This window comes from Rutilus rutilus, assembly GCF_951802725.1.
Source record: "Rutilus rutilus genome assembly, chromosome: 17".
Classification (NCBI taxonomy): Eukaryota; Metazoa; Chordata; class Actinopteri; order Cypriniformes; family Leuciscidae; genus Rutilus; species Rutilus rutilus.
The window spans coordinates 17,922,834-17,978,621 of NC_140230.1; the positions used below are offsets into that span (position 1 = coordinate 17,922,834).

Sequence of the window (55,788 nt, forward strand, 5' to 3'; positions counted from 1 at the left end):
CATCATATATTATATAATTATACATGATACAACTATACACTGTACACATTATTTAGTCTATATTTTGTGTCCAATATATTAATAGACATTAATATATTATAATCGCTAAATGGTTTAACAAAAAGTTTCAGTGATTATGGGCGCTAAAGTATACAATTAATCACAGGTGCATAATGTAATTCATACTAAAACCATAAATGAACTGGAAAATATAAGCAATACTTAGAGGAATTTGGCCTTAACATTCCCAAAAGGAATTTAAAAACAGAAATGAAACATTTTATCACACAATATCAGAGACACAACTATTTTCTGACAGTAATTTATTAAGAATCATATTTACTTAAATGTACATATTCCAAAACAACATCAAGTAATATGTTTAAACAAAAACATCAAAACACAAAAGTGTTCAATTTTCCACTCCCAATTATGACAGGACTGTTCCAAAATGAATTACCACTAACTACTACTAAACATTTCTCTTTCTGTCATAAAAGTACAAATATAACAAAAAGGGCAACACGTTATAGAAACAGGACCAGAGGTAAGTCTGGTTGTGTGTCAAGGCTGGTGTCAAATCAGCAGTCATCTAATTATAATTACCTATCATTTTTCTATCTGCAATTTACAAAGGCATCTAAAGGCCCTGATAATCCACGACTTGCTGGCCTTGTTTCTGAGACAAACAGCATGGTAACATGGAGTTGTCGGGACAAATGTAGTCTCACAGTGGTGCACACTGTAGAAAGTCTTTGTTGGAATAGATCAGCATGAATCTTTACTCCATCTTGTGGCATTTCCAAATGTTGGCAATGTTGGCAAGTACTGTATAAAGGATTTCAAAAGCCATCTATATGTGACTCTTACAAGCAGTACAACAGACCACTCAGAGCAGTTCGGTTACGCAACATATCCGCCGGCCCGATGGTGGAAGTGTGACTTTGGTCTTCTGATGCATCGTTACCAGCCCAAAATCTTAAGAATTAAGTTAGCATTTAATCTTTCAAACCCTATCAAAACAGGAGATATGCTAAAAATAAAAATCCTTATCTTTTGTTAATTATACATTTAAATGTTTTTTTTTTTTTTTGTAGATTGATTTGTAATTCCTTTGAGTTACAGTACATATTTTTTGTATATTCCCATACTTTCTATCTTTTATCAAAGAAAGAGGTTATTTTACATTTCCCAAACAAAGTTAACATAACTTGAATTCCAGGGTTCACTGTAGGTCATCACATTTTGAAAAATAAATAAATAATCTATACCACCTGGGGCAGAGTAAGTGGGATTCATAGATGCAGAACCTCCCTCCTGGTTTTCTTCTTCTATGGGTATAGTATTGTGTGTTCGTCCATGTTTAAACTGACCTGCCGTGGAGAGAAACAGCCCCACATCTGAACCTAACCTCTGAACGGTCTGACAGTTTCGGAAGGAAAATGATTCTTGTGTCCAACAAAACGGCTGCCCAGTTTAATCTAGTCTCCTCCAATAGGCTCTCCATCCCAGCAGGGTCACCAACTCTCAATGGGTAATGAAATAAAAAGGCAAAACATCTTCTTCATCCATCACAACTGAAGGTCCCGTGTGAAAATGACATTTCTCAGGGCCTGTGAAGGAAACATGATACACATCACTTTACACATATGGGAACTTGCAGAATAGCTTTGAAACCAATTCTGTAGACTATGAAGCAAACTAATCAGTATTTACACAAAATATACATTAAAATCCCAACAAAAAAGCCTTTGATTGCAGATGTTATTGTGTCATATTTGCATTCATAAAAAAAATGTATAGCTTTATTTAATGATTTTATACATTCCATACTCATAAAAAGGCACTTGGAGCATGGGGTTTAAACTGTAAAACAACTGTTTTCCATGAAATTAGTTTTTAATAATCAAAATTATACACACATATACACATACATATATATATATATATATGAAGAGTTCAGATGCAAAAGCTTGTAAGTGCCATCTGAAATCATTTTTATCAAGCTTGTATATTTAAGTTCAGTAATTTCACTTTAATGACAATTAATAGGTATTTTTCATTGTCATTAAAGTGAAATAACTGAACATAAACATACAAACTTGATAAAAATGATCATTTTAGAAGAAAATTTCAGATGGCACTTAGAGGCTTTTGCATCTGAAGTCTTCATATACACATATATATTATTGGCTTTAGAAGAGTGACGGTTTAAAAATCACTTATTTAATATCTACAACTTTTTCACCAGTGTTGTTTTTGTTTACTAAAACTATTCAAATAGTTTTTGTTAATTAAAATAAAGCTGAAATATAAATATTTCATGAAAAACTCTTTGCAACTACTGTAACTGAAAAAAAGTTTAATAATAAAAAAAAAAACTTAATGACAAAATGATGTGACAAAATAACTAAAACTAATATTAGAATTAAAACTAAAAACATAAAATAAATAAAAGGTAATTCCAAATACTACAATAAGTATATAGATAATACTAAAATAAATAACACTGTTTCTCTCCTGGTAGCAAAAAAGGGGATAGGACAAATTGCTTTCTAACACCCCCTGGTGGTTACATGTTAATATAGAGGGTGTAATAAGAGGCTATATAAGAAAATCATACTGTGTCAGCACTAATGTATGATCATTATCGTACCACATGAGTAAAAAAATACACGCATTAAAATGCACTTACAAACTCACACTCACCTTTGTGTGTCCCAGTTTGTCCCATTATGTGTCTGGTTGCCAAGCAACAGTTTCCTGCCCTCCTCGTAGTCATCCTGATCCACACTGACAAGCAGGCGGACCCCCTCCTGTCCCGCTGCCCTTTTCAAAGAGTCTGTGATGAAGACCCCTTTCAGTGCCTCGAGCAGAGCCCCGCTCAGGTAGTCTGCCCAAAAAGCATCTAGGTTGGCCAGTTCTGAGAACTTGATGTCACAGACAATGGAGCCCAGATCCCGTGCGCGGAGCAGCAGGTTCGCTCGGCTGAACAGTTCAAACTGCCTCTCCAGCGGCTGCTGCTTGTCTGAAGAAACTCCTCCACGAAGGGCCGTCTCATGCTCCGAATACTCCGCACGCACGCGCAGTCGGATATCTGAGAGCGTAAGAGCGTGGGAGACAGAGAAAGAGAGGAGGGTGGGATGAAGGATGGCATGCAAAGGGGCAAAGAAGTTGGATTTGTGAAGATCCGTTTTGAAATTGAAGGTTTTTTTGCAGCAAGGATGGAGAGAAATGAGAAAAACAGCAGCGGAGGAAAGGGGGAGAACACGAGAAATGAAGCAGATCAGTGGGGGGGTCAAAAGGAGGGCAGAAATACAGTCATAATGTGACTTGATATTCAGTTTATTTGTTTATACCAAAAAAAAATTTGGTATAAAAATAACTAAGAATAGCAATGATTCACACAGATTTGCTTCACGCAAGTTCCTTTGCAGTTTTTAAATTTTGAACTGTTACGGACAGTGTGTTAAACCAGAATGCACAAAAATCGAACTCCTCGTGATACGGCATCAGCTCCGAGATCTACTTGATAATGGAGGCCAACATCTTCAAAATGTTTAGCATTGAGATTTTGGAGTCGATCGACCCAGATTCTTCACTTGTAGTCATTAAGGCTTTTGAAACCAGTAGGCTAGTTCAGGATTTGCACTTAAGGAGGGGGAGATCTAGATCAATTCATCATGTGGTGGCACTCAAATTATTTGCAGGCACACAGGGACTTGGAAACACATTGGTAAAGTCCAACATGTCAACTGAACATAGTACTTGCATATTTGCGGGTCGCAGAGATGTGAGTGAATTATGAAAGCACATAAACTGAGGCCGTTCAGGAAGTTCAGGTGGACTGAAAGCACCTCAAGCTAAATCCAGAGATGGGCTCACATTCAAAGTCGACAGATCTGGTGATATTTATACTTTGATATGTGCATCTGAATTCTGTAGGGGCCGTAATTGCTAGGCAGAATGAAGCAGGTTGGCTTTACCAAACAGTGGAGGTAGAACTGATGTCATGCAACAGCACAGGGAACAGAGACGGCAAAATACGATTGGAGTATACATACTGAACCAGAGCTTCGCAGTGATGTCATTTCCTTTCATGTCATTAGCTCAGAGGTCAGAGGAGGAAGTGGACCCATCAATCTTCAGAACATTGCTGCAACACAAATCCAACCTTTCTACAACCAAAGCTCCACCACAAACTCCACCCTTTTGCATGTTGGGACGTTTACAAAGCAACAGTCAATATGAAATATAAAACCATCCAGTAATGTAGGGGAGTAAGCGATGACACTAAATATATTCATTAGTGAAAATGAATAAAACATTGTTCAAATGCTTGAATATACTGTATTTATGAAGTAATTGTGAACAGTAGCACTTTGGGAATGATAACTTTGTCCTGGTGTTATTCATAAATTGACTGGGGCAAAATATCCAGACATACACATTCCCTTAATTCTTTAATCAATGCAGGAACAGCACACAGCAGAGGGCTTAGCTAGTAAATATAATTACACTACCGTTTGGGGTCAGAAAGACTTTTTTTTTTTTATAAGAAATAAATAACTTGATTCAGCAAGGACACATTAAATTGAAGTGGCATTAAAGACTTTTACATTGCCACTAAAAAAGATCAGCACAACAGTTTTCAATATTGATGATAAAATAAGAACGGTTTCTTGAGCACCGAATCAGCATATTAGAACGATTTCTGAAGGATCATGTGACACTGAAGACTGGAGTGATTCAGCTTTGACAGTAATAAATTAGATTTAAATTGTAATAATATTTCACAACATTACTCTTTAAATAAATAAATTAAATAAATCTTATCGACCCCACATTTTTTGAACAGTAGTGTAATTACAAGATTTGGTAACACTATTTTAAAGTGACTTAGTTACACATTACTACAAGTACTTACTATAGTAATAAGTTAATTAATATTACTCAGTACTTATTTGAGTAAGTACAATGTAACTATGTCACCTTATAAAGTGCAACCCAAGATTATTATTTTTTTTAAATGCAAGTGAGACAAGGATTAATATGAAAGACAGTGTAACTCTGTAGAGTGTATACTATCCTACTAATGCTTTGGCAATGTAATGCTTTATTTTACCATGCCAATAAAGCTTCTTTTGATCATTATAATTAAGAAAAAAATAACCATTCACATAATGGCCCTTACTAAATTATACTGTTCAAAGATTACCCATTTCAGATGCAGACTTAACACTTGACAAGGAAACTACTCCATGATGTGAGGTCAAACCTATTTAGATTTATTACTGACGCTACTAGTACTGTATGTTAAAGGGGTCCTGACATGACAAATCAAATTTATCTTGATCTTTTGTCATATTTGAGGTATGTGTACCATTACAACATCCTGCCAGTTTCATAACTTAAAACGTCCTCCTCATTATAAACAAAGCATTTACTTCAAGCTCCAAAAATGACTCGTTTAGATATTGCGTGATCTGACGTCACAATATATTTGCATATGACCGCCGTCAAAGCAAGACATCGACGAATATTTAAACATCATTTCACCATAGGCCCCAGCCACTGGCATTCAGCCTCTTAACGGCTGATATTGTGAGTGTTGTCACGTCAAAAGCAAATAGAACCCATGATAATCACTGACACTCTCTACACTGGATACAGTGTACAGATGCGCATTCAGTTTCTGACATACTCCACGCGTTTGAGTCTGTCGGCAACAGCACAAATGTAAGAGTGAAAGAACGTTTGCTTTGACGCGTCCAGTTTCAACAGATCGTTTGCGTCTCTGTGCAGACTTTAGAAGGATCCCGGCGTCGGACACAAGTGGATCGTTTATTTTAATGGCGTCCCAGATCGTGTCAGAGGATTGTGTGTTTGTTAAGACGACAGTGTAATGGAGAGTTCAAAAAGAAACTGAAGCAGACAACTGTACTGGGTGTGACAGCAGCTGCTTAAGTAAATGATTTCATAATGCTTTGTCTGTGAATGTCAAAACACTTACATGCAACAGTGTTGATACGGTTTCCTATGCAATGATGTTAGCCAATCAGAACAGTGGCCTTTACTGACAAGCCTTAAAGGGATAGTTCACTTTGAAATTAAATGTTGGTATGTTTTAGCTTACCTCAAGGGCATCCAAGATGAAGGTGTCTTTGTTTCCGCAGTAGTTTCAATTTTGATATTTTTAGGTCAAACCGTTCTTGTCTGTCAGTCATATAATGCAGGTCTATGGTCACCACCTCAAAGAGCATGCACAGAGAAGTCCAAATTAAACAATTCCCCATCGTAAGTACACATTGATGGCCTAAGACACAAAACGAGCGGTTTGTGTGAGAAAACGAACAGTATTTATATCATTTTTACCTCTTGTACACAACCACGTCCAAGTGATCTGAGGGCGCGCGCGCGTTCTGGCTTAGTCTGCGCACTTAGTCGGACTCGTCACACACCAGGAAGCGCGCGCGCCCTCAGATCACTTGGACGTGGTTGTGTACAAGAGGTAAAAACGATATAAATACTGTTCGTTTCGTGTCTTAGGCCATCAATGTGTACTTACGATGGGGAATTGTTTAATTTGGACTTCTCTGTGCATGCTCTTCGAGGTGGTCACCATAGACCTGCATTATATGACTGACCGGCTAAGAACGGTTTGACTGCGGAAACAAAGACACCTACATCTTGGATGCCCTTGAGGTAAGCTAAAACATACCAAAATTTAATTTCAAAGTGAACTATCCCTTTAAAGGAGTTGCCCCTTAAAAACTGAACATTTCAGACAAAGGGTCAGAATGAAAATAGAAAATAATAGTTTTTCCATAAAATGTTTTTTTGTTTTTTTCGTGCAAAAAACTTTACTAACATTATAAGTGAACCTCAAGGAACATATTAAAATAAAAAAATAAAAAAACATGTCATGACCCCTTTAAAACAAGAATGTAAATTGACTTATTACCGTACAGGAACAACATTACTTATTGTGTCAAGTTTAAAAGATCATGGTGCCCCCCCCCCCTCAAGAATGTTCCAAAAAATAATTTGTAATGCAGGTTGGAAAGCAGACTCGAAACACAAAACTTCTTTAACGTTCTTTTAAACACAGCACACATTTACAGAGCACTTTTAGTTCAATTAAACAAACATTATCAGAGCTCGTCACAAACACTAATACAGGACAATGGTTTTTCTCACAGAAGGTATATATAATAAGCAGCTCAGTGGAGTTTTTTTTTTGTTAATATATGTAATGCGTCCACTGTAAGCATTATGATTTTTGTGCATTTGTGCATCCCAGAGCATAAAAAAAAAGTAATAAATAAATAACATGAATTCACAAATATTTAGATATTTTGTAAATATATGGTAAATTTCTTCAAAATAAACAAACAATAACTAACTATTTTTCTAAAAATAAAAAATAAAAGTGCATCATTTTATGGGGTGTTGCTCCATGCGAAGAGCTTCCACACTTATTTCGATCCCTCTTTTCTGCTGAACAACAAACCAAGATGGAGGGAGAGAAACGAGGGCCAAAGGCTGACCGACTGCACACATAAGTCAGGGTCAAGCTTTTCTTTTGACTTTTTTTTTTTTCTTTCATTCTCTCCCTCTCTTAGTATGTGAGGATGGCCAACTTGTTTTTGTTCCTGACACTTGTGTCAGTCTGTTTTTCAACTGTGGACATAGAGAAAGGAGAGGAAGAGAGAGAGAGAGAAACAAGCAGTTTTGGATGAACGTCGTTGCAATAGTTTTGCTATGTCTCATTTTTTGGTCAAGCAGGCAAAGTTCATACATCATTTCTTTGTTTGTGTGTGAGAAAGCAACACTTTCTAATTCATATGGAGACTGCAGGTTCAAACCTCTTGGGTCTAGAATGAGCTTATCAGGCTACTATTTTACTAACTTTACAACCAGTGTCTACTTCAATTCTACAAAATCAAAACACTGGCAAAATTCGATTTAATAAATTAAAGGGATAGTTCACCCAAAAATGAAAATTCTGTCATCATTTACTCACCCTCAAGTTGTTTCAAACCTGTATGAATTTCTTTTTTCTGCTGAACACAAAAGAAGATATTTTGAAAAATGTCTGTAACCAAACAGTTGATGGACCCCATTGACTTCCATTGTAGGAAAAAAAAAATACTATGGAAGTCAATGGGGTCCATCAACTGTTTGGTTACAGACATTTTTCAAAATATCTTCTTTTGTGTTCAGCAGAAAAAAGAAATTCATACAGGTTTGAAACAACTTGAGGGTGAGTAAATTATGACAGAATTTTCATTTTTGGGTGAACTATCCCTTTAAGGTACCTGTTAACTTTACTTAAAAGTTTAAAGTTTTTAAATATTAAAGTTTCAATGCTGAAAACACATACAAAACACTGGTATGGGTCTAAACAAGAACTGTTGGGTCATTTTCCTCAGAACTGCTCCAACAAAGGTTCACAGAGGAGTTTTTTGAAGACAAAACATCGCAAAACCGAGCTTTGCCGCTGAGTTTGGCCAACGACTGTAGAATGGCTTGTTTTGAACATAGATTATACTGAAAACATAGTAATTTCATGTCATGTAATGTTGGTGTAATATAGGCAAATTAGCATGGACTCCCAGAAATTTCCAAGGAATTTTTCATGAATTCTTTGAGTCAGTTCTGTGAAACACTGAGGCCAACAACCCCTCCAGAGAGGATTTTGTTCCTATTTTTTCCCAAATCTAGTTCATCGTTTAGCACATGTAACTGGGGAAGTGGACAGTAACAACTGAAAACTGACATTTGAACACAGAGTATTAGATTCACCCCTCCTCCTATGCGAGTTAGGAAGGGGGTTCTTTACCTTAGGACATGGACCAGGCGCGTGAGTAAAAGCACACACATGTCTTGACTGTGTATGATCGGACAGAGCGGACAGCACACACTTGTTTTTGTTGTGAGCTCTGTCTCTTTCACTCTGTCCATTCTCCTGCTTTTTCTACTCATTCTTGAGTCAACCTGCCAAGATCAAATGCGGAGTCAACACAGCAAACAGCATGTTCAGCTAGTTCAGGAGTAAAACAAAGGTGAAAGTTCAAAGGTCATTCATGGCATAGCAGAACTTGTTGTCTGAGATAATCTGAATAACAAGCATCTCCAGTGTGGATCTCAGTCAATAGAGAGCATTCAAATTTACATGTAACCATTTAAGATTGAAGGTTGGTTTATGAACATTTTATAGGTCAAAAAAGCTCACAGTGCAGTGTACAGTAAGCTAATGTTTAAGGGAGAGGTAAGGTAAGTTAGGGAACAAAGGATTCTCAACTCACTAAACAAAAGGTCAGTGCAGAAAGTAGATTAGCTTTTGCTGCATCAAAGCTCAGTTACAGAGGGGAGAGGATCAATGCTTTAAATAAGAAGTGGAATGACAATAACCAGTGTTTTACTGGATAAGAGACACCAGGAAATACAGGCTGATGCATTCTCGGTCTCAAAGGCCCAATATTCAATAATCTCTTTAAGACATTTCATTCAGGCACACCACAGGAGTTATTAACACAGAAAACTGCTTATCCAAAGGAAAAAGAAAAGGAGCAGAAAAAGGGATAGAGAAGTTGATGAAAAATGTGATAGAAATAAAAGCAAAGAATGTGAGTGTACTTTTCCGTCTGAAAATCGAACCATGAAGGAAGCAGGGGGATTGAAGCAAGTCTAAAGCATAATTGAAACATTGTCTTGTGCACATAAATGATCACAACTGCAATAGACCATAGTCAGGTTAGATGCCATATTGAATTTAAGGCGGATGAAAACAAGGCTGTGAGAGTTACGGTCTTTACAATGGCACGCACTGTACAGGTCCTAGATCATATAAGAGTCACTACTCAACTTTTAAAAATGTTATTTGTAGTTTTTGTCTACTGAGGGTTTTTTTCCCCGAATGACATTTCATCGGCTGAAACAACGTTATGTTGTTAAACAACAGTATAATCCATCGTACGCATTGTACTTCTCTCCCTCGCAGCCTCGTTTTCATTCCTGTCAAAAGTTAAATGTGGCACTATCCTGACTATTGGGTATAAAAATGCAATCAGTGACCAAATCTTAATTATACAATCTTGTTTCTGAGAAAGAAATGTTAAAAAAGAACCTTTTCTGTAATTTGAGTCTTTAATGAATATGTTAACCATTAAGCAATCTTGTGCTGCACCAAATTACTGTTTTATAGAGGTCTGCAATCCTCAAGTTTTGAATTGGTAAATACGGATGCAGGAGGGAAGATACTGATATATGTGCAGGAAGCAAGAGAAAGAAATGACTCGTGGGCCCCCGCGATATATAATTATCTAACAGCATCTAGAAGTCTGCAGCTGGAGATCTGGAGAGTCGTGTGTGTGGAAATTGGGGAAAATAGCCTATAGACACCAGGACGAGACAGAATCTAACCAGACCGGGACTGAAAAATCCCTACGGGCTTATGCGGGCGGGAACGGGACAAAGCGGGAACGTATCGGACGGGAGCTGCATTTTTGAAGGAAAAATCCTTCGGGACCGGGATCCAAAAATCCATCCCGCGCAGACCTCTACTGTATTACTTTTGATTGATAAGAGCAACTGCTACTAGGATAATAAGTACATAACAGACTATAATCAAAAACATTATAACTTTGGATTTGCTTGTTGCCTTTAGCAAAAGCAAAATGCTTTGAGCAGAAGACATGAATATGCAAGGAAATAAGCAGGTTCAATTGAGGGTTTAAGAACCCCCTGCAGCGCACGTAATGAGAAAGGTTACCAGAGCCATGCAGTCTTTGTACAAGCAGATATAAAGGGTCAATAAGCATCTGTAACAATAGAGTGAAACTGACCAGTACTGCGCATCTTGGTGCAATGAGGCAGACAAAGAACGTGTCTAGAGCCTGACTCACACACGTTTGAAAAAACAAGATGGCACCCTTATGCATGAATTAGGTTATTTGAGTAACGTAACATAACTCATCCACATTTTTATACTTTTATCCTTTTAAAATCAATGATCACAATAGATCTATATATAGATCTACAATAGAATAAATAATCTATTGAGTTTTTAATAGAGTTCCCAGATTTTCATTTACGTTTTGAAAGTGTGAGGTTCAGTGTGTGGCTCATGCATCAGACATATATTTGGAAAGAATCCACACATTTAAAGATGGTGAAAATCTGATTTCTGTCAAAAATCAACAACATATATTTATATTTTTAGTAACACCAGAAGATGCACTGTGAAGCCAAAGATGAAAAGTGTTGAAAGGAGGCAAAATCATGCAGATAAAATGATTATAGGATATGTATCTGCACTGTTACGAAGAAAACACTACCTATTATAGTGACAAAAATAAATAATAAACTACTGCAAAATTGCCATTGACATGAGCATCTCTATTAAACGTCATCATGAGACATTCAGCTCCCACAAGGGCATTATACAGGAAAACTTGTTCGGTTTTTAATGGTTTACAGAAAATTGGAGCATGAGGTAAATTGGGGCCATTGGTATTTTGAGACTTGAATGTCCCAGAAAAACAGTCCTTGCAGAAAATAAATGCCTCACACAATGCCTTCTTTCCTAACAAATAGTTTGGTATTCCTTACCTACTGTGCCATTATTGCCACTCAGTGTCACTCATGTGCTCTGTTCTGAAGAGATTTTAGCAATGCCCTGATGGCAGGACAGCTCCCATCTAGCAAAAGCATAAAGAGGCTTTGGTGTGAGCAGCCTTTGAGTCCAGTCAGAATGAAACTCAAAGTGATAATAGTGCAGTGTGCAGGGAATTCATAAAGGGATGAATGGAGATGACATACGTTTAACATTGACCTATTGTGTGACGGTTTGACACTTTCATTCTGACAGCATTAGAGGTTCAGGCACTAATGAATAAATGATTGGTTCATTATAAACTGTTGAGCTCTAAAGGATTTTATAGATACTGTAAAATCAAACAAAAGGAGAGAGAAATGAAAAGGCAAAGAGATTCATATATTCAAAGAATTCTGGTAAGAGAGATTAAAATGTAAAAAAAATGCTCTTACCGCAGGTCACTTTGTTGGGTGTTGGTTGAGGCTGGATTACAGGCTTTCCCCCAGATTTTCTTCTCCAATGGTGACCTCTACCTCGCTTCCGTCGGACAGGGGTGGTTGTTGTCTGAGAAGAGCCTGCCCCTGACACAGGTATGACAACAGATTAATACACATGATAACTAGGGCTAGGTACCCTTGGACCTGTAGCACAGAGCCCAAAACCCGTCGAGCCAGAAGCTTCGCAGCGCTTCACTAAAGCAGGGTGCACACTGTGCGATTTATTAATGTCCTTTACGATTGTTCCTTGTCAGACTGTACAAACATGATCCTCACTGTAACCGCCTTGTTTATACTTTCGCCTGGCTCTGCAGTGCGAGTCTCCGCAGACTGCGCGCGCACCTCCCCAAACGGACGAGGCGTTTATACTTGACGCGCTCTCCGTTGTACTATTCTTTGAAACGATAGGGGGCTGCGCGCTGTTACAAAAAAAGTCGTGCACACCGCCAAGCGAAATTGGGTCTTGCAACGCGCACGACCGCCCACACCGCAATGACTTCATTTTTGCCGCGCGCACCTTCGCACTCGTGTCGAGTATAAACCAAGCTTAAGCCTTCACAGTTCACACTGTAAGATCTCAGTTGTCATTGATGTCAGACTGTACGACAATCAAGACGCGTTAAAAACGGACACGCAGGAAAATTCGTTCAGACTTTTAAATCATCAATCAATGACACGTACGTTCACAGTGAACTACATTACACGCGAGATTGAAATGGTGGCTACAAAAAAGGGATGTGATGGTGAAGATAGTTTCCCACTGGTTAATCGAAGTGTGACAACACAATACCTGTATCACCGGCGGGGGCTTTGAAATCGCTAATTTGAAAGCAAAACTAAAATACGCACATCCGCACAGTCATTCATAATGCTGCGGAGCAGAGCGATCATTTTCAAATAATTCCTACTATAGGAATGAACTGAAAACGCTCGCTCTGTTCTGCACGCTCCGCGCCCGTGGACACGCACCGTTATGAATGCCCGTGCGGCTGTGCGCATTTTAGTTTCGCTTTCAAATCAGCGCCAATTCGGGGGTGGATTGCTTGGTGAATTCATTAGTCTATTATTCTTAATGAAAAACACAACAACAAAACGGTACAATGACAAATTAGCTTAAATAGGCGTTTTTACATTTCGCTTTGACACCAAATATTCCGCAATCATCTTATTAGTCAGCTCCTCACTCTCATGATAAATTAAATCTGACTCCTGTTGCTGATCTGTGCTGTGACTCTCGTTCAGCTCATGATTTATTAAGCAGACATTTTTTTTACAGTTTTTAATTGTAGTGTCTGTTCTCTAACTGAACTAAATGATTTTATCAAAATAAAAATAAATCATATTGGGGTGGTGCTGCAAGTGATGTAACTGAACTTGCTTCTGAACACCGGTAACACAGAATATCGTAGCAAGCCTACTACAAAGAAATATTTAATGTTAATTTTGGTCATGACGTTTCTTGAAAAACAAAGACAATTTGACGGTCATCGTAAGAGAAGTCTCACTGCAGGACTGTGAGTCAAAACTCATGATCTCGGTTTGAAAAAATAAAAATAAAAATCGTGATTCTCAATTTATCCAGAATCGTGCAGCTCTACAGCATGGTAAATTCAATTCATTTCAGTCAATCAGTTCAAACTAGGATTGTCAAAAGTACCAGTACTTTGGTACCAAGTCAGTACTGACATTTAAAAAATGTGACGATACCAGCATTTCTGCAGTACCGAGCAGGCGAGCACCAGTTATATTCGGTAACACTTTTAAACACTTCCGTGTGTATCTGTGTAAGCGCTCTGTGAAGAGCGCCAAAGGTTTCTATTTACAGTGTGTTTTTGCAGCAATGATCATTGAAGCCAATCCCAAACATATTTATTGAGCGTGCCTCTGGCCAATCAGAGGTGTTTAAGTTAGTCAGAATCCACTTAACACTACTCAAAACATTGGAGTTTTCATTCACCGCACGCTTTTTTTTGCAGGAGTGTAGATCTCAGTTGAGCAGGCACTGAATGTAACCAAGTGATTGACTGCTTCAGTGATTATAAAATTGCATTTATTGACAATGACATAATCATAGCAACAGACGAAATTAAACAATCTGATACTGTAAGTAAAAATAGATGTGCATTAAGTCTTAGAATGTAAATGCAAACTAATAGACCTGTCACTTGTTCTATGTAAGGTGTTTCTTTGTCCATTTTATTAAAGAGGTGGTATAATGCCCTTTTCAAACATGTAAAATAAATCTCTGATGTCCCCAGAGTGTGTGTGTAAAATTTTAGATCAAAATACCCCACAAATAATTTTATATAGCATGTTAAAGTTGTTACTTTTTGAGGGTTAGCAAAAACGCACCGTTTTGTGTTTGGCCCTTTAAATGCAAATATGCTGCTGCTCCCGACACAGAGGGCGGGGTTTCAAGAGCTTGTGTGTTAGCAGCTCCGATTACCTCACGCAGACACACACTAAAATGACAGAAACTGTTCTGCCTTTTATGTTCAAACGGAGTCAGACAAAGATGGAGAGACTCAAGAAGAAGTGACAACACGTAGAATGCAACAGGACGTCTCTGAATAGTTAGTTTATGAATTTATGTTGCTGATGTGGAGTTAACTATCTTCAATTAGCATATTCTTTCATGATAATCTATAAATAGCTCGTATAGGAACTGTTGTGAGATGCACACAGAGTGACTTTCTATTGCATGTGAAAAGACGGATGCTACAGTTTGAGCTGACTCACAACAACTCTGCCTCTTCTCAACATGGACTGCGTGTTCCCGGGGGCGGGGTTTATGTAAATTTTAGGGTTGGTAATGTCACTAACCCGTGAGGAATGTTGTGTAGTCCATACCAGCCGTTTGTTGTAGTCCTTAAAAACGATTTCTTTAAAAGCAAATATCTCCCTTTGCTTTGAACTTTGAGCGTTGTAACTTTGCAGATGGTGTTTATGCTCAAAAAGCAACATTACACACTAACTAAAGTTAGAAAAGTGAAATCAGACTGAACCACCCCTTTAATAATTTTCACTTGATCTTTTTATTTAAAAAAGCCTTAAAAAGGCTATTTTATTTTTAAAAGTTATTTAAAAATGCAACAGCGTTTCATATACATTTTCGATGCAGTGTACAAATGCGAACAGCTGTGCATTTATTTGTGCATTAAATTATAGCTGTCAAAGGATATGTATGTATTTGTGTAATTTACGGTGATCTTATAATACATGTATAATATATCTTAGTTTTGTTGAGTGTAATGGTGAATTGCAGCGTGGATCTTTAGGAAGCTTTGATGCTTTTAACTCAATGACAGCAAAATAAAACCCTTGTTGTGATGTCAGTCTCCCCTCTTCCCCCTCAGCTTACCATGCCCACTTTGAAGCATTTTTCAAACTGTATTGAGGACAAACTGGTGCTGAAACAGGGGGTTTCATGACACTTTAAAGGGTTAGTTCACCCAAAAATAAAAATTCTGTCATTAATTTCTCACCCTCATGTTGTTCCAAACCCATAAGTCTTTTGTTCATCTTCTGAAAGTAAACGAAGATATTTTTAATAAAATTTGAGAGCTTTCTGTCCCTCTATTGGCAGCTATGCAACAACCACTTTGATGCTATAAAAAGTTCATCAAGAGATCATAAAACTAATCCATATGAATTAATTGATTTAGTCCAAATTTTCTGAAGAGACACGATCGCTTTATATAATGAACAGATTGAATTTAGACTTTTATTCAATTATAAACATTCATCAGCTCAAGTATGTTTGCATGACGTGCAAGAACCAATGAGGTTCATTCTTGTGTGTAACGCAGCACATTTGAGCTTCTGCAAGAACCAATTAGGTTCATTCTTTTGTGTTACACGGCACTAGAGATGCACCGATCAGATACTTAGTATCGCACCGGCTCCGATACTGCCATTCTTGGCCGGATCGGGTATCGGTCAGACGAGACCGATCCAAATCCGATATTGTACGTATACTATTCTGTGTTATTGTTAAGCCCCACAAAAGGCACAAAAACATTATAAAGCACCGTAAAGTTTTCATGCACTATATTATAAGTGTTCTGTATTCTATAGTATAATGTGAGGTCGAAATGAATATTTAAGTCATTAAATTCAAGTTCACGTAAACTCTTCCCTCCGCTGCAGCTGTCAGTCATTCTCCATTCAGCGTTCAAACAGCGCCGTTCGGTTACGACAGTCAACACGATGAAATTCTCTCCAAGATGATTCAATGTTACTATTATTATACTTGATCTGTAGATAAAGGGTCTATGGTTTCGCATAAAACTTGCTTTATCTTGCTGGACTTTATTGCTGTACCTTAATCATGTTACTTTCTACCGGGTGTCTGTTATATCACAACACTAGAGTATAGAGCACTATAATTGTTCTTCACACGCACAGTTACTGAAATTTAAAACTGTTAAAAGAAAAGGCTCAATAAACTATTGCACAGATTGATACTGTATAATACACTACGCATCAATATGTATTTTCTTTGTGCTTTGAACTTTTCAATGCGGACTCGAAGCGTTGCGCGCTGTGACTCCATGTTGCTTTAAGCGCATCATTATGGACTCGGGATGCGCATAAGCGCTTTGTGCCGCACTGTATTGGAGCCTTTCATATCATAATACTTTTGCGAAATGAAAGATTATTGATAGCCTTTCTTGTTCTGTCCTATCTTATGTTGCTGCTTCATTAAACAGCTGCGCAATACATTTAAAAGATGTCTTAATTTGATAGTATATATAGGCTATACTTGTTTTTCATGAATGTATTTTACAACAATACAAAGAGCAATGTGTAACCTTTTATCAATTTAGTGCTACACTTATTGTCTCTTATTTGTTCCCCACTAAATAATCTTTTTTTCCACTAAATGGTCAGATTTATACAATTCTGTAAAAAAAATTTAAAAAAGCGCTGGTATCGGATCGCATCCCTACACGGCACATTTGAGAATCTGCAAAAACCAATGAGGTTCATTCTCGTGTGTAACGCAGCATGTTTGAGCTTCTCCAAGAGCCAATGAGGTTCATGTTTTTGAGCTTCCGCAAGAGGTTTGTTCTCGCACGTCAAGCATGTTCAGTTGAGCTTCTGTTTATGTCAGCTGATCAATGTTTATATGTGAATAAAAGCCTAAATTCAATCTGTTCATCATATAAAGCGATCGTGTCTCTTTAGAAAATGTGGACTTAACCACTCAATTCATACGGATTAGTTTTACGATCTCTTGACAAACTTTTTGAAGCGTCAAAGTGGTAGTTGCATAGCTGTCAATGGAGAGTACAGAACTGGCTCAGATTTATTAAAAATATCTTCATTTGTGTTCCAAAGATGAAGGAAAGTCTTACGGGTTTGGGACAACACGTGGGTGCTTAAATGATGACAGAATTTTTGGGTGAACTAACCCTTTAAATCTATACTAGTATATTGTTATACTGATACATATAAATGACAATGATTAAATATTATTCTTTAATGTTTTCATTTGGCTAAAGAGTGTGAAAAATATGCCTTTTAACTTGATTAAACTTTTTAATCAACTTGCCAACAACAGCTGTTTTATTAAGTCAAGTCAAGTCAAGTCAAGTATATTTGTATAGCGCTTTTCACAATACAGATTGTATCAAAGCAGCTTCACAGTATTAAATTAAAATAATACAACAAGGTTTGTTTCTAGTGGAATTTATTGATTGATAAAATCAAATTAAATATCCCCAGAATATCCCCAACTGAGCAAGCCAAAGGCAACAGTGGCAAGGAACCGAAAAACTCCATCAAGTGACCTAATGGTGTCCTAAAACTCCATCAGGTGACCCAATGGAGAAAAAAAACCTTGGGAGAACCCAGGCTCAGTCGGGGGCCAGTTCTCCTCTGGCGTTTATTAACTATTATATATAACTATTATATATTATATATAACTATTATATATATATATATATATATATATATATATATATATATATATATATATATATATATATATATTATATTAGACCTTGAAAAAGGCTGAAAAACAGAGTCAAAATCTTTTAACAAACTTTAATAAATGAATGTGCTGAGCTGTCATTTCTGCTCACCTGCTCTCCACTGGTGGTCTTGTGTGTTTTCAAAGGATGGTATATCTGTGTTTGGGCTGATTTGTGTGTCCCGTCTGGTATCCACCTCTGGGTAGTCTATCTTCTCTCGCTCTGGAGACACTAAAAGCACAGGTTACACATCAGTATCTGACCATAAACATAACTGTTTTACTTCTACAGTATAATGTAGTTTTAAACCTGATACTCACCTGTTCTTCTCTTCTTTTGTGAGACAAAGGGCAAAACATCATGCCGTGTAAGAATCCGCAGCAACTGCAATAAAGGTCTGAGGTTTCCCTCGCTCAAGTACCCTCGCCTCTCCAACTCCAACAGCAGTTCAACGCCACTCTTGGGTCGGTGGCGACAGGCGATGGGGCACGGCTCATTCTGCGGCTGTATTTTTCGCCATGTATTCAGAAGCCGGGGACATGGAGAATTACCCTGTGGAGATCCGTCAGGCCCTGGAGGTAAATCTTCAGTCCATCCCTCTGGATCAAGGGGATGTTTTCCAGGATAGGTTTCATCAAGGAGAAAGGACAAAACCTCGACATCACTCTCTGTGAGTTGGGAGCCCACGATTTCAAAGATCTCATGGAGGGACAGCATCCCATAGTAGCTCATGCACTCAGTCTCCTCCCAGTACAGGGAATATCTTGTGCATTGCGCTGAAGCCATGATAAATGTGCCTGGTCAAGAAGAACACAAGAATAACAAGAGTGGGTTATTATATAATTAAAGGTTTAAAAAATGACATACTGACTAAAACACGCAAACAGACCAAAATTTCAAAATTATAAAAGAACAGTGCTGAGCGGACATCACATATGTTAGCCTAAGAGCTAGCTTTCAGGGTCGATTTTGGATTAAAATAACAGTTCTATAAAACATTCAAATGCAATTGTTGTGTCTCCATTTGGTACAAAAACAACATAAAAAGATATTTACACGTTCGTAGTGGAAACAGCGCTGTTATTTTGTTGCGAACAGCGTTTCTGTGGTGACCCGCCCTCAGTCAGTCCGTCCCTCAGCAGTTCCAACCGCTGTCAAACGTTCCTCTATTGCAGCGTCACGTGCTCTTCTTATGTAACCTCACGTTTGAGATAAGAGAACAGAAGACCTAAAGCCTAAGTGATAAAGAAAAAAAGACATTCAGTTATGTTTAACTACTAAATCTACAAAACACCGTTCAATTCTATGAACGAATAATATGGTTGAGACTACGTTCAATTGTTTGTGTTTTCTGCGTCAGCTGACATTCCTGCAGCTGACTGACTTCCGCCTCTACTAGATTTTTCCTTCAACTGACCTGACATCACACTGCACCAAAAACACTCGATGTAAAATGAAACAAAACACACGCGCGCGCACAAGAAACATGTTACATACTACACACAGCCATATAAGTGCACTTGTTATCAACCTCATCGTATATTAGCGCCCGGAAGGAATTTTTGTTGTTGTTGTTGTTGTTGTTGTTGTTGTTTAACAAGGTTTTCTCTCTCCGTTTGTTTTGTTCATATTTTGCTGTATGAATAAAACACGCATATTTTAGGTCCAAAAAAATCTTACCTGTACCAAACTATTTATCTGGATTGTGATTATACTCTTCAAACCCCGCAAACCCTTCAAATACCACCCACTACTCAACTCGAACAACAACACTCGAGCGTCAGCCAGTTTTGTGGACTGATTTCCGCACAGTCGCAGATCGTCATATGTGTATTAGGAGGAAAATCGCTCGCATATGTTTTGTAGATCGAGGCTTTAAGTCAACAAACCGTTCACGTGCCACGTTTATGAGATATCATCACTGTCTATGGATATCATGCGCAGAATGTCGCCATATTGGGAAGGGAAAATTAGAAACCCAAAAGAGAGTCGAAATGAAGCTCTTCAGTAACAGTCCATGGGTTCCTTCTTTTTTTTTTTCGCAAAATAATTTCTGGAATTTACTTCACTCATACTTTCGTTTTGTTTTTACAAAATAAATTACACACAACCATTCCTAGACTAGAATTGTTTTTTTTTTTTTAAACGTAACGTTAGGCTGCGGACAAGTTACTTTATGAGGAACACAACGGTTGTCTAATTTGTCAAACACGCAACTAACTTACGTCCTTGTGGTAGTTGACATGCAGCAACGTTTCATTAATTTACGTGTACAAAAATGACGTATGGCAGTGTGTAATTTATGTTGTAAAACATAACGTCCTCTTCTATCCACAGAACTTAATTCATACATTTTAAAACATCTGTTGAAATAGTTCTCCCAAAATGTTTCATTCTGTCATAATTTACTCACCCTCAAGTTGTTCCAAAACCATATGAGTTTCTTTCTTCTGTTGAACACAAAAGAAGAAATTGTAAAGAATGTTGGTTATCCAGACTAGTGCACTGACTAGTATTTTTTTCCTTCTATGAAAATCAAAGGGTGCCGTCAACTGTCTGGTTTATTACATTATTAGCCTTCCTAGCTGGCCTCATAATTTATAACAGATATATAATATTGCAATTATAAGTGTAGTATAAAACAATATAATATAACATATAAATAATAATTCATCATCATTGTGTGAAGAATATCGCTTTATCCGCCTTGTTGGTTTTGTCCATGTCACTAGGTGGCAGTCATTAGTTCGACTCGTGTTTACGTCTACAGAAGAAGATCGTAAACGTCACTGACGGCTGGCTGCTGCTTGCTAACCACATCATATCCGCCGTGCATCAACACACTGAATACATCTATAGAAAGTACTGTGAGTATGAATTTTGTTTTATGATTTATTTGCCTCTCAGTGCGCTGTTTTTAGCAGTATCTAAATTCACTGTCGCTTCTCAAAGCTCACTTTTATAATATTTTTCATAGTTAAGGGTTAAATCAGCGTTATTTAAGAGAGCGCTTGTTAGTTTCCGTCACAGATTTGATAAACAAACTTTGGGGAGTGTTTTTGTACCAACCCGTCAAAAATATCATGTTGTTAAATGGTATAATGTCGTAATTTCATATGTTTTGGACAAATCTGACGGAATGCAGAAGCTTAACAAACTTGTTCATCCGGATTCTTTCTCGTTGTGGACGCAGTTTCTGTACCAGCCCATGAGTGACGTCGGTTTTCCTTTAGCTCACAGTGGAATTTAAGCCATTTATCACTTGCTGCACAGTTAATGCAAAGTATTTTTTGGAGAATGCAGAATGTTTTAATTTTTAAAGTTTTTTAAGTTCTCATATTTTGCAAATATATATTTTTTGTGTCTCTTAATATGTGCTATAGCCTACATTTTTCGCCCCGAAATGAATTAGGACCTCCTGCTGCTTTGAGGACTACAGTAATGTAGTAATATGATAGTACAATGACTACAATATGGCAAATATGCTGAAAATATTTGTAATGAGCAAAGTGACTGACCCCTCATTAGAGAAGAGTCCCAGAGTGTCCTCTATACATTTATTTTTTATTTATTTATACGAATCACATAAACTAAATGGTCCATTACCTTGTTCCATTAAGATTTATACAAAATGTTTTATTAAGATCTTTTACTCATTTAAAATTCTTAATTCATAATACGAATAATATGTAAGGATTATTCAATTAAATTTGCTGGAATTTTGCTGTTTATTGAAATGCTTAAATTTTGAAAAAAGTACATCTCAGAGCACCTATATGGTGTACTGATATATAGTCAGTGTCCGTTGTAATTAATGACTGTAATTTAATTACTTTTCCCTTGAAAAAGTTAAGAAAGGGACTAGCCTACTCTTAATTTTTCTGTAATTTAATTACAGTTACTTCTGATGTAAGTGCATTAAATATGTAAATATGTACAATTTTATTCTGTTTAGTCTGTTATTTTGATGTTAAATCCACTAATGTTTTTATAGTTCAATAATTCTGTACAAAACAATAGTGGATTTAACATCAAAATTTAACATCTAATGTTAAAATGTATGTTTTAATGTGAACTTCTCCGTTTAAATACTTTAGTCAGTTCAAGAAATCTTTACAATTTTATTCATTTTTATTTGAAAAAAAAAAATCATTTCAGTTTCATTTACATCCTTGATCCTTTTATTGTTCAACTGATCGAGGTTGATATGGGATTTTGAAAGTAATTCAAAATAAGAAATGCAATTCTTTTTAGAGAGAGTATTTAGTACAATAATCTAATTGCACTGTTGAAGATGTAATTAGTAGCTAGTAATTCATTACTTTTTTACAGTAACTTACCCAACACCGTATATATAGTGTACCTGTATAGTATATGTAGTGGTTCTTAACTACATTGGAAATGAACTAGATACTTTTAACAGTTAAAGTAGTAATATATTCCTGTTAGGCTGTTAATTAAGATCTGTGTGTTATTAGACACGTTAATATGGATGGAAAAGCAAGTGACCCCTTTAGCAGTGAGGCAGAACAGCTTCCTGGGACAGGAATAATGGGGAGGTGAGTCTATCATCATTTAAATATACAATCAGAAATTTCCTTTTAATTTCACTTGTTTGTCATTATATCAAATGTGGTGTTTTATGAATTGTTATTAGCCTTGACTGTGTTATTATGATTTTTTGTTTTGTTATATTATATTCTATTATATTATTACTCCGGTAATTCTATTTTCCTGTCTGTCTGGGTTATCAGGCTCTGGCTGCCCAAAGGTCTGTCTGGTAGTGTGATTAAGGATTGGGTGGACCGCAGGCGGAAGTCCATCCGTCCGTGGGCCAGCTTTGTAGACCAGCGGAAGTTCTCCAAACCTCGGAATTTTGGGGAGCTGTGCCAGCGTGTGGTGAGGAACCTGAACACCTATCACAGCAACTACACCTTCATCTTCCTGGGACTCATCCTCTACTGCATGTAAGGAACTGCTTGCTGAAATCATCTTGAATTTTGTGTGCAAATGAGGCAACTTCTTCAAATGACATAAAAGGCTCCACTGTAATGGAAATAAAGACGCTCAACAAGCCTCTGTTCTTATGTACACAACATGGGTGTGTGTGTGTTTAAGTTTCCCTGAAGGTCCACATTCTAGAAGGCATTTAACAGAATAAACATTCACAGGAAGCTTTAAAGGGGTCATATAATGCCATTTTTGTACAAGCTAATATGATTCTTTAGGGTCTAAATTAAAAGTTTGTAATATACTTTAATAAAGAATTCTCATTAGTATTGTAAGAAAACACTAATTTGACCTGGTCAAAAACAGCTCTGTTTTCAGCACGCCGTTTAAGTGCATGTGTCTTTAAATGATAATGAGCTTTGCTCACCCCGCCCCTCTGTTCTGTGCGTACACCGTTTTAATAACACAATAACCATAACGCGTTGTTCATTATAAACGTGGGATTATGAATTATATTGAGATCGTCGTACATAGAAAACATGCCGTAACGTACCCTGAGTGTAAACAGCCGCATTCATCGTGAAGCGTGCAGCAAGCGATTTGCAAAGATTAATATAAAGATTAATATAAAGGTTAATAAAACGTTACACTCACTTCTTCTTCTGGAGGTGCAGCAGGAACACGAATAGTTGGTACCGATCCTTTTTTCAGGAGCAGCTTCTTAGCAAAAACCAGCTTTATACTGACCTCGTTTGTGAATCAGTCTGGTGTGTGAAATGATTCGCGCAAACATGAAAGCACTGACGTTGATCGTGGGGAATATTCCCTTGTGACGTCACAAAATCGAACAGCTCAATTTGAGACGGGAAAACATATAAGGAGAAAAAAAAAAACACTGGATGGATTTTTATCATTTTATGATTGTTGTGTACAGGCACTGCCAACACACATTTCAGTACAATCAACTTGTAAAAGTGCATGTACCATTATATGACCCCTTTAAGGTGTTTAAATAAATTGCTGATTAACAGTTTTCTTTATGCTTTTCTCCTTCAGTATCAGTTCCCCGATGCTCTTGATTGCTTTGGGAGTGTTTGCTGGTGCCTTCTATATAATCCACTTGAAAACACTGGAAAAGAAGCTGGTTGTTTTTGGTAAGAGAGTGTTTAGTAGTATATAAGGCTATATGAGGATACATCGACTACATTAATCCAGATACATTTTTCTTTTTTTTTCTTTTTACAATTTGTCCACACTGAGACAGAGTTTTTTGAAGACACTCTCCCAAGTGGATCCATTTGAAAATGCAGTTTTTGTGTTGTTGTGGGGACTGTGAAAACGAAGATGTTCGAAAATATCTTCAAATGTCTCGTTATCTTCAGCGTACTTATTTATGACTTTTTTACTCATATGCAGTAAGATGATTTAAGCGTTTCAGACATTTTAGTGTGGACAGGTAACTTTTGAAAAAGGCTTGAAAACACTAGTGTGAACAGAAAGCATTTTTAAATATATCTGGATTAATGCAGATTTAACCTGAATTACGTCATTTGATTTGTTTGCTTAAAGTGCTAGAGTTTAAGTGCTGAATATTTGATGTTATGATGTCTTCTCATTTCTTTCTCTCAGGTCGTGAGTTGACTCAGGGACACCAGTTAGGTTTAGCAGGAGGGGTTTCCTTCCCTGTGTTCTGGCTCGCAGGGGCAGGATCTGCCGTGTTCTGGGTACTAGGTGAGTTTTTCACCTTCGTCTCATTGCACTTCTGTGTTTTTTTTCCCCAAACAAGTCTTTCTGAAACTCTCGTACTCTTTTTATTCAGGTGCTACACTAGCTGTCATCGGGTCTCACGCAGGCTTCCGTGAGCTGGAGTCGTCTGACGTGGATGAGCTGCTCATGGAACCTGTTTAACCCTCTCACCTTTGACCTTTTTGCTCATGTTAACCGAAAATGTCTTGCCTCGTCATTTACATGGCCACATATTGGTTGCACTAATTTGACAATATTAGTTTACTCACAGATTGGCCAGCGGAGAAGTAAAGACTGTTAAACTGAAATCACCCAAGACAGATCAAGCACATTAATAGACCTCAGATGCCTTTACTGGTACCTATTGGATATCATGATCATTTGTTACAGTATTTATTTCCAAAATATCCTCAAAGCACAAACTAAATGCAGTTTAGTTGTAAAAACTATTTCAAGCTATACTATCCTTCAAGGAACAGATCACCCAAACCTAATGCTAGCTAATTTTATGCTAGCTCATCCAGAATAGTGGGTAAAACCTGGCAAAAAGAATGTACTGCTTTGACAGTTTCTTTGATATATAGGGTACCAGTCATTACACGATCATTTGTCTTAGGCTATACTTAGCTCATAAGTTGTTACATCAGTCTTTCTAGGACATTTAGCGCATGCATGATTTAATGACAGCATACGTGAGCAAAGATAGTCTATTATTGCTATTCAATGTAATCAATGCCAATATTCCTACTGGAAGATTTTTTTTTATATATGTTCTCATTTTATGGAAATGTTTTGTTTGTCTTTTATTTCACAACTTCCTTCTGTTGTGTCAATGAATGGGAAGTGCAATAAAATGCTCAGCCTGTACCATACCTTTAAGTATATTATCTATTTAATGGTTGCTCATGGGAAAGTAACTTGACTTATTGCCTCGTTTCATCTTTTGTGTCCTCTCTTTTTTTTTCACATCACACAAATTTGACTTGCATGACCTGTTTTTATGACAACAGGCCAGTGACAGTCCATCTCATTTTTAAGTTGCCATAGTGATGACCTTGAGTGCAATCTTCCTCTCCGTTTAAACACTGCGGCAAGAGCAGCGATCGATATTCCATTACAGCAGTGCAGCAAGGATGGATGGAGGGAGGGAGGAAGAGCACTGCAGTGAGCCCACAGCGTTCTCCCAAGGGACATTATGAATGTGTGTGTGTGTGTGTGTGTTGGGCAGCCCACTTTTGCAAGTCAGTAGTTTGCAGTGACAAATGTATGATGAATGCTGCGGTCAGCAGATTTCAGTCACTCTCTTCTGTGGCTGAAGATGACAGTCTTGTTTGCAATCACTGAGAGAAATAGATCAAATTGTGGCTAATGTTGGTGTATTTTGTTGATTTCGATTATGTTCATGATTGGGCTCCAAGTAACCAAAATTATGTATGTGTAAAAAAATTGAATAAAAAGGAATGCTCTCTATAAAGTTGTTTTAATATTTTATTTAGTATCAGTTCTGATAAACTGATACTTAAGTGTTTTGTGAGCTATTAAAATGACCTCTCAGGATAGAAAAAATAAATGGGGTTAAACCTTTGAAAAAAAATAAAGTTGAAACCATTTGTTGTGGATGTCATCATTGGAGTATTCATTTCTCTTGGTAGTCCAGGAGATGTGTATATGGGTTGCTTTATATGCCCTCATTATCCAAAAACTAGGATCACGGTAAAATAAAAATATCACTATGTAAAGAAGGTTTAAAAATACTATTTTATTATCTGCATTTAGTAGTTAATTTAGTATTATTTATATATACTATGATATAATTAATATATTGAAATAGGTTTCATTTTTATATTTTGTTTTCATTCTTTTTAGTAAATTTGAGTAGTTTAACATCTCACATTACAATTCTTGGAGTTCTCTCTCTCACACACACACAAACTTGCAAAGGATAGTTTAGTTCGATATTTGAAGCAGTAAGAAATGTGGAAAATGAAGAGTCAGGCATCACTTGGTAGTATTAAATGTACTAGATGTTTTATTGGATTTGACCTTTCATATGCATGATTCTACCAGTAGTTTTGTCCTTTTGTCTTTAGTCTCAACATCCACATGTCTGTCACAAGAACAGGCAATGGCCGACTGCAGCAGCGCACTCATTTTCCATCATCAAACACACACACGCAGACACTCACGCACATACAGACCACGTGACCCAATACTGCTTCATATCGATGGCATCTTCTGACAAACCAGCGGTGGAGCCCGCACACACCAGGCTCAATTGTGAAGTTTGGATCTAATTTGTTTCTCAAGTGAGATATTCGGATGTGATATGACAGATGAACGTTGAAATCTACCTTCACCAGTTAATGTGCCAAAACAGCAAGTTTAACTGGGAAACAATAAAACCTGGTGTGTTTAGGTCCGTGACGGCAGTGGATTTTATTCCATAGACGCTGTTCAACATCATACTAGTTTTCTGTGCAAAACCTGATAGGAAACTGCCTGTGTGTTTCAGTCATATGAGTTAAAACATACAAGAGAATCATTTTTATGGTTTTTCAGTGTTTCTATTTTCCAAGATTTGTCTTCATTTCTTTAATCAGATGTGGTATTTTTTTACATTTTCCCTAAAACACGGAGATTGAGAGTGTATTGGAACATTCAGGGTTATTGTAGCGGACAAACAAGCACACAAACAAAGACAGAGAGCGAACGTCAGTGAGAGTGAGAGAGGATGCCAATGTCAATCAAACGAAAGTAGAGATTAAAAAACAGAAATAAAAATGAAAAAGCCGCCGAACCACCTCCGTTAGAGATTAAACAACATGAAATGTCCTAAGAAGCAAACGCAGTAATGAAATAGTGAAAGTTACTATGTTAAACGGAGTCTAGTGTGTGCATTGGGATCCGACAAGGTTTTGTGTGATCTGTGTATCCGTGTGTGACTGGAGGACAGGTCGAGGGAAAAGGCATGGATGTAAAGGATCGGAGGAGGGACGGACTTTTTTTAATAGGCGAGCGTACATACTCCCTTTTTTTAGCATCAAAAGCTCCTTTCGAATCTACATAATGATTATGCAGCTGCCTGTTTTAGATATATAGCAGACTTTATGTACACAGCCGTGTGAAAATACATGCAAAGAGTATTATAGGAAATGTGGGGTGGGGTGGGGTGAGAGGTGGGGGGGGGGGGCGAGAGTCTGGATGGTGTTTTGTGGTTTCCTCTTTGGGGGGAGACGTGCTATTGGCTTAAAGCTGTTGTCTCTTTGAAAGGAGGGCGGGAGAGGATGGTTGTGCATCTCGGTTGGGTAGAGAAGTAGTAGAACAAAATGGAAGATGTAGGAATGTGAATAAAGAAGATTTGTTGATCAATAGTATGTCTCCCTTTCCACCCATCCTGCAAAAATAGAAAAAGAGAAGGAATCACTTTGAGAAATTCTGACGTTTTCATTCATAATTTTTAATTGAATAGTGTTTTATTGTATCCCTAATTCAAACAAAGACCCTTAATGACCCAATTCTGGGACTTTATACAAGACATACTCATAAGAAGTGTGTAATTCTGAGTGTGTGTCTTTGAGGCAGTAGAGAAGAACACGTACCACCGGGGTTCCGGCGCAGGAGAAGCTTTCGCACCTCATCATACACAAAGATTAAGAAACTGTATGGGAAAGCACAGAACCACCAGCTCGGCCTAAGGATGAGAGAGACAAATGAGGTGAGAGACCATTTTAAATGGCAGAATACTTATAAGTACCATATACATATACTTCATGTAGCAGAAACTGACATTTTAACATTTGTATACAGTATGTAGCATCAATTTAAGGTCATGTGATATATTTCACATGTGTATTCATTATCAACCTAATAATTCAAGTAGATTCTTTACTAATGAAATTAATCATTAAATCTGAATCCGTTTCAGTTTGATTCGATTATTTTGGTAAGATTTGAAATTATTAAAAAAAAATGTATAAAGACGTAAAATTATTTGAAAGGACAGTTTCCACCATATTGGCGTATTGACTAAAACAGTACACAAGATTTTACATTCAATAATTGATTGAAACAGTTCAATAATTGTATTCTGAATAAGAAATGAATGCATAATACATTGTGAATAATACTACTAACCATTTTAATATATTATTAAAGTTTTAATATTATTATTAAATCTATAATCAATGCATTGAATGTTCATTTTCATATTACATTTATGAATTTTTATGCTCGGTATTCAGGAAACATGAACAGTGATGACAATAAATGGTCACAATTAGATTTTTCTTGTGATGGCAAGAAGACTTTATTTCAGTCTTCAGTGTCACATGATCCTCCAGAAATCATTCTAATATGATGATTTGATGCTAAAGAACAATTTCTTATATTATTATCAATGTTGATGTTTTATAAATCCTTTACTGCCACTTTAATTTATTGTGTCCTTGCTGAATACAATAAAAAATAAATAAACTCAAACTGTGAAACTTTCTCCTTTGGAGATAAGCACACTGGTCTTTGAGAGAACCGAAGGTGGAATTGGATGTGTGCTTGTAAAATTATTTCCACATGTGAATTTGCACATGTGTGTGTGTTAAACTCACTTGAGCGGGTACATCCTGAGGGCCACATCCATGCCCGGGCAGTATGAGAGGAATGCAGCGAGTGCTGTTTCTTCAAACAGCCCAAAGATCAGAATCTTATTCCTGTAAATGGACAAGCACAGTTACATCAAATGCTCTAATGAATACAAACTCAAACTTCCTGCACACAAGCTTCCTGAACTCACTTCATGCCCTGCTGGAATACTGAGTTGCGTCTGGTCTTGCAGATAATGACATCAGCCCATTGTACAACCACAATACTGACAAAGAACGCTGTGTGACATGTGAACTCAACAATCTTCCTCTGCTCGTATGTCTGTGGAACACGAACACAACATCTTATACACGCAGGGACCTCTGAGACTTGTATGACGTTTAAACACTTATGATGTCACAACATAATAAAACACAAAATACTCACCCACTGCTGTCCGTAACTGTCCTCCAGGTCATTTAGCGAGCGGTCATCCCAGTTGAGTCTGATACCCACCAGCTGTGAGGGCAGGAAGCCATTCTCAGCCAAAATCACAAAGTAGGCGAAGAAACCACCCAAAGCCTGGATCATACCTACACACACATACACAACATATGCTTACTTTTTCTGCACAGATGCCTGCACAATATTTGTTTCTCTTTTGAGAAAATAGTAATAATAACAAACACGTATTAAAATAATTTTACAAAACAATATGATAGTTAAATGCTGTTTTATTGCTGTTTGTCACATTTTCTAGTTTTATTTTTGGTACTAAAATAAATCTGTAAATACATCTGTTCAAATGTCTGTTTTTATATATGTCTGTGTATATATATTTCCCATGTCCTCTCTGTCACGATAACTGGATAACAAATCGATCATTTTATAGAAATTGCACTCAAAAAGAGCAATTTCTAGATGGATAATTAAATATCTAGAGGATAACAAGAAACAAAACCTATATTCATATTTCAGAATATATTTTTGTTAATTACCATGACACTTCCAGGCCTGGAACTCACATTTTTACTTCCAGGTTTTCCATGACCATGGGAACCCTAATATTAGACGCTTGTAGCACAGATGACTGCATTCCCAAAAGGGCATCTTGACTGTAGTTTTTTAGGACTTATTTAGGAATAAAGTAAAAGCTACAGTTTCAAAGTAGCACAAGACTAACCAATTTGTCCGTAAGCAATGCTGATGAGACGCTCGTTCACAAGCTTGTCTCTCTGAGGGTTCCTGGGCTGCCTCTTCATGATGTCACTCTCAGCAGCTTCATAAGCTAGAGAAATAGCAGGTACCTATGGAGGTAGAGAGAAAGTCGATTTTTGTGTATGGGTAAACATTTTATTCATGTGTGTGTGTATATAGGTGTCTGTAAGAAGGCTGAATGTCGAGTGCTTACCATGTCAGTTCCCAGGTCGATACAGAGGATGGTGATGGTGCCCAGTGGCAGAGGGATATTGACGATAATGAAGAACAGGAAGGGGGTGATCTCAGGGATGTTGCTGGTCAGGGTGTACGCAATAGACTTCTTCAAATTGTCAAAGATGAGTCGGCCTGCAAGGGGAGAGATGGATTTGACAACATCAGTCCTGTCCTCCCATGCACTCCAATTCACTAGTCTCCTTATTGTCTTACTCACCTTCTTCTACTCCAGTGACAATTGAGGCAAAGTTATCATCTAGCAGAATCATGTCAGCGGCCTGTTTAGACACATCAGACCCTGAAATGCCCATAGCGACACCGATATCAGCCTTTTTCAGGGCTGGAGAGTCATTCACACCATCGCCTGTTACCGCCACGATGGCCCCCTGAGTGACAGGAAAAGAAACAGAGGAGAAAAGGGAAAGAATGAAAGGTCAAATCAGGACATTATTGAAATGACAAAAGATCATAAACCGTATTGAATGCTAGTATATGCATTTACCTGTCGCTGGCAACCCTCTACAATGATGAGTTTTTGCTGAGGAGACGTCCTGGCAAACACAATCTCAGTGTGGTTCCGCAGAACTTCATCTATTTGCTCCTGAGAATAGTCCTTCAGATCTGTTCCATGAATCACACAAGCTTTGGCATCCCTAAAACACACAAACAAAAAACACAAATAAATACAATACTATGCTATTCATTTCAATAGTAATCCACTTGGATCAGGAATTTTGCACGAGAGCGATCAACTTTTGAGATCAAGTCATGCTGCTGGGGTTTGAAAGTGACTTCTGTGTAAGCTGTGCTTCATCCATCATAATTGATCCTTTTTTGCTTGCAAAATTCTGCTAATGTGACCACCCCTTTAAAGCATGTTGAGTTGCTGTGTGCATTTACAGTGCTGGTCCCGGCTTTACCTGGGATTGACTTGACTGACGGGGATGTTGAGACGGGCAGCGATGTCTTCCACAGTCTCGTTACCCTCTGAGATGATGCCCACACCCTTAGCAATGGCCTTGGCAGTGATGGGGTGATCTCCTGTCACCATGATGACCTTGATTCCCGCAGAACGGCACTTCCCTACAGCGTCAGGCACGGCAGCGCGGGGCGGGTCGATCATTGACATCAGTCCCACAAAGCAAAGGTTGTCTGTCTGGAAATTTACATCATCTGCGTCAAAGGCAAAGCCTTTTGGGTACTGGTCCTCGGGCATTAAGATATGGCAGAATCCTGTGGAAAGGAGGCAAGTAATATTAAACAACAGTAATATTGTTTTCTATTATATATTTTATTTATTCCACTGATGGTAAAAAAATCTATATTTTTTCAAATTTTTGACCAGTAGTGTAAATACTTTTATATATACTCAATTTTACGGCGGTTATTTTATATAACCATATAATAATCTGTACATTATCCTCCTTATTACTTAGCCACTGACCAAATAAATAAGTACAATGAAATGAAATATTTTGAATGAAGAAAGATGACTAGAGTGTAGAAAAGGAACGAGCAATTATACAGTTTAGCGGCCATTATGCAAAATATTTGATTTGACCAAGAATGCTGTGATTGACCAATCAAAATGGATTATTCCAGACTCACCCAGCACTCTCTCTCCAAGTCCTCCAAGCTCCAGGTAGGCATTTTGGAAGGCCTCCTTCAACTCCTCGTCCATGGGCTGCTCTTTACCCTGCAGCATTATGGTGGAACAACGATCTAGGATGCGCTCTGGCGCCCCCTTCATCACCAACAGGTAACGGTTATCGTTGGGGTCTTCCGTCTCATGGATGGACAGCTGGGGAAATATGGAAAAGATGGATAAGAGGAAATTGTTTGTGGTAATGCTAGTAACTGTTTTCATATCTGGTACTTTCAGTTTTAGGGTTACATGACTAAGCTCACAATTACACCAAGTATTTTATTTTGACATGCTGCAGAGCTGCTCCAGACACTTTATTATCCACACTTGACCCAAATAACGTGATTTAGCATTTACATGAAGTCATTTAGCAGACGATTTATAGGAATCAACAATATTTAAAACATTTTCATAAGAATGACAATATTTCCAGTACACAATGGCAAGTTTAATAGACTTGAGAAGTTCACATGGCGTATTTTATGGAGTGTTAAAAATGCTATTGGTTGGTTGTTGAACCTCAACTCTTCCACTGATCATAACTCAAGTTGATGTTTGCTGTTTGATTTTGAAAATCAATAACTGATGACAAACCTGATATTTGTTGGTAGAGTTGAATGGGATTTCGGCTACTTTCTTGTTCCTATCTCTCATACTCCTGACTGAGCCACAGGACAGCTCGATACACTTAAGCAAGGCGGACTCAGAAGCATCACCCGCCACGTCCCTCTTTAGGATGGGCAAAGTATCTTGTCCTGCCTTAAACTGAGCCCTGTTACACAGCGCTGCAACACGGGCCAGAGACACCCATGTCACGGAGCTCTTATCAAATGAAGCACCTGCAAAGAGAGACCAACTTAGACTCTGAAAAGAAGAATTGGTGTCATAAAGACAAAATCATCATCGGTCTCCGCGTAATAAGAAAGGAACAAACCAGACTGATCTTCAGTGGTATCGGCTTCATGGATCTGGTTGTCGAACCACATGTGTGCGACAGTCATTCGATTCTGGGTCAATGTTCCAGTCTTGTCCGAGCAGATAGTTGAGGTGGATCCTAGTGTCTCTACAGCTTCGAGATTCTTAACCAGGCAGTTCTTCTTAGCCATACGCTTAGCCGTCAGAGTGAGACACACCTGAGGTTAAAGAGACAATAGAGAGACATTAATTCAATTACATTAAGGAATTTACAATGCATTCCAATTTGTTTAAATCAAATAAAGGAAGGAATATTTGAAAACAATTTGATTGCCAAATGATTATGAATTTATAATTTGAATAAATACATTCAAACCAATTATTGCAAAAGGTGTTAACATACTTTTTTACTGACTTTTCAGAGCCTTTTTAGATGCAGTATAAATGCAATCCAATAACTGTTATAAATTAGGGCTGACAACGTTAACACATGCGATTAATTCAAAATCCTTAGCATGTTAAAATAAATGAATGCAAATAACGCAAATAAATTAATGAAGCACACGGAATTGCATCATTAACGTGATTTAGATGATCTTGGGAGTCAGGAGTTTATCACACTGCGCATCTACAATGCCTCAAGCCCCTGTAACCCTGGTAGATGGACATTTCTATTCTAACCTAAATTTCTACTTTAATCTTTGCTGTTACACTGTACACATACTGTACACTGAATTCTGAAATGTTTTGTTCTGTGTGTGCTTTGGTGTGCATAAATTTATGACTTATATATACTCCTTATATCATTTGGACATTTTGGAGTCTCCAAGTGTCCTTTTTTGGGAAATTTACCTTGAAAAAAGCTTGCAGAAAATACAGTTTTGTGAGAATCATCCTTCAATCTGAGAGTTTGCTTTGCTGGATATAGCAAATTATGACAAAATAAACGTGTCAAACAAGATACATGATATATGCTTAATTTCACAATATGTGATTAATCGCACAAAAGGGTGTGATTAATCGCAATTAAAAATTGTAATCTATTGACAGCACTATTCCAAATCCATTGTAAGTTTTGATGCACTAAAAAGAACCGGGTTATGAGAGTCGTTCGCTTGGAAATCGGATTAACCTGGATAAGCTTTTTGATTCACTAAAAGGGTAAGAGTAAGAGTAATTTATTCAGAAATTTTACAACCTGGTCATGCTGAATGTTTTTGATTGACTAAAAAGAACAGGTGTCATTCACTTCGGAATCGGACTACACTGGTTGCACTATATATTTTTGATTCTTGGCTCCCAACCCTCTGAACAGTATTCAAATGCTTAGACGACTGCATGTGCTCACAGTGACAGTAGCCAGCAGACCCTCAGGCACATTAGCGACGATGATTCCGATGAGGAAAATGACGGCCTCCAGCCAGGAGTATCCCAAAATGATTGACAGAACGAAGAAAGACAGTCCCAGGAAGACAGCAACGCCAGTGATGATGTGAATAAAGTGCTCGATCTCCTTGGCGATGGGGGTTTTCCCTGTCTCCAGTCCTGAGGTCAGCGTGGCGATGCGGCCCATCACGGTGCGGTCACCAGTGCAGACCACAATACCACGAGCAGTGCCTAACAGCGAAACAGAAAAAGTCACACTTCTGAACTTGACTTTTATGTAAATAGACCAATTCAACAAATCCCGTAGTAAATCCCATACCTTCCACACAGTTAGTGGAGAAGAAAGCAACGTTGCGGGTTTCCAGGGGGTTGTCATGAGTGCAGTCAGGTGATCTTGTCTGAGGTTCTGATTCGCCAGTGAGGGAGGAGTTATCCACCTACGAATGATGTCAAAGGCACACAATTGTCCAATAGGTCGCACCACAGGTTTCACAGATTCTTGACAAATGACTGAGGTTTATAAACCACGTACCTTGCAGCCATGAGCAGAGACGATTCTGAGGTCAGCTGGGATTCGGTCTCCACCTTTGACCTCCACCAGGTCACCTGCTACCACTTCCTCAGCGTTGATCTGCATCTTCTCTCCTTCACGGATCACTAACGCTTGCTGTGGACAGAGTTTCGTTTCAACTCACTGTTTCTCTGTGATTCTGTGTCTTAAGTTTTGCATGGAATGTTCCCAGTACCTGTGGCACCATGTTTTTAAAGGACTCCATGATCTTGGAGCTCTTTGCCTCCTGGAAGTAGGAGAAGCAGCCAGTGATGATGACCACAGCAGACAACACGATTCCCAGGTACAACTGAGAGGAGACCAGAGAAGACACATTCAGTTATCATATTCATATTTAATGCAGATTCTCTGAAAAGGCATATGTGGCAGGGTGCTGGCATGTGACCCATACGAACATTATCTCCAGCCGGCTCGTCTTCGGTGGCAGCCTGAATGGCATAGGCCAGGAAGCAGAGAATGGCTCCGGTCCACAGCAAGATGGAGAAACCTCCAAACAGCTGACGACAGAATTTAATCCACTCAGGTGTTGTGGGCGGCGGGGTCAGAGCATTTGGCCCGTCTCGCACCAGATAGTCTCTGGCCTTTGCATTAGTTAAACCCTTTTGCAGAGAGAGCATTGTAAAAATTAACCATCAGCAAAAGTTACTATTAATACACATTCAGTTTTATTTTAAGAACTCAAAGTGTGAACATATCATGTATGCTGTGTACTACTAAGGGTCTGTTATACCAAGGGTTGTCAATCAGGGGACCTCAGTAATCTTCCAAGAAGACCACAAGATGACTTGACATTTTAAGTAATATTAAATAAATAAATAAACTAACACCAATGTATTATACAGAGTATGGTGCTCCCTAGTGGTCAATAATGAGATGTGCAGCACAACAGTCATTCCCAAGACAAATGATGTGCTATTAAATTTGTTTAATTAAATAAAAAAAATGTAAAAATACATATTTCATAAATAGAAACTTTTTTTAAATGATTTAACTTAAAATTCTAACAATCAGTTTTTCCGGAAATTTCTTTACGTCAATAACTGTAGTTTTTATTGAAGAACATACAGTTAATTAAACGTCTTGAATCATCAAACGTCATCTATTGACACTACTAGTTTCTGTTAATAAAAAGTTTGAAAACAAGCAGCTCTGACATCATTACGTTGATGATCTTTACAGTTATTGAACGGAGCTAAATCAACCCTGACCTGACCTCTGCTGAGCAATGACGCTATTTTCCTTTAGGGGAATCATTGAATCATTATTTTCCTGTTTATCCCGGTAAAGCTGATTTGAAACAATCTGTATTGTATAAAGCGCTATATGGCCACAGCAGAAGTACCAGAGTTATCCTAAATATCCTACATAAAGTATGACAACCAATGTATTATACAGAGTATGGTGCTCCCTAGTGGTCAATAAAGAGAAAGTGCATCACAACACAACAGTCATTCCCCAGACAAATGATGTGTTCATAAACTTAAACTAAAGTGAGTATTTCCTGCACTATTATAATATTTTAACATCAATTACACACATTGGCTTTCTAATTATAAAAGGGGGAATTTAGCAAACATGGAAACCTGGTTTTAGCAAACACTAAATAATGTGTGAGTTTACCTGAACAATGTCGGTCTGAAATTTCCGGCATACTTCCTCAATTGACATCTTGTGTTCCGTCTGAAATGGAAGTTAAAAAGGGACATTTAACAAAGTAAAAGGCAAAATGGCTAAAAACACGCTACCTTTCTAGTGGGATTCTTACCAGGGGAACTTCTTTCTTCAATTCATCAAGATCTTTTACTCCCTTTTTCTTCTTTGGAGAACTTTTTTCATCTTTATCTTGCGTGGTGGCCACGCGGTAACTATCCGACCGTCCATACTAAAACAAAAATGATAGAGGAGAGAGAAAATAATCAGTTAATCAGCACCACTGTAAGATCATAATGAAGATCATTTCAAGTAATTTACTCTGAACTAATATTGCTTTTGGTTTGAACACTTGTCTGGTAGATGGTGGATCATGAGAGGTGACTAAACATAAACGTCCCTCTTGCTCTCTTTACGGAGTGGTCACCTCAAAGAGGTCAAATAAAGCTAATTTAATTTGCTGAAAGAATACAGATCTTCCCTCCTTCCTGTCGTTCACATTAACAGTGTGACATCACACAGAGACACGACTCTTTCATCAAAAACACTGATTAGATTGAATATGTGTCTGTTTCAGATCACAGTATGATGAAAGTCTAAAACGTGGAGTTCATGAGCTTCAAAACAACTTAAATCTGATTTTTTACACTTTGTTCTTTACCTAAACAAAGTCAGATATCAAATTTCAGACTCTGGAGAGGTATTCCAGTGTTTTTTTTTGTTTTTTTTTACAGGCTGATTATCTAATTAAAAATATATAACCTCTAGATAATTATTCCGTCATGGACAGATTTTGACCTTTCAGTGTACTATCATTATTCGCTCTGTTCTGTAAATCCTCTGTTTCTGTCGGCTGAATGTGTAATCCTATGATACCGCAGCACAGAGCGCAGAGCCAAGATGGCTCCCGTGAGACTCTCAGGTGGTGCTATTTTTGTCATCATTAAAGCGGGAAACCGTGTATCATCTGTCCACACAGGCTGATCAATACTGAGCTTCCAGAACTACCAGCATGCCTTCCTCTAGGGAGAAAAGTACTATTCTTGTAGCACTGTTGATATGTGAAGAGTGAAACCCCTTCAAGGAAATTACTGAGGCAAGACCCTGCACTCTCACATGATGTTCTGGATGAGTAGAGCCCCCTGCTGGTCAATATATGGAACGAACCAGGCCAATTCATTAATTATGAGAGTATGATCAAAACTACACAATATATCTGTGCAAATTAAAAAATATAGTGTTTTTAATACATCTATAATGTATCAGACAATCAGAAACTATTGAGCCTTGAGAGGTCTTAAGAGCAATCCGAACCAGACCAGATCTCTTTTGATTAAACTTGCAAATTCAAACAGTGACGTAAAATTTGACCGAGGTTTATATCTGCATGTTTATGGTCAGCTGACATGCCTGCTTTAGACTGAAAGGCACAGACTCAAGCATGCAGCCAGGTGATGATACCTATTAAAAAATAACGAGAATGTGAGAGATGAAGATGGATGGATAAAGAGGAGAAACAGAACAGGAGACAGATGGAAAGAGAGAGGAACATGCGGGGGTGGGGGCTGACAGAAAGCTGGCGGACTAAGTGAGATATCCAAAGAGAGAGAGATTAGCAGAGAGAAAACGGGAGAGATAGAGGAATATTTGGCACTTCCTGTGGGGTAATTAGATATTGACCTGCTGCTCTCTCGGTGTGAGAGCTTGTCACCGTCAGCGGCTGCATTTAATGTCTGATGACTCTCGGCACGACACCACCTGCCCAAAACCAACCGGACACACACACACACACGCAACGGCGACCTTCTAACCAACCTGCACAGCACACCACAGATCCTGTGACAAAAGCGAGTGCATGTGCGGTAGGTGACACCACTAAATAATTAAGTGAATAGAAAGTGAGGATTACCCTATCAGCTCACACTGATCTTACAGATTAAACATCTTGTCACTATAGAAGCACATCTATCGTAGGTATCTTTGAGTTTGGCTTGGTGAAAGTGGCTAAAAGTGTGAAAGCTGATGACACACACATGGAAACACTGCAAACATACAGTTGAATACACACAAAGAACAAAGGGAACGATGAAAGAAATGAGAGTTGGAACAATCAGAATGAGAGAGGTGTACAGAGGAAAATAGATTCAAAAGCAAAAAATAAAATAAAAAATAGAGTATACTATGAAATAGGTTACACTTTTAAGCTATACGTTTTATGTTTTTATGGTAGATGTGTGTCTTTTGATGTGTGTGTGTGTGTGTGTGTGTGTGTGTACCTGGTATTCCCTATGTTATGGGGACAAGGATAGTAATACCTGTATTTTTTGACCTTGTGGGGACATTTATTTTGGTCCCCATGAAGAAAACAGCTTATAAATCAAACGAAATAAAAAAAAATGCAGAAAGCTTTCTGTTTGTACAGTATAAAATCATTATGTCTATGGAAATTCCCCATAGAACATGAAAACACGTGTGTGTGTGTGTGTGTGTGTGTGTGTGTGTGTGTGTGTGTGTGTGTGTGTGTGTGTGTGCAATGTACATCTGCAATGATACCTGCACTGCGGCAAAAGAACAGAGGAAATAGGAGAAGATCGCTCTCGTTCTCTCACAAACAAGCCTGATGCAATTTTGAAAAGATATCAGATAATATTTACTTTGAGTTAAGCTCATGTTGAGAGATTCACTGTCAGACGACAGAGGGTCTGAGAAAATGAGGAAGATCAGGGTCCAAACCACACCAGCTAATGGAAGATGCCTGAAAATATTTGTGTACATTTTTTTTAAATATGCTTTTTATAAAATGTGCTTAATTTAATAATTCAATTATTTAAATTGAATTATTTGTCCTCGTATTTTTTCATGTTTTGTTGGCTTATTGAGAAGAATATCAAACATTTTAGACATCCTACATAAACTTCTGATAGTATATTTCCTCTGAGATAAATGTTGGAAGTCTTAGGTGTGTGTCATTAAGCGGTAACAGTGGTTATCTAATTTCTGATATAATTGTGCTCATGTGGTAAAGTTACCAACTGTGTGAGAAAAACATACAGTACTGCTCTGTAAGAGAACCAGAGCTGATGGGCTGGAATTACACGCCAGCACACTGACGTTTCTACTGACTGATTCAGAACACACACACACACACACACACCTACACACAGTCTCTGGTGCTGCATGAGGTCTGTTCCCTGAACTCTTCTCACAAATTATTGATGCTCTTGAAACTGATGCACTCATTCAGTCTGCATCACATTCTAAAGAGTAAGACACACAAAGAGAATAAAAGTGTGTGGCTGTAGAGCCCAGGGACTTATATATCCTACATAAGTTTAGACAGAGTGACTGAGGTAGACTTTGCAAAAGAGAGAAAGTTTTGATTAATGAAAACTATGTTATTATTTTTCTTTCCTTTCATATTTTCTATTGTTGCAGGTGATATTTATAATTTATAATCATTCTAGACCAGCAGTTCTCATTAAATTATTTAAAATAAGACAAAACAAGCATTAAAATACGCTAAAACAACTAAAATCTGGATATGTATTGCTATTTGGTTATTTTTATAATGGATTTACATCTTTCTAGATATGCCAAGCTCTAAAATATCATTTGGGGTAAAAATTGTGAGTGGGGGAGGGGAAAACACATATTGTTGTGGACAATGAAGAAGTTCGGGGGAGTGGGGGGTTGAAGTCAAAAAGATTGAGATCCTTTATTCTAGAGAGAATTATATTTGGCCTAAATCTGTGCAGTGCAGGCTGAGTCATCAATATTTTTGATGAACATTGGAGTAATGATGCTGAAAATTCAGCTTTTCCATCACAGGATTGGAATAAATTACTATACAAAATAGTTGTTTTGAATGGTAATAATATTTCACAATATTGTTTTTTATTGTATTCTTGACCAAATAAATGCGGCCTTGGTAAGTATACAGTAAGTCCTCTTACCAACCCCAACATTTTGAACAGTATGTAACTATGTGACGAAACCACCATCAGACCATCGGAAGTTATCAAATATCAGTTAATAACACTACATAGAAATCATTACATATTTTACACCATTTAAATATTAAGATTATGCATTATATAAGCGTTCCTAAGATGTGGCACTATACAGAGCCAATGGAATGGCCAGGCCAGTCTGATGCTCACAGAGCATGAAGAAGCACATCTGCCAGCAAGATCACTCCTTTCTCCTTTTTCTCTAAGGAGCTCATCTCACTTTTTTATAGTCAATTTAATTTTCCATCTAAAAAACTGCAGTAAACAACTTGGGGTGGTCTAGCAAATATACTTGTATTTAGCTTATCCTTTTATATTGGGAGGATGTTCTGGGAATCCCTGTCAGATCTTGTCTTCTCTGTCCAGCTATTGATGAATATCTCCAAGCGGCACAGCTGAACAAAAAGTGTTTAAACCACTGTTATGGCAGTAGACACATCAATACTGCCCTTAGAGGACTGTTCGGTGTGTGTGATATATTACTGTGAGTGTGTTACTTTTACACATGTCAATACATCCAGTAAAATGCCTTTTTGATCTGGCATAAGGGGGTGTATTTGTGTGCGCGAATCTGGGGTGAGTCATGAAGTGCTTGTTCAAGACCAGATAACACTGAACACTTCATCCAGATTATGACTGAATGAGTGTGCGTGTAAGTGAACTTGATGCACCATCTGTTTTGCCTTGAGATGTAGACCAGGCTAGGTCTGGGCTTTAAAGTACAGATTAAATAATCTGATTACGGGCAAACTGGGATTAGCTCCCCCTGAGTTGCCTCCATCACAAAAGAGCCAGACTCACTTTGTGGAGTTTACTGAAGCAAATTCCAGACATAAACAAAATCTGTGTACATACAAATAAAATGAGAATTTACATGATAATTAAATTTTATGTAAATGAATTATTTATTGTATATGTTTAATTTCTTCTTTATGTGTACACAAACTTATGTCTGCTTAGAATGATTTAAAATAAGACAAAACAAGCTTTAAAATAAGCTAAAACAGCTACAAAAAATCATTTGCTCTCTCATCAACTGTTATTTTCAGGGTCTTGGAACCTGGTTGAGGGAATGAGGGTATTTTAAAAATGTGATTTTTTTTTTTAAATAAAAAAATGTAAAAAGTCAAGAACATTTTTAAAATCAATATACATTTTTCTAGTTGTCAAGCTCTATAATTGTCACGTTCGGGTTGTATATAAGCACACAATGAAGAAGATTAATTTCAAATAAAGTCTTTAATATATAATCCACCAGGATAGCACAGATGAAGGCAGTGTAAATAGCAACAACACGTCTACATTGACGAGATCGGAAAACTCACAACTGAAACAAGTAAACTTATATACAGGGAACAAACAAAGGGAACTAATTAAGCAACAGCTGAACAAAGTAACTAATCAAATGAGTAACCATAGAAACTAATAAAGAACTCAGGCAGCAAGAAAAACTAAACTAACTCAAACCAGAACAATAACGTGACATCGAGCCCCCTCCTGGAAAGGTGCGGCCTCACATTGACAGTCCAATTGAGGGAGGAGGCTCTGGAGGAGGATGGGACACCAAGGAACATGGCAGAAGGAGAGGCCAGGGTGGCGATGATGGTTGGAGGAGCCCGGAGCAGGAGGAGCCAGATGGGGACCCAGAGTCCAGCCAGGATGATGCCACGGTTAGTCGAGGGAAGGAAGAGAAATGGCGGAGATCTCCTTGACGAAGCCATGGGGATGACTGATGGAGACGTAGCCAATGGTGGTGGAGCCCTAGGCACAGACGAAGAGCAGATGGAACCAAGCAACCCCAAAGGCTTCAGAGGCCGCGACGGAGCTGCAGCGATGACCCCCCGAGGTGGAACCGGGTTACCAGGGAGCCCGGTGAAGGCGTAAGGCCGATGGTCCCTGGTGGAGCCGAGGGAAGGAGGAGCCAAGGCATAGGAGTCAGGGCGACAGGCCGAGGTGAAGTGATGGAATCAGCAGCTGGAGGCGGAGCTAGAGGATCCACTCACCCAGGAGGATCTGGATAACGGAAGGCCCGAGGTGGAGCCACGTCACAGAGAGGAGACAGAAGAGGAGCTGAGAGTTGATGGACGACATCCCTCATACTCCACAATAACTTCCTCAGGGGCACATGATGTTGCCGGCTCACACACCTGGTCAGGCGCGTTGTAAGATTTAGGCTTCGGGGCAATGGTTTTCTCATTCGCTTCTTTTTGCGCTGGCTTTTCCATCGCGGCAGGCGCTGACTCTCCGTCTGCGATGGGCTCTGGCGTCATGTCCACACAGCGGGGTGGTGTTTGGCTAGGCTCTGAGTTTGGAGTGGGACTGGTGATGTCCTCTTCGGGGTCGATGGTGAACTCCGATCCACTATTCACCAGCACCCACACCACATAAGCGGCGAAATCCTCACTGGGACCGTTTGCTGGCAGGCATGCCTTAGACTGAGACTGAGGCTGGCACGGTAAAAAATGCAGAGCAAGCAGTCAGAGTAGTGTGTAAGGCACACCAGATCTAAAAACTCCCTTGCATGGTCCTCCAGCGAACGGTCCAGCTTCTCCAGGCACAGGAGTTGTATGGCGGGCAGGTCCATTGTGGGGGGAATGAAACACTAAAACTAAAAACGCAGCAAAAAAATATATCCTTTCTTGGGTCACGTCTTCTGTCACGTTCGGGATGTATAAGCACACAATGAAGACGATTTAGAAATAGGAAAATTTAGAAACATCCTTAATCAATTAAGAATAATGAGATGAAATAATTTCAGTTACGAGAAAATGTAATTCCTTTACCCATAGTCATGTAACCCCATGCGCGCACACACACACACATATTTAAAGGAGAAAAGAAAAATAGAAAAGAGGGGGAGTTGTTGCAATATAATTTCATTTCACTTTAAACAAAACTCTGTAATCCTTCTTGTTAAAGTATTACCTCTATACCCCCCCTCCTGTTCTTCTCTATCCATTATTCTATCCTTCCATCTGTCTATACTTCATCCACTGAGCGAATCAGCTTTGCCAGAGTGTGGGGCATCTGTGCATGTTCTTGATTGGAACAATAAATCACTGCCCCAAATTTAAGTCACAGCAGGACACACAGATGCTTCACGTCTCAAAAGGGTTGTCTGAGGATTCCTTTCTTTATTCTGTCTTCACACAGACATACTGTACATACACAGTTTCTCTTCTCCTCAGTACTTAAGTCACATTCTCTCTGACGTCTGACACTGATTGCTCATTACAGCTCTAGTTAAAAGAAGAGCCGATGGTCAGCTGTGCCACAGAATTCCTTCCATCAGAATGGACTGTTCTTTCTCAGCTCCTCTACCAACAAAGGATCAGATTAATAAATTATGTGGTGTGGATGTGGAACCTGAACCAGGCACTCCATTTATGTTCCCACCGGTGGAGCGGCATCACAGCAGCTCTGACCTAAGGGGCAGTTACGCTACATCAACACTGGGGAAAGACGAGGAGAGGGTAATCTGACCTTGAGTATTCGCTCCACTAACAGACGTCCCGTGGACAGAATGTGATAATGAGACCTAACAGATCAAATCCAACCCACTTAAAGCTAAAGCCTGTCATTTTATGCAGATACAACTATCAGTAAGCCACATTTAAGCTGACATAAAAATGTAAACAAAAAGTAAAAATTACACACTTCATCTTTAACCCCCTACAACAACAACAACAACTCATTCATACCCCTAAATATGGTACAATAACATTAATCCATTGAAGTACAAGTTCCTATGTAAAACAGAGAGTTAATTAGCTAAAAAGCTTCTGTTATATCAATAGTAAAGAGTCATATATCAGTACAAAAGCAGCTATGAAATGCTCTATTTACTGATGTGCTCAATACAAACATGAGCATCTGGATATATACAGGATGTTAACTCAGTTATGCTCGGAGAGGGCATACACAGATTAATTACATTATTAATGCATTATCAAATTTAGAACACAATCTATATCTAGGGTAAATTATAAATTAATGACTTCAAAAATACAGAAATTGCATAGACACAAAAATCACTTGTATTTACTTTATATACTTTACTTTATATAATTTATTATATCATTTCACTTATATATATAGGCCTATACATATGTGTGTGTGTGTATATATATATATATATATATATATATATATATGTATATATACTCAATATTTATACTTCATAAACTTAATTGACTTTTAAAATATGAAACACATCTTTCAAAATTTTTTGCAAAATTGTATTCATCATTGCATTATAGTTCCACATTATGGACACCTCTGTGTCCTCATCCTTGGTTATCTGTACCATCTGTACCCAGGTAACCCAGCCCACACACACACTCTGGAAACACAAGCTGAGCCAGGCTAATTACATGTAACAGGATCTGTGTTCATCCCCCTCCCTGCTGCAGCACAACCCCTCTCCCAGGCACTCACCTGCAGTGTGTATAGGCTATACTACGTACTTACTGGTGCATCATCATGTGTCTGAAGAGGAAATTTACATACTGTAATGCCACCAGTTGTATTCTCGGTCTCTATCTTTATTAGCTTAATGAAACAATATTTTTAATTGGTTTACGTTGCCAGTAATTAATATTCATTATAGACACACTCATGAACATTTTAAATCCATGTTATACTAGCTACATGCATACAAGTTGATTCATATTTTAATAAGCTGTGATATTCTTCTTGGTGTTTGTGTCCCTATAAAGCTTTCATAAGCCTAGTTGCTTTTTCCAAATAGCAAGAAACTAAACTTAACTATTTATTAGGTAAATTATTTTATTTGCCAATTTAATAAATAAATAAATAATATATATTTTACACAATTATTTATTTTGTAATAAATAATTGTAATGTATTGTAATATTGTGATTGTGGAAACACATTCCGGTGATGACAGTTCACCCATTATTTGAGATGGGTCTGTCTGCGGACTGCAAGAGAGGGGCGTAACAGGAAGGGGGCGTAACATGAGGTTGTCCAAATCACACAGAACCACACGATATGTCAAACTCAAAACGAGATATTGTCGGCAAGATGCCAGCTCTTATAGAGACAGCGGTAAGAATATTTTCCCAAGATAATCGAAGTGTATAAGTCATATTGCCGCTTTTTACACTGCAGCAAGGGCAGAGCAAAGCGTTTTGAACTTTGAGCTTGTCAATCTGTCTCGCTGAGTGTCCCACAGATGCCAGCAGCACAACACAGTAGCAGATTGCCCTTTACATTATTAAAATATAAATGCACAGGTAAGATGGCACCTAATAGATGTAAATGCATTGATATCGCCTAATTTATTGTTTTCTATTTTAAACAATTTTAGGAAAAAAAGAAAAAAAGCCCAATTCCAAAAGGATATAATATTAGTGCTTGCTCCACACTCTAAGTTGAGGTGGGACGGATAATTGATAAAACAATACATTGCAATATGGTTTCTTGCAATACATTATCAGTACACTTGCATTAATGCAGATTGCAGCTTGCTTTACTGTACACCAAAACAAGCATTTCGGTTCTTGAACAGATAAGAGTCAGTTTAATCGACTCTAGTATGTTCAGTTTATGTTAAACCCATGGACCTGTAAACGGTCTGTTCTCTAATTGCTCTCGTGGTACTTTGATGTCATACACTGACCGGTCTGTAAAGCGCTGCTTTAAGTCGAAAAAACAGTGATCAACTTGAAGTGAGCGTAACCTGAAGTGGGTGTAACTTGAAGGGGCGTAACTTGAAGTCTTGCAGGCTGCAGACAGATATTTCACCACTGGAAAGATGAATGTGTATTTAAATTGGGTCATTTATGTAGTAGAAATGTGAAATTATTTTAGAAGATGGTGCCTTCTAGACTGAGAAAAGCCAGAAAATGTATTTTTGGCTCATGTGGATGAAATACAACAACTCCCAGAATGCACTTGCTTCGTTGCCCTACGAGGCCACTCCCAAGCCACGCCTGCCGGTTACAGAGGGCAGTATCGGAAGAAATGATACAACTAGGCTACTAGTTGACTCGAAACTGAAAAGACGCTGTTTAATCGTGAGATCCAACCCCCTATGGGTGGGTTGAATACATGCAGAACTAGCTCCTACTACTGGCTGTAGTCTCTAGCCTCTGGCCAAAAAAGCCTCCGATGACGCAAAATTACGATTTTTGCGTCATCTGAGGTTTTTTTCCAGACACACAATGCAGAAATCTCGTCTCTGGGGGACATGAGGGAGGGAAGCACGGTCATTCGAAAATACTACCGGGTTTGTACTGATACAAAGCTTAATGCTAATCGGTGAAGTATTCCTTTTATCACTGTCATGTTGTTCCAAAGCCTTTTTTTTTTGCCTGGATACCAGCCGAACTTAGCCCCGCCCACAACATTTTAGGTTGGGAAGTTCGGTCTGGACTTGATCCGTTGTGGAACGACTATACTCGAACCAGAGCTGTTCGGACCAATCAAATTGTCAGGGCGGGCTTTATACGATAATGGACAGATGATCAACAGTAACATAATCATCCACGTCACCAAAGAGCGCTTGGGTTGAATTTGTTTACATCAAAGATGACTGCCACTGGAGAATTGAGATGTGTAGATTCCGCCATCGCGTCTGTTATAGAAGATATCGACAGCGCATTAATTTTAAAAGAGGAACAGAGAACCGCGATCATTTGTCGATCGGAAAATTTAATGAAGAACATAAGTCAATTACTCCGTTGCTCTGATTGGTTGTAGGTCTATCCAAATGAATGCAGAGGCATTTTCTTTCCTGGTTCGTTTGAAACACGCCCCATAATCACAGCCCAATGGAGCAGTATCAGACTCACATTCTGAGTATGACGACGTCAGACAATTTTTTTCTTTTGTGGAGAACAAAAGGAAATGGTACAGGAAAAATGGACTGACAAACTCAGCCACCATTCACTTTCACTGCTTTTATATATATATATATATATATATATAGCTAGCCTATATATATATATATATATATATATATATATATATATATAGTTTTTATTTTATTTTATCAAAGTAAATGGTGTTTGAAACTGACATTCTGCCTAATTTCATAATTTATGTTCCACAGAAGAAAATTATAGACTGAGCAAGGATGATGAAACCACATGAGGATGTGATGACAACATTTTTATTTTTGTCTGAACTATCCCTTTAAGAGCACATTTGAACACGACCGCAATGAATGTCACTTCTTCATTTAATCTATTCGCTTTCCATATCCGCATCTCGTGCCTATCAAAGGCCGCTACCGGGAATTTCCACTCGCGTGGCTCCGCCTCGTGTTTGACGCAGAAAGCGGCCTATAGGGAATAAAGCAGCTGGGATGCTGATGGTGGTGCATCGCCACGAGCATCACTGCGACAGCAACCGGCACGGCACGCCTCAGCGACGTTAAACAAACCGCTTACTAACAAGCTTAAAAAAATCTGCGCCAGTATATCTGTTCCCTTCCATCCCATTTAACTAGCTAAGCTCACTCACAAGCGCTCAGATTAATCCTTGACAAAACTGTGTGCGCAATCATTTTTGCCCTGCTCTTACACCGCTAGTCGTCAGTTTTGACGCATTCGCTGCAGCGCGTCCGTGACATTCAGTTCTGCGATGTTGCTAAGTATTCTGCGTTAACAGCTTTAGCAGATCTGTCTGTGTCCCTGGCAACAGCTATAAACTACGCACATCATCAGCCGCTCAACACCGGCGTTCTCACTGCGCTACGCACCTAGCTTTTACTCTCCACGTCATTCCGAATATAAAATGATAAAAACCACGCTGGTGATGAGGCAAAATGCGCAACTCAGTCTGACATTCGTTTCACCCCAACGCAGTTACACACTGTACTTGGGCGAATCTCCATTAGCCGCAATTCAAATTCGACCTTTCGAGTGATTATTCAGAACTGAATCTATTAAATCTGCCCTTGTCGGTGATTACCCGCGCGCGGTGATGTCACAGATGCAGGAAAATAAGCTGGTTTTATACAGATTCCCGGTAACCGCATTATGACGCATGTGGACTTCAGCGATGGACCGGCTCTGGGGTGTGTGTGTCTGTGTGTCTGTGCGTCTGTGTGGACACCAGTCACTTCAACACACTCAGCAAAGCCGGTTGTGTCCATAAAGATGATACAAATGCACATTCAGAACATCCGGATTAACGGTTCAGAACAGGCGTCGCGCGCTGCGGTCAGTAATAGCCTACAGACGGAGGGATATAGCTAAATGGGGTGCTGGAGGGGGGACCCCACACAGATGTACCCAAACAGCCCTAAAACCTGTAAAACAACCTGACAAGATACTTTTGAGCAGAAATAAGTAGAGATAGAGATAGACATCACACAATCATGGGACGAAGACAGCACTGCGCAGCGTTGCCCTTTAGAAAGTCTCTGACTAGCATAACCCGATTAAACTGTCTCGTCAAGGTTAAAATGACCATCCAGATATTATCATTCAAACACCGACAAGCTTTCAATTAAGGTAACAGCTAAAACCTTATCTGCGATTCTGCGTATCCGCTGATTATGACGACAGCATTCTAACAGTTTATAAAAGCAGTTCTATTGAATCTGATGCTGACCATTCATATAGGCTAATAACAATTTCAAAATTATAGCGTATAATTCGTAACGTATGATTACAGAACGTCCTGTTCCATCAGTGTCGCAGTCTAGAAAGCAGCGTACAAGTCAATGTCATTCTTCCTTTTTATGTCTGACAGCATAGGACATGACGCTGCATTTTTCACGATTTAAAGTATGCATGATACATTTTAAAAGAAAATGGGAAAATGTTTTTTTTATCCTTTTCTGTTTGCTATAATGCAGTAAAAGAGAGGTGTCGTTCTTACCCCCATGGTTGCGCAGTCAGTCCGTTCTCTTCAGGTAATATGAGAGTGATGGAGAGAGTGACAGCCTTTTACGAAGAGAGAATGTCAGTCATCAAAAAGGATCTTAAGAAAGACGAATAATTATACTTGGTTTAAAACTTAGTTTCACTGCTTTACCTCGGCTGAGGGACCGAATGCGCGTAGATTTCACGTCAAGGTATTAAGGTATTATTCGTTGCAACATTAAGTTAATGAACCTGCACAACTTTGTAAATATTAAATACAGACAAACTAAATGGTCCAATGAAATTTGACTGCGAGGCAGGGCATTTCGCAGGGATGCCGGTCTCGTGCACTGCTCTTGGTAGTTGCGTTAAAGCCGGCGAAACTAGGAAGCCGCACTGCCGCCTTATATGATCTGGTGTCCTTCCGCGACACCGCCAGCTGCCGCACCACTCCGCCTGGAAAGAAGCGCCGGTGGATGTGAGAGATGCGCTTCTCCGACCGACCTCATAAAAGAGTACCTCATGAGAAACGCCCACATTTACGCTCTCAGCCAATAGACGCACGCACTCCTTAATATCGACGTATCATCTGTCCAACCAGCGCGCAGGCAGCAGGTACAAGCCACCAATCGCATGCGGACAAAGCTCCTCCTGCGGTAATGCAGAATTCCAAAGTCGAACAGCATCATCGTGTTCTCTGAGAAAATCTCATTTTTTTATATAAATTGGACTAACTAGTCATATAAGCTAAGTCATAATCTGTGTGATTGCATGATTATTGTATTGTAAACGTGTTTGGCATATTGTTTCTTTCAGTGCTTTTTTAATATTACATGTTTTAAATGTGTTGTCAGAGAACACCGCTACTAGTCGACCCTGCAGTAGGCCTTAAACCTACCTATGTTCAACGTGTCAAAAACTGTGTTGCTTTCATACATTAATACTATAACATCTTAGTGTTTTATAATAATGCTTCATTATAATCCAATCAATTATATATATATATATATATATATATATATATATTGCAGTTATCAGATTGATTTTAATGCACCAGTTTTGGTCGCTTCATTATGTGTGCTGTATGTCTGTTTTGTAGTAGATTTTTTTTTTCACACTGGAATAATGAAATTATATATTGTAGCTTCTTTAAATAAGAATGCCTAATGCTTCCCTTGAGGCAAACATCTATTCCTATGCTTCATTTTAACTACACATGTTACTCTCTATTACCATCTATTCTTCTCTTTCCTTTACTCTCCTGTACCAAACATCTTTGTTAAGTTCATACCTTTGTAAATTGAATTATTGTTACTTTAATGCTATAAGCTGAATACAGCTTAGTACAGTCTCATGAACAGGTTAACTGAAGAATAGCTTTATACTGCATACCAATTTACATTGAAACAGAACAGCACACAATATGTCAAGTTCATTAGAAAGAAAGGAAGAAGGAGAGACAGAAAGATAATCAAATTGTGACTGATGGGTCAGTGACCCTGGAGAGGTCAAGTTTACAATGCAAATACATGCTATCACCTTCAAATAATATATATACTGTACCCTATAAGTATTTATTCATGTTTCTTATAAAGAACATAAATTGCACAAATTCATGTTTATGAACAGTACAATTTGTATGTATATTCAGACCCACCATCTTCAGACCCTTCTTCCACTACTACTAGGTATGTATATGACAGTGTAGCAAGATAAATGTACTCTAAAGATTCATACATCTCTTTACAATAACTCCATGTCAGTCACAGAAGAAACAAAAAGCTAGATTCAATCATTGTTTTGGCTTCATTTTCTCTGAATACATGCACTAGCACACACACCTAGGGCCAATGGGTTGATTTGCAATGGAAAGTAGTGATTCTATAATATGCAGGTGAGACACATTGTTCTGTTTTTGATCTTTTGTTAAACTTAGCTATGGGACCCACATTTACATTTGCTGTAAATCAGTGTTTGTAAGGAGTTTTGCAATGACTAGTATAGCTTGATCTTGTCTTCCCAAAAGCAGTAGTAGGCTACTAAGTTGCTTTTGGTCACATTTGGTACAGTGTTTATAGTTTAATCAACTGTATACCACAGTTAAAGCCCCTCAAAGTTAATGTAGGCAGCATTGTCTGTGGCATATTGCTAATAAAGTTTTTTCAAATTTTTTGAAAAACCAAAATGGCTGACACCATGTATGCTCTATCCTTCTTTAACCTTTGAAAGCATCCCCCCCCCCCCTCCCCCCTTTGCTGCAGAGAGAAGTAGAAGGGGGGAAAATCTCCATCTCCATGGCAACAGTGGTCAGGTGATCTTATCTCTTAGTCATTGTGCTGACTCAGAAAATGGGGGATAGAGGAAGAGAGGGAGACAGTCAAATAAACCCTCATTTTAATCTGTGACAGTTACATCACAGTAGCGTGAGAACATTGCTGCTAATTCGCTGCATGTGTGTTTGAGAACTGAATCCCTCATAATCTACTACATTACTATCTCTGATGTGGTCAGGAGAGAGTAAAGGAATGAATGTTGAGGAGAATAAGTCCCCACAAAAAGGTTGTCAGAAGTTCTCTGACAATGAATTCCTTTGTATGAATGTAATGTCCACGTCTGTTATCCATTAATGTGGACTCCAGTTTTTGACTGGTGAAATCTCCCTATGTTATACATTGAAGGCCTTACTGGACTCCAAGGCACAGAAGGATATCTAGCTGAAAATTTAGCCTGACCATTTATAGATTTGTTATACAACGTATATATGATATGATATGATGTAATGTATGGTTCTATTGGTTGAAGTGGTAAGACTCCCCTTATACTTTTACTATACATTCCATATATATCCGTTTTGGGAGCTGAGCTATTATCTCCCCAGCGCTGGTTAATTGTTCATTCATATGTCTGATTAAAGACGAAGACCAAAGGCACTTTTGTTGGACTCTTAATTTCTAACAGAGGTAAATGCTAAAAAATTTGCGGAGTACTACAAGTAGGTATACAGTGTACAATACCAGAAGTGCAAATGATTAGTAAGTGCAATTTAATGATTTTGTATAAATATTCAATTATATATAGTATTCATTTATAGTACTGATACAAAATTCTGTCATGAAACTCTAGATGGTGCAGGCTAATAGGTCCTGAACTCAATTTGTTAGCGGTCACTTAAACATTAAACATAAACATTTAAATACGTGGGATTGTTTGCTGTTAGCAGTCTGCAGCGCACTTTCAGAAACCTTCCTCCTTCCCCAGATCCACCAGTATAGATCTGCTACGGGGGTTATTTCATGTATGTTATATGTGCATCAGCAGCATGTCTGTGAATGTATTGGCAGTAGAAAGTCTTGGCACTTGCTGTGCAGAAGCAGCAGCGTAGCAGATCTATTCCCCCAGGACCAAATACATTAACATTGCCATATCCATTACCATGCCCTAGTTGTAATGACAGAACTGTATGGAATTTATAAAATATATACACTACAGGTCAAATGTATGAGGTCAGAAAGAAAATGCTTTTATTTTGCAAGGATGCATTAAATTGATCAAAAGTGACAGTAAAGACATAAAGTTTCTATTCATCAAACAATCCTGAAAAAAATGTCCACAAAAATTTTAAGCAGCAAAAAAACTTTCAGCAGTTATAATAATATGAAGGATCTGAAGGATCATGTGACACTGAAGACTGGAGTAATTATAGCTTTAAATTATTTACATTTTTAAATACATTTAAATAGAAAAAAAGTTATTTTAAATTCTAATAATAATTCTAATAGTTTTACTGTTTTTTTTATTTTTTATTTTTTAATAAATGCAGCCTAAGTGAGCATAAAAGACTTCAAAAACATTTAAATGGTTAAATTTTTTACCGGTAGTATATATATATGTATATGTATGTTCACTAATCAGATCAGTAGTGCTAATCTAATTGCTCACATAGTCTAAACTAGGCCAGAATGCTCTGACTAGGTGATACTGTCAGAGAAACTCAGTGAATCTAAAGGAGGAAGTTCCCCAAATGAGTTCCCTTATTCTTAAACTGAAAATAGGAAGAATGTGTGAGATTATCTGGATGCAGCAGCCAGTATTCTGAGCCAATTAATCATATGAACATGGTTTTGTGCTGCTTGACAGAGAACAGAACATTCTCTCCCAGTAGCAATGTGCTTTTTTACCAGGGCGCATCTTAATTAATTGCACAGCTCAGATGCCGTGATGGTATGACTGCTGACTCTGCAGTCTGTCGTGATGCTGGGGGAGCGTGAGGTTACAGTGCTTGATTCAGAAAGTCATCTGCTTACTGGGGGCACTTTTGCTTTAAGAGCCAGATAGCCAATCAGAAGGCCAAACAGCAAGAGTAGAGTGTCCTTGGAAACGACCTTGCGGGGTTCAGAGTGGTAAATGGGTGAGAAAACAACCTCAGTAAAGGTCACAGCAAAGGAATCAAAGCTGTATGTCAGTTCACAGAAATGTGAAATGATTTAGAGATAAAGAATGTGATACAGAGATGAACGAGGAGACAGTTGGAGTATTAAGAGCACAGAGGTCTCTGCTACACACACACACACACACGTCATCCCCTCCAGATTAAAGTGACCGCACACCATGTGTGTTCATTGCATAACGACTTCCCTGAAAGGAGTAGAGGACAAGATAGGAATAGACCAGGATTAAGGAGAGGAGGACAGGAATGAGAGAGGAAAAAAGAGAGGATGGGGGGGATGCGAGAGGTTTTGGGCCAAAGGTTTTAAAACAAGCAATCAAGTTCAGATTAAACGTTACACTTTCTTTTATGTCAGGCTTTCGTGTTAAATGTGACTCCAAATCCTCACGGCCTTTGAGTTCTGTGCCAGAATATATAACAAGTTTTTAGTTATCCCACAGATATGTCAGTCTGCTATTAAACAGTTTATCATAAAAGAGATCTGTTCATACATCAAACATGTAGTTTGCTCTAAGGGGAACACTAGATTATCACAAGATCACAACTTGAATATTTCACAGATTGAAACTACCTTTGTTCTGAGAACATAGTTCAATCTTTCAGTTAAAATCTACCATGATTATATATCTATCTCTTGCCTGAATATAGTGTACATTATTATGATATTGGATTTTTATTTTTTAGTATTTTACTTTTGAACTAGATGTTATAAACCAAGACAAAAAACACTGCTAAACAAGCATCTGTTCAAAAAGAATTTCTTCTATTTATCTTCAGTTTTTTAAATCGGAAAGCTCCACTAAGGAGGCGCAGTCCTTGTTCTTTAATGTGTCAAAGCTGAACAGAGAAAGAGAAGAACAGGAAACAGATACCTCATTCTAGTTTTCCAGGTGCGGGTCCTCAGGTTTTATTAGCAATAGCATTTAGTGCTATTTGAAACTGCTGTGTTGACAATTAATTCAGTTGTGATAAAGCACATGCACATGTGTGTATCACACACAGCTCAGTAGCTCATCTATCATCGTTTTTTTCCTTATTATAATGAAGAACAAGGTGTGTAGACACACACCACACCCTGAAGATAATGTCACTTTTGTCCCATTAGCCTGAAAAAGTGCTGTGGCTAGATTTTAGACACATCATCATTTTCCCTGTGTTTCTCTCTCAGTATTGCATAAAAAAAAAAGGATAGATACACATACGCAGACACAAAATATCAAATCATAATTCCGGAAGCCAGCAGATTTTGTAGCGTGTGTATGTGTGTGTTTCAGGGCATTTTATTGTACTCACATGCTGTATATGAACACACACACACACACCTTACCATTCACTAGTAGTGTATAGTCTAATGTCTGGGCTTCTGTATCTGGGTAGAAACATTTTTTCAGCGTTTTGTGATGATTTGGAAGAGAGATTTTTCCTTTAACTTACTTCTCTCTTTTGATACCCCCGGAAACACGAACATGCAGAAAATTCACAATGTAAGGGAGTCTATAAATAGCAACATGACATCACAGCACCTCCTCCACATCTGTT

General features: G+C 38.2%; 3 protein-coding genes across 3 annotated transcripts; 1 reads left to right on the top strand and 2 right to left on the bottom strand.

Moving 5' to 3' along the window:
- Window positions 1–306: 306 nt before the first annotated feature.
- On the bottom strand, window positions 307–19,907 carry dedd1 (death effector domain-containing 1). Its single transcript, XM_084384696.1, has 7 exons — window positions 19,758–19,907; window positions 19,134–19,312; window positions 18,398–18,874; window positions 18,189–18,308; window positions 12,055–12,183; window positions 2,710–3,097; window positions 307–1,613 (listed from the first exon to the last, which is right to left on the bottom strand). The coding sequence occupies exons 3-7, from the start codon at window positions 18,861–18,863 to the stop codon at window positions 1,607–1,609; spliced, it is 1,110 nt and encodes a 369-aa protein (XP_084240822.1). The 5' UTR covers window positions 18,864–18,874; window positions 19,134–19,312; window positions 19,758–19,907; the 3' UTR covers window positions 307–1,606.
- Window positions 19,908–20,856: 949 nt separating this feature from the next.
- Window positions 20,857–25,645, top strand: rabac1 (Rab acceptor 1 (prenylated)). The gene is made up of 6 exons (XM_084384823.1): window positions 20,857–20,944; window positions 22,556–22,636; window positions 22,832–23,044; window positions 24,084–24,181; window positions 24,657–24,758; window positions 24,847–25,645. Exons 2-6 carry the CDS (start codon window positions 22,566–22,568, stop codon window positions 24,933–24,935), a joined length of 573 nt encoding a protein of 190 aa, XP_084240949.1. The 5' UTR covers window positions 20,857–20,944; window positions 22,556–22,565; the 3' UTR covers window positions 24,936–25,645.
- A 1,134-nt stretch (window positions 25,646–26,779) lies between these two features.
- atp1a3b (ATPase Na+/K+ transporting subunit alpha 3b) lies at window positions 26,780–50,283 on the bottom strand. The gene is made up of 22 exons (XM_084384822.1): window positions 49,975–50,283; window positions 49,819–49,883; window positions 37,068–37,184; window positions 36,923–36,982; window positions 35,698–35,901; window positions 35,478–35,591; window positions 35,264–35,398; window positions 35,051–35,168; window positions 34,694–34,962; window positions 33,365–33,563; window positions 33,025–33,269; window positions 32,394–32,586; window positions 31,706–32,018; window positions 31,288–31,438; window positions 31,003–31,171; window positions 30,763–30,917; window positions 30,535–30,658; window positions 29,799–29,944; window positions 29,563–29,693; window positions 29,378–29,479; window positions 28,373–28,464; window positions 26,780–28,167 (listed from the first exon to the last, which is right to left on the bottom strand). The coding sequence occupies exons 2-22, from the start codon at window positions 49,822–49,824 to the stop codon at window positions 28,139–28,141; spliced, it is 3,072 nt and encodes a 1,023-aa protein (XP_084240948.1). The 5' UTR covers window positions 49,825–49,883; window positions 49,975–50,283; the 3' UTR covers window positions 26,780–28,138.
- Window positions 50,284–55,788: the final 5,505 nt, after the last annotated feature.

What these genes read in the sequence shown, in the direction of transcription:
- dedd1 (XM_084384696.1), bottom strand. Translation starts at nt 18,863, where the DNA reads ATGGCTTCAGCGCAATGCACAAGATATTCCCTGTACTGGGAGGAGACT. An exon ending in AGACCACCAGTGGAGAGCAG is followed by an intron (nt 12,184 to 18,188) that starts GTGAGCAGAAAT and finishes TACCTGTGTCAG; the next exon opens with GGGCAGGCTCTTCTCAGACA. An exon ending in ACCCAACAAAGTGACCTGCG is followed by an intron (nt 3,098 to 12,054) that starts GTAAGAGCATTT and finishes TTACGCTCTCAG; the next exon opens with ATATCCGACTGCGCGTGCGT.
- rabac1 (XM_084384823.1), top strand. Translation starts at nt 22,566, where the DNA reads ATGGATGGAAAAGCAAGTGACCCCTTTAGCAGTGAGGCAGAACAGCTT. An exon ending in GGGACAGGAATAATGGGGAG is followed by an intron (nt 22,637 to 22,831) that starts GTGAGTCTATCA and finishes CTGGGTTATCAG; the next exon opens with GCTCTGGCTGCCCAAAGGTC. An exon ending in GGACTCATCCTCTACTGCAT is followed by an intron (nt 23,045 to 24,083) that starts GTAAGGAACTGC and finishes TTTCTCCTTCAG; the next exon opens with TATCAGTTCCCCGATGCTCT.
- atp1a3b (XM_084384822.1), bottom strand. An exon ending in GTCAGTCAAGTCAATCCCAG is followed by an intron (nt 31,439 to 31,705) that starts GTAAAGCCGGGA and finishes TGTGTGTTTTAG; the next exon opens with GGATGCCAAAGCTTGTGTGA. An exon ending in CATTGCTTACGGACAAATTG is followed by an intron (nt 29,945 to 30,534) that starts GTTAGTCTTGTG and finishes ATGTGTGTGTAG; the next exon opens with GTATGATCCAGGCTTTGGGT.